Source organism: Cetorhinus maximus, chromosome 13 (genome assembly GCF_964194155.1).
Source record: "Cetorhinus maximus chromosome 13, sCetMax3.hap1.1, whole genome shotgun sequence".
NCBI classification, from domain to species: Eukaryota; Metazoa; Chordata; class Chondrichthyes; order Lamniformes; family Cetorhinidae; genus Cetorhinus; species Cetorhinus maximus.
The window spans coordinates 676221-736763 of NC_135891.1; the positions used below are offsets into that span (position 1 = coordinate 676221).

At 46.5% G+C, this 60543-nt stretch overlaps 2 protein-coding genes across 3 annotated transcripts; one reads left to right on the forward strand and one right to left on the reverse strand.

The window, feature by feature from the left end:
• The first annotated feature begins 4932 nt into the window (after nucleotides 1-4932).
• Nucleotides 4933-52873, forward strand: ergic3 (ERGIC and golgi 3). 2 transcript variants are annotated; one of them, XM_078554765.1, is made up of 14 exons: nucleotides 4933-5046; nucleotides 9393-9463; nucleotides 13595-13682; nucleotides 14364-14483; nucleotides 15976-16066; nucleotides 25667-25832; nucleotides 25945-26002; nucleotides 31206-31220; nucleotides 39060-39091; nucleotides 41265-41361; nucleotides 48311-48375; nucleotides 50659-50795; nucleotides 51022-51077; nucleotides 52563-52873. In XM_078554765.1, exons 1-14 carry the CDS (start codon nucleotides 4959-4961, stop codon nucleotides 52640-52642), a joined length of 1164 nt encoding a protein of 387 aa, XP_078410891.1. In that variant the 5' UTR covers nucleotides 4933-4958; the 3' UTR covers nucleotides 52643-52873. The 2 variants fall into 2 exon arrangements, with proteins under 2 accessions (XP_078410891.1, XP_078410892.1); XM_078554766.1 differs by lacking the exon at nucleotides 31206-31220.
• Nucleotides 42896-45752, reverse strand: romo1 (reactive oxygen species modulator 1). The gene is made up of 3 exons (XM_078554767.1): nucleotides 45684-45752; nucleotides 44399-44529; nucleotides 42896-43117 (listed from the first exon to the last, which is right to left on the reverse strand). The coding sequence occupies exons 2-3, from the start codon at nucleotides 44527-44529 to the stop codon at nucleotides 43009-43011; spliced, it is 240 nt and encodes a 79-aa protein (XP_078410893.1). The 5' UTR covers nucleotides 45684-45752; the 3' UTR covers nucleotides 42896-43008.
• Nucleotides 52874-60543: the final 7670 nt, after the last annotated feature.

Sequence of the window (60543 nt, forward strand, 5' to 3'; positions counted from 1 at the left end):
CTAATGGCACTACATCTCAGACATCATGATTAAAAATTGATCATTAAAAATACACACCATGGCCCTGACCCTGAGGTAATTTAAAGGTGAAGGTGTATCTGCTGATGCAGTGGTTTTAATTTTCCAAAGTTCCCTAGATTCAGGGGAGGTTCCATTAGATTGGAAAATAGCAAAACTAACTCCTTTATTCAAAAAGGGAGACAGAAATCAGGAAACTCCACAGGCCAGTTAACCTAACATCGTCATAGGGAAAATGTTAGAAGCTATTATTAAAGATGTTATAGGGCACTTAGAAAAATTCAAGGCAATCAGGCAGAGTCAATATTGTTTCGTAAATGGGAAATCATGTTTAACCAATTGGAGTTCTTTGAAGGAGTCACATGTGCTATGGATGAACCGGTGGATGTACTGTACTTGGATTTCCAAAGGCATTTGATAAAGTGCCACATCAAAGGTTATTGCAGAAAATAAAAGCTAATGGTGTTCGGGGTAACATATTGGCCTGGATAGATGATTAGCTAGCTAACAGAAAGCAGTTGACAGAAATGGGTCTTTTTCCATTTGGCAAGATGTGATGGCAGTGCTGGGACCTCAACTTTTTAAAATTTTATGTAAATAACTTGGATGAAGGGACTGAAGGAATGGTGGCTAAATTTGCTGACAACACAAAGATAGGAAAGAAAGTAAATTGTGAAGAGGACATAAGGAGGCCACAAAGTGTCATATATAGGTTAAGTGAGTGGGCAAAGATCTGGCAAATGGAATATAATGTGGGCAAATGTGAAGTTGTTCATTTTGGCAGGGAGAATAAAAAAGCTTATATAAATGGTGAGAGTTTGCAGAGTTCAGATACAGAGGGATCTATGCATGAATCACAAGGTTAGTATGCAAGTAATTAGGAAAGCTGATGGAATGTTATTGCTTATTGTGAAGGGAATTGATTACGAAAGTAGGGAGGTTATGCTTCAGTTGTACAGGGCACTGGTGAGACCACATCTGGAATATTGTGAACAGTACTGGTCTCCTTATTTAAAGAAAGATGTAAATGCATTAGAAACAGTTCAGAGAAGGTTTACTAGACTAATGCCAGGAATGGGCAGGTTGTCTAATGAAAAAAGGCTGGACAGGTTAGGCTGGAATTTAGAAGAGTAAGAGGTGACTTAATTTAAACCTTTAAGATCCTGAGGAGTCCTGACAGGCAGATGTGGAGAGAATGTTTCCTCTTGTGGGAGAATCTAGAACGAGGGGTCACTGTTTAAAAATAAGGGGTTGCTCATTTAAGTCAGAGATGAGAATTTTTTTCCCCAAGGGTTGAGAGTCTCTGGAACTCTATTCCTCAAAAAGCGGTAGAAGCAGAGTCTGAATATTTTTAAGGCAGAGCTAGACGGATTCTTGATTAAGAAGGGGGTGAAAGGTTATCGGAGGTAGGCAGGAAGGTGGGGTTGAGGTTACAATCAGATCATGATCTTCTTGAACGGTGGAGCAGGCTTGCGGGGCTGAGTGGCCTACTCCTGCTCCCAATTCATATGTTCGTAGGAGCTGTTGCATAATGCTAGGCTTTACAAATTTTGGGAACCAAAAAAGAAAAATGGTAAAGATACATTGCTGGTCAGTCAGCATCACACAGACCTATTTATATCAGTTCCCATACAAATTCTAAGCCAGCAAAGTTGCTGAAAATTGGAGCTATAAAGGACTTGCATTTGTGTAGCAGCTTTAACAACTTCAGAATGTACTAATGTGCTTGACAAATAATGAAGTGCCTTGAAATCACTTGTAATATAGGAAAACAGCCAATCTGCACAGCGAGCTCCCACAAATAGCAATAAAACCACTGACGATACAATCTGTTTTAGTATATTGCAACGAAGGATACCTATTGGCCTGGCCACCAGCAAGAACTCTCCTGCTGTCAGAATACATCCAGAGAATCTATTACACCCAACTGAGAGGGTAGATGTGGCCACAACTATTGGTTTATTAGAAACACTGACCCTTCGACAGCGCGGCGCTCCCTCAAGACTGACATTCCGACAGCACGGCGTTCCCTCGGCACTGATCCTCTGACAGCATGGCACTCCCTCGGCACTGACTCTCTGACAGCGCGGTGCTCCCTCGGCACTGTTGAGTGAGACAAGCGAGAAAATAGCAGGAGCGCTGGCAATAATTTTCAATACCCCTCTGGCCGCAGGAGAGGTGCCAGAGGACTGGAGGACAGCCAATGTGGTACCGTTATTCAAGAAGGGAGGAAGGGATAAACCAGGGAATTACAGGCCAGTCAGTCTAACCTCTGGTGGGGAAATTATTGGAAGTAATTCTGAGGGACAGAATTAATCTACACTTGGAGAGGCAGGGATTAATCAAGGACAGTCAGCATAATTTAGTTAAGGGGAGGTCATGTCTGACCAATTTGATTGAATTTTTTGAAGAGGTGACCAAGTATGTAGATGAGGGCAATGCATTTGACATAGTCTACTTGGACTTCAGCAAGGCTTTTGATAAGGTCCCGCATGGGACACTGATAACGAAGGTAAGAGCCCATGGGATCCAAGGCAATTTGGCAAATTGGATCCAGAAATGGCTGAGTGACAGGAAGCAGAGGATGATGGTCGAGGGGTGTTTTTGTGACTGGATGCCTGTGTCCAGTGGAGTTCCACAAGGATCGATGTTGGGTCCCTTGCTGTTTGTGGTATATATAAACGATTTAGACTTGAATGTAGGGAGGTTGATCAGTAAGTTCACGGACGACACGAAAATTGGTGGGGTGGTAAATAGTGAGGAGGATAGCCTTAGATTACAGGAGGATATAGACGGGCTGGTCAGATGGGCTGATCAGTGGCAAATGTAATTTAATCCGGATAAGTGTGAGGTGATGCACTTGGGCAGGACAAACAAAGCACAGGAATTCACGATGAATGGTAGGACCCTGGGAAGTACCGAGGATCAGAGGGACCTTGGTGTGCATGTCCACCGGTCCCTTAAGGTAGTGGGACAGGTAGATAAGGTGGTTAAGAAGGCATATGGGATACTTGCCTTTATTAGCCGAGGCATAGAATATAAGAGCATGGAGGTTATGCTGGAACTGCATAAAATGCCAGTTAAGCCACAGCTAGAGTATTGCGTGCAGTTCTGGAATCCACATAATAGGAAGGATGTGATTGCACCAGAGAGAGTGCAGAGGAGATTTACCAGGATGTTGCCTGGGCTGGAGAGTTTTAGTTGTGAGGAGAGATTGGATAGACTGGGGTTATTTTCCCTGGAGCAGAGGAAATCGAGGGGGGACATGATTGAGGTTTATAAAATTATGAGGGGCATAGATAGGGTAGACAGGAAGGAACTTTTCCCCTTGGTGGAGGGATCAATAACCAGGGGGCATAGTTTTAAGGTAAGGGGCAGGAGGTTTAGAGGGGATATGAGGAAGAATTTTTTTACCCAGAGGGTGGTGGGAATCTGGAACTCACTGCCTGAAAGGGTGGTAGAGGCAGAAACCCTCATAACATTTAAGAAGTATTTGGATATGCATTTGCGATGCCATGGCACACAAGGCTATAGGCCTAGTGCTGGAAAATGGGATTAGAATAGTTAGGGACTTATTTAACTGGCGGAGACTTGATGGGCCAAAGGGCCTTTAGCTATGCTGTAGACCTCTATGACTGTATGACTCTATCTATAACTATGACTTTATCTATGGCTCTATCTATGATTATGACTCTATCTATGACCCTTTCTATGACTCTATGACTATGACTTTATCTATGACCATAACTCTATCTATGACTCTATGACTATGACTCTATCTATGACTCTATCTATGACTATGACTCTATCTATGGCTCTATCTATGACTCTATCTATGACAATGACTCTATGACTATGGCTCTATCTATGACAATGACTCTATGATTCTTTCTATGACTCTATCTATGACTATCTATGATTATAACTCTATCTATGACTCTAGGACTATGACTCTATGACTATGGCTCTATCTATGACTCTGTCTGTGACTATGGCTCTATCTATGGCTATGACTCTATCTATGATTATGGCTCTATGACAATGACTATCTATGACTATGGCTCTATCTATATCTTTGACTCTATGATTCTATCTATGACTCTATCTATGACTATCTATGATTATGACTCTATCTATGACTCTATGACTATGGCTCTATCTATGAGTCTATGACTCTACGACTCTATCGATGACTCTGCCTCTGACTCTATCTATGACGCTAAGACTATGACTCTATGACTGTGACTCTATGACTGTGACTCTATCTATGGCTCTATCTATGACTATGACCGTATCTATGATGTATCTATGACTATGGCTCTATGACTCCATGATTCTATCTCTGACTCTATCTATGACTATGACTCTATAAATGACTCTATCTATGATTCCATGGCTCTATCTGTGACTCTATGGCTCTATGACCCTAACTATGACTCTAAGATTCTATCTATGACTCTATCTATGACTATGACTCTATCTATGGCTCTATATATGACTATGACTGTATCTGTGACTGTATCAATGACTATGACTGTATCTGTGACTCTATCTATAACTATGACTGTATCTGTGACTGTATCAATGACTATGACTCTATCTATGGCTCTATCTATGACTATGACTCTATCTATGACTATGACTCTATCTATGGCTCTATCTATGACTATGACTGTATCTGTGACTGTATCAATGACTATGACTCTATGACCCTGTGATTCTATCTATGACTCTAACTATATCTATGACTCTTTTTGACTCTGACTATTTTTGACTCGATGACTCTGACCCACCGTCAGTCCGGCCCCGCCCCCTCTTGGCTCAGGCTCCGCCCCCTTTGCTGCCCCTGCAGTTGCCGTCATGCGGCCCCACGGGATTTCCAGCCAATAGGAGGTGATGTTGAGCTCCCGGAAGCTGATGATTCTGTTTCCGGGTTGAGGATGGAGGTTGTGAAGAGGCTGAGGCGGTTTGACGCCTACCCGAAAACTCTAGAGGATTTCCGGGTGAAAACAGGGGCCGGAGCGCTGGGTAAGAGAGAGAGAGAGAGGGAATGGGGCAGAGAGAGAGAGAGAGAGGGAATGGGGCAGAGAGAGAGAGAGAGAGGGAATGGGGCAGAGAGAGAGAGAGGGAATGGGGCAGAGAGAGAGAGAGGGAATGGGGCAGAGAGAGAGAGAGAGAGAGAGGGAATGGGGCAGAGAGAGAGAGAGAGGGAATGGGGCAGAGAGAGAGAGAGAGGGAATGGGGCAGAGAGAGAGAGAGAGAGGGAATGGGGCAGAGAGAGAGAGAGAGAGAGGGAATGGGGCAGAGAGAGAGAGAGAGGGAATGGGGCAGAGAGAGAGAGAGAGAGGGAATGGGGCAGAGAGAGAGAGAGGGAATGGGGCAGAGAGAGAGAGAGGGAATGGGGCAGAGAGAGAGAGAGAGAGGGAATGGGGCAGAGAGAGAGAGAGAGAGAGGGAATGGGGCAGAGAGAGAGAGAGAGAGAGGGAATGGGGCAGAGAGAGAGAGAGAGAGGGAATGGGGCAGAGAGAGAGAGAGAGAGAGGGAATGGGGCAGAGAGAGAGAGAGAGAGGGAATGGGGCAGAGAGAGAGAGAGGGAATGGGGCAGAGAGAGAGAGAGAGGGAATGGGGCAGAGAGAGAGAGAGAGGGAATGGGGCAGAGAGAGAGAGAGAGGGAATGGGGCAGAGAGAGAGAGAGAGGGAATGGGGCAGAGAGAGAGAGAGAGAGAGGGAATGGGGCAGAGAGAGAGAGAGAGAGAGGGAATGGGGCAGAGAGAGAGAGGGGGAATGGGGCAGAGAGAGAGAGAGAGAGGGAATGGGGCAGAGAGAGCGAGAGAGAGAGAGGGAATGGGGCAGAGAGAGAGAGAGAGAGAGGGAATGGGGCAGAGAGAGAGAGAGAGGGAATGGGGCAGAGAGAGAGAGGGAATGGGGCAGAGAGAGAGAGAGAGAGGGAATGGGGCAGAGAGAGAGAGAGGGAATGGGGCAGAGAGAGAGAGAGGGAATGGGGCAGAGAGAGAGAGAGAGAGAGAGAGGGAATGGGGCAGAGAGAGAGAGAGAGAGAGGGAATGGGGCAGAGAGAGAGAGAGGGGGAATGGGGCAGAGAGAGAGAGAGAGAGAGAGGGAATGGGGCAGAGAGAGAGAGAGAGAGAGGGAATGGGGCAGAGAGAGAGAGAGGGAATGGGGCAGAGAGAGAGAGAGGGGGAATGGGGCAGAGAGAGAGAGAGGGAATGGGGCAGAGAGAGAGAGAGAGGGAATGGGGCAGAGAGAGAGAGAGAGGGAATGGGGCAGAGAGAGAGAGAGGGAATGGGGCAGAGAGAGAGAGAGAGAGGGAATGGGGCAGAGAGAGAGAGAGAGAGGGAATGGGGCAGAGAGAGAGAGAGAGAATGGGGCAGAGAGAGAGAGAGAGGGAATGGGGCAGAGAGAGAGAGAGAGGGAATGGGGCAGAGAGAGAGAGAGAGGGAATGGGGCAGAGAGAGAGAGAGAGGGAATGGGGCAGAGAGAGAGAGAGAGGGAATGGGGCAGAGAGAGAGAGAGAGAGGGAATGGGGCAGAGAGAGAGAGAGGGAATGGGGCAGAGAGAGAGAGAGAGAGGGAATGGGGCAGAGAGAGAGAGAGGGAATGGGGCAGAGAGAGAGAGAGAGAGGGAATGGGGCAGAGAGAGAGAGAGAGAGGGAATGGGGCAGAGAGAGAGAGAGAGAGGGAATGGGGCAGAGAGAGAGAGAGAGAGGGAATGGGGCAGAGAGAGAGAGAGGGAATGGGGCAGAGAGAGAGAGAGGGAATGGGGCAGAGAGAGAGAGAGGGAATGGAGCAGAGAGAGAGAGAGGGAATGGGGCAGAGAGAGAGAGAGAGAGGGAATGGGGCAGAGAGAGAGAGAGAGGGAATGGGGCAGAGAGAGAGAGAGAGAATGGGGCAGAGAGAGAGAGAGAGAGGGAATGGGGCAGAGAGAGAGAGAGAGAGAGAGAGAGGGAATGGGGCAGAGAGAGAGAGGGAATGGGGCAGAGAGAGAGAGAGAGGGAATGGGGCAGAGAGAGAGAGAGAGGGAATGGGGCAGAGAGAGAGAGAGGGAACGGGGCAGAGAGAGAGAGAGGGAATGGGGCAGAGAGAGAGAGAGAGAGGGAATGGGGCAGAGAGAGAGAGAGAGAGAGAGAGAGAGAGGGAATGGGGCAGAGAGAGAGAGAGGGAATGGGGCAGAGAGAGAGAGAGGGAATGGGGCAGAGAGAGAGAGAGGGAATGGGGCAGAGAGAGAGAGAGGGAATGGGGCAGAGAGAGAGAGAGAGGGAATGGGGCAGAGAGAGAGAGAGAGGGAATGGGGCAGAGAGAGAGAGAGAGGGAATGGGGCAGAGAGAGAGAGAGAGGGAATGGGGCAGAGAGAGAGAGAGAGGGAATGGGGCAGAGAGAGAGAGGGAATGGGGCAGAGAGAGAGAGAGAGGGAATGGGGCAGAGAGAGAGAGAGAGGGAATGGGGCAGAGAGAGAGAGAGAGGGAATGGGGCAGAGAGAGAGAGAGAGGGAATGGGGCAGAGAGAGAGAGAGAGGGAATGGGGCAGAGAGAGAGAGAGAGAGAGGGAATGGGGCAGAGAGAGAGAGAGAGGGAATGGGGCAGAGAGAGAGAGAGGGAATGGGGCAGAGAGAGAGAGAGAGAGAGAGGGAATGGGGCAGAGAGAGAGAGAGAGGGAATGGGGCAGAGAGAGAGAGAGAGGGAATGGGGCAGAGAGAGAGAGAGGGAATGGGGCAGAGAGAGAGAGAGAGGGAATGGGGCAGAGAGAGAGGGAGGGAATGGGGCAGAGAGAGAGAGAGGGAATGGGGCAGAGAGAGAGAGAGGGAATGGGGCAGAGAGAGAGAGAGGGAATGGGGCAGAGAGAGAGAGAGAGAGAGGGAATGGGGCAGAGAGAGAGAGAGAGAGGGAATGGGGCAGAGAGAGAGAGAGAGAGAGGGAATGGGGCAGAGAGAGAGAGAGAGGGAATGGGGCAGAGAGAGAGAGAGAGAGGGAATGGGGCAGAGAGAGAATGGGGCAGAGAGAGAGAGAGGGAATGGGGCAGAGAGAGAGAGAGAGGGAATGGGGCAGAGAGAGAGAGGGAATGGGGCAGAGAGAGAGAGAGAGGGAATGGGGCAGAGATAGAGAGAGAGAGAGGGGGAATGGGGCAGAGAGAGAGAGAGAGAGAGAGAGGGAATGGGGCAGAGAGAGAGAGAGAGAGAGAGAGAGAGAGGGAATGGGGCAGAGAGAGAGAGAGAGAGAGAGAGAGAGGGAATGGGGCAGAGAGAGAGAGAGGGAATGGGGCAGAGAGAGAGAGAGAGGGAATGGGGCAGAGAGAGAGAGAGAGAGGGAATGGGGCAGAGAGAGAGAGAGAGGGAATGGGGCAGAGAGAGAGAGAGAGGGAATGGGGCAGAGAGAGAGAGAGAGGGAGGGAATGGGGCAGAGAGAGAGAGAGGGAATGGGGCAGAGAGAGAGAGAGGGAATGGGGCAGAGAGAGAGAGAGAGAGAGGGAATGGGACAGAGAGAGAGAGAGAGAGAGAGGGAATGGGGCAGAGAGAGAGAGAGAGAGAGAGAGAGGGAATGGGGCAGAGAGAGAGAGAGAGAGAGAGAGGGAATGGGGCAGAGAGGGGGAATGGGGCAGAGAGAGAGGGGGAATGGGGCAGAGAGAGAGGGGGAATGGGGCAGAGAGAGAGGGGGAATGGGGCAGAGAGAGAGGGGGAATGGGGCAGAGAGAGAGAGAGGGAATGGGGCAGAGAGAGAGAGAGGGAATGGGGCAGAGAGAGAGAGAGGGAATGGGGCAGAGAGAGAGAGAGGGAATGGGGCAGAGAGAGAGAGAGGGAATGGGGCAGAGAGAGAGAGAGGGAATGGGGCAGAGAGAGAGAGAGGGAATGGGGCAGAGAGAGAGAGAGGGAATGGGGCAGAGAGAGAGAGAGGGAATGGGGCAGAGAGAGAGAGAGGGAATGGGGCAGAGAGAGAGAGAGGGAATGGGGCAGAGAGAGAGAGAGGGGGAATGGGGCAGAGAGAGAGAGAGAGGGAATGGGGCAGAGAGAGAGAGAGAGGGAATGGGGCAGAGAGAGAGAGAGAGAGAGGGAATGGGGCAGAGAGAGAGAGAGAGGGGGAATGGGGCAGAGAGAGAGAGAGAGAGGGAATGGGGCAGAGAGAGAGAGAGGGAATGGGGCAGAGAGAGAGAGAGAGGGAATGGGGCAGAGAGAGAGAGAGGGAATGGGGCAGAGAGTGAGTGGGAATGGGGGCGATGGGGAGGGGGATGGGGGGCGATGGGGAGGGATGCGGAGCGATTGCTGAGGGGAGTGGGGGAGGCAGGGAGAGATTGAGATGTATCGGAGTCTCGGTATCATTGGGGTGTTGGGGGGCTGCAGCCTGTAATGTGTCTCTCTTTGCTCCCCAGTTACGGTGGTCAGCAGTCTGATCATGTTGCTGCTGTTTTTCTCGGAGCTTCAGTATTACCTCACAAAGGAGGTGAGTGTCACCTGATTGCCAAGAACATAAGAAATAGGGACAGGAGAAGACCATTCGGCCCCTCGAGCCTGCTCCGCCATTCAATAAGATCATGGCTGATCATCATGTATCGATTTCCACATTCCCATCTACCCCGATAACCTTTGATTTTTGTTAGGCAAGGGAACCAATCTACCTCTGCCTTAACCACCTTCTGAGGCAGAGAATTCCAAAGTCACACAACCCTCTGAGAGAAAAAAATTCTCATCTCTGTCCTAAAAGGGCGACCCCTAATTTTGAAACATTGCCCCCTAGATCTAGACTCACCCACAAGAGGAAACAATTTTTCCATGTCTACCTTGTCAAGGTCGTTCAGGATCTTGTAAACTTCAATCAAATCACCCCTCACTCTTCTAAACTCCAATGGAAACAAGCCCAGTCTGTCCAACCTTTCCTCATAAGACAACCCACTCATTCCAGGTATCAATCTAATAAACCTCCTCTGAACCATCTCCAATGCATTTGCATCCTTCCTTAAATAAGGAGACCAAAACTGCACACAGTATTCGAGGTGCGGCCTCACCAATGCCCTGTATAACTGAAGCATAACATCCTCACTTTTATGTTCACTCCCTCTTGTAATAAAGAATAGCATCCATTAGCCTTCTTAATTGCTTGCTGTACCTGCTGTAATTGCCTTGAGCTCTTCTAAGTGCCCAGCTATAACCTCCTTAATGTTCGACTCTAACACTTCCCCACGACAGATGTCAAGTTAACTGGCCTACTGTTTCCTGTTTTCTGCCTCCCTCCCTTTTTGAATAGAGGGGTTACATTTGCTACTTTCCAATCGATGGAACCGTTCCACAATCTAGCGAATTTTGGAAAATTAACACCAGAGCATCAGCTACCTCATTAGCCACCTCTTTTAAGACCCTAGGATGTAGTCCATCGGGACCCAGGGACTTGCCAGCCCGCAGCTCCATCAATTTGCTCAGTACCGTATCTCTAGTGATTTCAATTTCACCAAGTTCCTCTCCCGTTCACCTCCTGATTTGCAGCAATTGTTGGAATATTTTTTGTATCCTCTATATTGAACATTTGCCCCAGGCTCCTCTGTCTGATCTCATGATGTTTGGTTACTTGCTTCTTAAATGTTTTTTTAAGATGTGTTTATTCATTGGTAAATATTCAATCCATAATTTTACAATGATCTTTGATTGACGTGAGGTCTGTTGTGTTCATTGCTGTGTTAATGGCACCTCTGAGTCTGTGCTGGAGAGTTTGAGAAACATTTGGTTTTAATGCTCCTTATTTTACACACTCTCGCAAGTGTTAGATTAATCCTTGTGGTATACTTTGAATTTTATTGTAGCGGTTGTTTCCAGAGGTGACTGCAGTGACTTGCATGTCCCTTTACCCAGAGTCTGCAAGCTTTTCTTTTACAGTCCAAAGTGCAAAGAAAATGGGGATCACAATGCCTGGTTCTGAAATGCCTGTGATACTCTGTCCATTTTAATTTGTTGCTGGACAATCCAGGATGAATATTTGTTCAGAGGAGGCACAGCTGAGCATCTCCCCTACCCAGTGACCCCTTTCAGACCAGGAAACAATTATCATCTCCCTGCCCTGGTCCAATTTGCTTACTTTAAGGGAGAGGCTTTGAAGTTTTATGAGTGAGTAGCTGTACACCCTAATGCTGCCAAATTTCAGTATGTTACCTGGTGTTTCACCTAGACCTTTAATTGTACAGAAACCAATTTTTTAAAAATTCATTCATGGGGTGTGGGTTTCACTGGCTGGGCCAGCATTTATTGCCCAACCCTAGTTGCCCTTGAGAAGGTGGTGGTGAGCTGCCTTCTTGAGCCGCTACAGCCCATGTGATGTAGGTACACCCACAGTGCTGTTGGCGAGGGAGTTCCAGGATTTTGATCCAGCGACAGTGAAGGAACGGCGACATATTTCCAAGTCAGGATGGCGAGTGACTTGGAGGGGAACTTCCAGGTGGTGGTGTTCCCATCTACCTGCTGCCCTTGCCCTTCTGGATGGTAGTGGTCGTGGGTTTGGAAGGTGCTAAGGAGCCTTGGTGAATTCCTGCAGTGCATCTTGTAGATGGTACACACTGCTGCTACTGTGCGTCGGTGGTGGAGGGAGTGAATGTTTGTGGATGTGACGCCAATCAAGTGGACTGCTTTGTCCTGGATGGTGTCGAGCTTCTTCAGTGTTGTGGGAGCTGCACTCATCCAGGCAAGTGGGAAGTATTCCATCACACTCCTGACTTGTGCCTTGTAGATGGTGGACAGGCTTTGGGGAGTCAGGAGGTGAGTTACTCATCGCATGATTCCTAGCTTCTGACCTGCTCTTGTAGCCACAGTATTTATATAGCTAGTCTAGTTGAGTTTCTGGTCAATGGTAACCCTGAGATGTTGACCATGGGGGATTCAATGATGGTAATGTCATTGAACATCAAAGCATGATGGTTGGATTCTCTTTTGTTGGAGATGATCATTGCCTGACACTTGTGTGGCACGAATGTTACTTGCCACTTGTCAGCCCAAGCCTGGATATTGTCCAGGTCTTGTTGCATTTGGACATGGACTGCTTCAGTATCAGAGGAGTTGTGAATGGTGCTGAATGTTGTGAAATCATCAGTGAACATCCCCACTTCTGACCCTATGATGGAAAGAAGGTCATTGATGAAGCAGCTGAACATGTTTGGACTGAGGACAGTACCCTGAGGAACTCCTGCAGTGATGTCCTGGAGCTGAGATGACTGACATCCAACAGTCACAACCATTGTCAGGGCTCCTTGATGCCACAGTCAGTTAAGTGCGGCCTTAATGTCAAGGGCAATCACACTCACCTCGGGAGTTTAGAATCTTTTGTCCATGTTTGAACCAAGGCTGTAATGAGGTCAGGAGCTGAGTGGCCCTGGCGGAACCCAAACTGGGTGAGTACGTTATTGCTAAGTAAGTGCCGCTTGATATCACTGTTGATGACCCATTCCACTACTTATGATTAAGATTAGACTGATGGGGCAGTAATTGGCTGGGTTAGATTTGTCCTGCTTTTTGTGTACAGGACATATCTGGGCAATTTTCCACACAGCTGGGTAGATGCCAGTGTTGTAGCTGTACTGGAACAGCTTGGCTAGGAGCGTGGCAAGTTCTGGAGCACAAGTCTTCAGTACTATTGCTGGAATATTGTCAGGGCCAATAGCCTTTGCAGTATCCAGTGCCTTCAGCTATTTCTTGATATCACGTGGAGTGAATCGAATTGGTTGAAGACTGGCATCTGTGATGCTGGGGACCTCCAGAGGAGGCCGAGATGGATCATCTATTTGGCACTTCTGGCTGAAGATTTTTGCAAATGCTTCAGCCTTATCTTCTGCACTGATGTGCTGGGCTCCTCGATCATTGAGGATGAGGATATTTGTGGAGTCTTCTCCTCCAGTGAGTTGCTTAATTGTCCACCACCGTTGGATATGGCAGGACTGCAGAGCTGGGATCTGATCTGTTGGTTGTGGGATTGCTTAGCTCTGTCTATCACTTGCTGCTTATGCTGTTTGGCACACAAGTAGTCCTGTGCTATAGCTTCACCAGGTTAACACCTCATTTTTAGGTATGCCTGGTGCTGCTCCTGGCATGCCCTCCTGTACTCTTCATTGAACCTGGGTTGATCACCTGGCTTGATGGTAATGGTAGAGTGAGGGATATGCTGAGCCATGAGGTTACAGATTGTGTTTGAGTACAATTCTGCTGCTGCTGATGGCCCACAGCGCCTCATGGATGCCCAGTCTTGAGTTGCTAGATCCGTTCGAAATCCATCCCATTTAGCATGGTGGTAGTGCCTCAAAATTATGGAGGGTATCCTCAATGTGAAGGTGGGACTTCATCTTCACAATGTAATGGTGGTCACTCCTACCGATACTGTCATGGACAGATGCATCTGCGGCAGGCAGGTTGGTGAGGATGAGGTCAAGTATGTTTTTCCCTCTTGTTGGTTCCCTCACCACCTGCTGCAGACCCAGTCTAGCCGATATGTCATGCATGTAATCTTGTTAAATGGGGGAGTATATTTTTAATTCTCAAATTATAGCCCCTCTTCCTCCTCACTCTGTGGAGATGTTGCTGACATTTTCTTTTCCCTTTCCAGGTACATCCAGAACTCTATGTAGACACGTCACGAGGTGAAAAGTTAAAAATCAATATTGACACCATTTTTCCACACATGCCCTGTGCCTGTGAGTATTAATGCAACTTTTAAGTATACCTTCCACTCCCCACTTGTCTACTGTCTCACTGCTGCTCCCTCCCCAATCCCCCCCACCCCCGAACTCTATGACACAGGGCAGGAGTGAAAACGATTAATCCCCTCCCTAATTAATAGCTGTTTGCATTTGCACTCTGGAATGCCCTCCCAAAACCACACTGCACCTCCAATTTCTTTGTCATCTTAACCCCCGCCCACCCCCAATCTCATCCTCTGGTTTCCCCTTGTATATTTTTGTTTCTCATGCTCTTGTAGTGCCATGTGACATCCTTCTGGAGGCCCTGGATTAAACAATTGTTTTGAGTTGTCATCTGGTTTGTGATGCAATAGGTGCACTGAGCCCAGGACAAGTCCAGAAGATAGTCTACTAGTTGTCACTGGGTGTGGTGAGGTGGGAGGGTTAGAACAACACTGCAGGAACCCTGGGCGAATGGTGATTCCTTCCTATCCCTTCCCCAACCCCACCCTTGTCCAAAATGAGAATCCAAACTGTGGTCTCATTAAAAACAAGGAATGTCAAAATAAAGGGAAAATCCCTTAAAGGATACGTGTCTTGAGTGTAATAAGGAAATTACTGTTGCATGTTGTCTCCATATGGTATATTTCAGTGGCAGAATCAATGTTAATGGGGATGCTCCATGTCCACTGACAGATCTAAGTATTGATGCGATGGATGTGGCTGGGGAGCAGCAGCTTGATGTGGAGCACAATCTGTTCAAAAAGAGACTGGACCTGGTGGGCAATGTTGTCACTCCAGAGGTGGAAAAACACGGTAAGAACAGACTAGAACATGGTAAGAACATACCAGGGCACGGTGATGACCATGTCCTGTACCCACAGACACACAGCTTTTTAAACTAGAGTTCACAATGTTCATGTGGACTAACAGATTGGACAATGAGATGGAGCACTTCTTTATGTTATGGGCTCTGTGTAAATATTGATCTGATTGCAAGGAGATCCAAGACAAGCTAGACCTTCAGAGCGAAACTACAGCTCTTTTGGTTCATTTCCAAAGTCCCAGGATAATTCCAAGTGTCCATTGGTGATTTATACCTATGGACTGTTCACAGGAGACATTGCCTCTTCCCTAAATGATTGTCTGCATTTATGAAACCGATATCTGATCATCGGCCAGTCAGTGAGGTTTCGGTGTTACAGTTGAAGACAGTCCTGTCCTCGGTCTGTGCTCAAACACACTTAGCTCCAGCTGGAGGCACTGACTACCCGGGTGCTGGGATCAATTTAAAATCAACCCACTGTTGTCCTGATTCTGGTCAACTAACTCGACTCAGAGCACGAATCAATTCCAGAATGTTCTGGTCTGTCTGCCTCAGGATCTCCTTGGAATTACTCTCTGACCCATTGGGGTCAACGGTCACCGCACTTCAAATTTATTTCTGTTGTGTTCTGTTTGCAATCCACAAGTTTCTGATTTATTCCCTGCAAGAATGGCGAATGTGGGGTATAATTTTGGGTTGCATGTTTGTGGGGGTGTATTTGTATCAGTTTTGGCCTCCTTGTGATCCATGTGTTGTTCCTCTGGCTGGGTTCATATTCTATGTGGTTCTCTCTGTTAGTACATTCAAGTCAGAGATCGATATTTGGGTAAAAAGGGACCTAGTGATAGGAGGACAGTACCAAATGGTCTAACTCAGGTGGAAGGTCAACCATGATCTTATTGAGTGGCAGAGCAAGCTAGAGAGGCCAATGGCTTATTCCTCCTATTTCTAATTCCCTTTGGATCTATATTCCATGTGTTGTTTCTTATAGGGTCACTCCAGCACATCAAGTCCATGCTATCTCACTAGAGCAATCCAGTCAGTCCCCTTCCCCCGGTTGAACCCTGTATCCCTGCAAGTTTTTCCCTCAAATGCTCATCCAATTTCTTTTTGACATCATTCATCAGCCCCACTTCTCTCTCTCTCTCTGGGTCCGTGTTCCCTGTGCTGTTTCTCTCTCTCTGGGTCCGTGTTCCCTGTGCTGTTTCTCTCTCTCTGGGTCCACGTTCCCTGTGCTGTTTCTCTCTCTCTGGGTCTGTGTTCCCTGTGCTGTTTCTCTCTCTCTGGGTCCACGTTCCCTGTGCTGTTTCTCTCTCTCTGGGTCCGCGTTCCCCGTGCTGTTTTTCTCTTTCTCGGTCTGGCGCTCTCGCGCTCTCTCTCTCTCTCTCTCTTTCCCTCCCTCCCTCGGCCTGTCAGCTTGTCGCTCATGCTCTGCCTGCCGCTCACTCCGCCTGTATATGATGTTGTTTCTCTCTCTTTCAGAGTTGGGAAAGCAGGAGGAGATGTTGAATTCTACGAAGCTGGACCCAGACCGATGTGAGAGCTGTTATGGGGCAGAGTCTGAGGACATGAAGTGAGTGTTACTAATCGGTTGTTGGGACTTGAGGGATAGGACGAGTGAAAGAAAGCCTCTTCGAGCTGGGGCCCAGGAGGACCTCATGTCCAGATTGGGGCAGAACTGCTGCACACCCAGGCTGGGTAGGAGGATTAACGGATTAACTGCCCCACTCCCGATTACCATCCTGCAATCCCTGACATTAGACAGGGACAGCGCTCTGCTGTGTTTTCTACAGTTGATATCCTGCCGACCTGCCTGTCACGTTAGAATCTCTCAGCACAAAAGGAAGCCATTCGGCCCAGGGTGCCAGTGTTGGCTCCTTTGAACAATGCTATCCAATTAGACCCATTACCCTGCTATCACCACCCAACCAGTCATTGATTTTGAGATCCAAACAACTTGCTGTTTGGAAGAAAACTTGCTAAGGGATAGGAGGCAGAGGGCCAACCCTCCTATCAGTGGAAAAAACTTTTTCCATTAGGCTCATACCAAAACCCCTCAGAATTTTGAACACATTTACTAAATCTCCATTAATCTTCTTTGCTCCAAGGAGAACAGCAGCAGTCCCTCTCTTCTCTCCATATAACTCAAGGCTTTCATCCCTGATAAGTCTTATACTCTGTATACCCAAGACCAGGTTATTAACGTATATCAAAAAGAGCAATGGTCCCAACATTGACCTTGAGGGGCACCACTGAACACACTTGCCTCCAGTCAGTTACAGACCAGTCAGTTTAACTTTAGGGGTGGGGAAGCTTCTTGAAACAATTATTCAGGATAGAATAATAGTCACATGGAAAAATGTGGGTTGATTAGGAAGAGCCAGCATGGATTTCTAGAGGGGAAATTTTGTTTAACTGACTTGTTGGAGTTTTTTGAAGAGGTAACAGAGAGGGTTGACAAGGGTAATTCTGTTGATATGGTGTACGTGGACTTTCAAAAGGCATTTGATACAGTGTCACACAACAGACTTGAGAAAAGTTATAGCTCATGGGATAAAAGGGACAGTAGCAACATGGACACAAAATTGGCTGAGTAATAGGAAACAGAGAGTAATGGTCAATGAATGTTTTTTGGGCTGGAAGAAGGTTTGTAGTGGAGTTCCCTGGGATCGGCACTGGGACTCTTGCTTTTCCTGATATATATTAATGATCTAGATCTTGATGTGCAGGGGGCAATTTCAAAGTTTGTGGATGATACGAAACTTGGAAGCATTGTAAACTATGAGGAAGACAGTATAGAACTTCAAAAGGACATAGACAAGTCGGTGGAGTGGGCAGATAGGTGGCAGATGAAGTTCAATGTGGAGAAGTGTGAGGTGATACATTTTGGTAGGAAGAACATGAACAGACAATATAAAATAAGGGTGTGCAGGGGCAGAGGGAGCTGTGTGTATACATGCATAGATCATTGAAGGTGGCAGGACAGGTGGAGAGAGCACTTATAGTATCCTGGGCTTTATTAATAGGGGCATAGAGTACAAGAGCAGGGAGATTATGCTGATCTTATGTAAGACATTAGTTAGACCTCAGCTGGAGTATTGTGTACAGTTCTGGGCACCACACTATAGGAAGAATGTGAAAGCAATGGACAGTGCAGAAGAGGTTTACAAGAATAGTTCCAGGGATGAGAAACTTCAGTTATGAAGATAGGTTAGAGAAGTTGGGACTGTTCTCTTTGGAGTGGAGAAGGCTAAGAGGAGATTTGATAGAGATGTTCAAAATCATGAGGGGGCTGGACAGAGTAGAGAGGGAGAAACTATTCCCGCTCATAAAAAGGATTGAAAACGAGAGGGCACAGATTTAGTGATTTGCAAAAGAAGCAAATGTGATGTGAGAAAAGACTTACAGCACAGTGAGTGGTTCGGGTCTGGAATTCACTGCCTGGAATTGTGGTGGGTACAGGTTCAACTGAGGCATTCAAGAGGGCATTAGATGATTATTTCAATAGAAACAATGCAAGGGAATGGGGATAAGGCAGGAGAATGGCACTGAATCATAATGCTCATTCGGAGAGGCGGTGCAGACATAATGGACTGAATGGCCTCCTCCTGCGCTTTAACACTGTGATTCTGTGAAGGGGACATAAGGAGGCTACAAAGCTCTATAGATAGGCTAGATCTGGCAAACAAAGTATCGTGTGAGAAAATGTGACATTGTCCATTTTGGCAGGAAGAATGAAAAAGGAGCATATTATTGAAATGGTGAGAGATTGCAGAGCTCTGAGATGCAGAGGGATCTGGGTGTCCTAGTGCATAAATCGCAAAAGTTTATTATGGAGCTACAGCAAGTGATTATGAAAGTGTAGTAATTATGGTTTTATTTAGCGTGTAATGTAATGTACCTTTAAGAATATTACTTGTTAAGGAAGATCACATGACATAGTAACCAATAAGAGAGTAGCGCGAGCTACCTCTAGCAGTCAGTGTAGAGATAGAGTTGGAGTTGAAAGTACACGTGTAGTTGCTGCTGAGTATATTGTAAACAAACTTAATGTTTCCACCCAAGAAGTGTCTGCAGATCAACTCAGCCACCCTTACAACAAATTGGCGACGAGGATAGAACAGGATTGAACAGAAGGAATCAAGTTTAAAAAGAAATCTGTACCTCGCCCAGTGATTGTAAGTAGCAAGCTCTGTTAGAGCCAAAGAAGTTATCTCCTCTCAAGATGCCACAAGTTGGGAGAACTGACTCTTTTGAACCAGCCACAGACAATTGGTCTCATTACATAGAATGCCTCGTGTTCCCTTTTCAAGCGATCGAGGTTAAGGTGGAAGAGAAGAGGTGTGCATTCCTCTTAAGTACTTGTGGGAGCAAAACCTACAGTCTGATTCAAAGTTTGACAGCACTCAGTGCCCCAGATTCGAAGAATTTCGATGAGTTGGTGGACCTCATGAAAGGTCATTTTCAACCAAAGCCCTCAGTCACGATGCAGAGGCTCAGGTTTAGTTCGTGAAATAGAGACCTGAGTGAGACGATTGCATGCTAAGTTTCAAACTTGAAGCAGCTAATGGAGCATTGAGTTCGGTACGATTCTAAACGACGTGCTCAGAGATCATTTAGTGAAAGAAGACACTATTCAGAAAAGATTGTTGTCCAAAGTGAATTTGGATTTCAAGAAGGCGCTAGCGATGGCACTGGCTATGGAAAGCACGGTAAGAGATTCAAAAGCAATACAGGGAGCGCAAGATGGTTCCGTCCTCCACATCGGGCAGGAAACCCCAGCCGAAAAGAGTGCGAAAATGCAAGACTCTGCCGAGAAGCGGGAAACAGCCCCGGCTAACCGAAGAATAAAGAAAAATAACTTAGCAGTGAAATTGAAGAATAATTTTAATAGAGGTGGAAACAAGCAGTCTTTTGGTAATTGACAGTTTTTAAAAAAATCGAATGCTACTATTGTCATAGAAATGGACATATGATGAGGCAATGCAAGGAAATATTCAAGCAGGCATGTAAACAAAAGAAGAAGCCCCATGAAAGCTACAATGTAGAAGAGCCTGAAACAACAAATTCAGACATTTACTCATTGTTTAATCTGACAGTTGGAAAGACAGAACCAATATTTTTTGAAAGTAAATGGCAAACCTGTTAGAATGGAAGTGGACACAGGAGCTTCCATTACAGTAATTGGGGAACATACCTTCAGACATTTGAATAATGGTGAACATCAATTAAGTTTAGAAGGAACAGATGCCAAGCTCAAAACATATACAGGTGAACACATTCAAGTAAAAGGCATAAGCAGAGTATCAGTCCATGATGGAAGCCAATTGGCAAAACTGCCAGTGTTGGTATTGAGAGGCAGAGGATCAAGCCTTCTAGGGTGAAATTGGCCATTCCTTCACTGTCGCTGGGTCAAAATCCTGGAACTCCCTTCCTAACAGCGCTGTGGGTGTAACTACACCACATGGACTGCAGCAGCTTAAGAAGGCAGCTCACCACCACCTTCTCAAGGGCAGCTAGGGATGGGCAATAAATGCTGGCCCAGCGAAGCCCACATCCTGTGAATAAATAAAAAAAGGGACAAGGATGTTACGGAACAGCTGCAGGACATTCTGAAGGGGGAGGGTGAACAGCCAGAGGTCATGGTCCATGTTGGGACCAATGACATAGGAAGAAAGGGAAATGAGGTCCTGCAAGCAGAGTTTAGGGAGTTAGGTAGGAAATTGAAAAGCAGGATTTCAAAGGTAATAATCTCCAGGTTACTCCCGGTTCCATGCAGTAGTGGGTATAGGAACAGAAGGATAGAGCAGATGAATTTGCGGCTAGAGAGATGGTGCAGGAGGAAGGGCTTTAGATTCCTGGGGCATTGGAACCATTTCTGGGGGAGGTGGGACCTGTACAAGTTGGACAGGCTACATCTGAACAGGAACGGGACCAACATCCTCACGGGGAGGTTTGCTAATGCTGCTGGGATGGATTTAAACTAAATTGGCAGGGGGTGGGATCCTGAAAAGTAGTTCAGAGGGGAGAGAAGCTGAGGTGGAATTAGAAGTTAAAACGCTAGTGAGTGAGTCTGGAAGGCAGAGGAAACATAGGCTAAATAAGAATGAATTTAGCAAGGCTAAATGGAATATATTTTAACACAAGGAGCTTGAGGAATAAGGCAGGCCAGCTGAGGGCACAGATAGGCATGTGGGAGTATGGTATCATAGCTATGGCCGAGGCTTGGCTAAAAGAGCAGGATTGGCAGCTTAACATTCCTGGTTCTAGGGTATTCAGACAAGATAGAGAGGGGGATAGAAGAGGAGGAGAGGTCGCAATATTGATCAAGGAATCAATTATAGCAGTGAGGAGGGATGATATTCTGGAAGGATCACCAAATAAGACCATATGGGTAGAAGTAAAAAACACAAAAGGGGCAAACACACTGTTGGGTGTGTACTATAGGCCCCCAAACAGTCAGGGAGAGATGGAGGATCAAATATGTAATCAGATTTCAGAGAAGTGTAAGAATGATAAGGCAGTAATAGTCGGGGATTTTAACTACCCAAATATTAACTGGGATAGTTTTAGTGTGCAAGGTAGAGAGGGGAAAAAATTCTTAAGTTGCATCCAGGAGAACTTTTTTTAGCCTAACTAGGGAGGGGGCAGTTCTGGGCCTAATATTTGGAAATGAGCCCAGGGCAGGTGGAAGGCGTATCAGTAGGGGAGCATTTTGGCGATAGTGACCATAACTCAGTTAGATTTAGGATAGTTATGGAAAAGGAAAAGGTTGGGGAGGGAATAAAATTTCTAAACTGGGGGAAAGGCTAATTTTACTAAGATGAGATACGATTTGGCCCAAGTGGACTGGGAGCAGCTTCTTGCAGATAAAACTGTGTCAGAGCAGTGGGAGGCATTCAAGAGCAAGAGTACAGGGCAAATATGTTCCCATAAAGACAAAGTGGGGGGACCAAGTCTGGAGAACCCTGGATGTCAAGGGAGATAAAGGTTAGGATTAAGAAAAAAGAGAAGCTTATGGCAGATACTGGGGGTTCAATACAGCAGAGTCCCCAGAGGGGGATCTGAAAAAGGAAATTAGGAAAGCTAAAAGTGCACAAGAAAGCAATGGTGGGTAGAATAAAGGAAAACTATATATAAAGAGCAAGAGAATAACTAGGGAAAGAGTCGGGCCAATTAGGGACCATAGAGGTAATCTGTGTGGGGACCCGGAAGACGTGGGTACAGTCCTCAATGAATACTTTGCCTCGGTCTTCACAATGGAAAAGGGCGACGCAGGTATAGACATCAGGGTGGAGGACTGTGAAATATTCGGGGAAATTAACATAGAGAGAAGGGACTTAAAAGTGGATAAATTCTCAGGCCCGGATGAGATGTATCCCAGGTTGTTGAGGGAGGCAAGGGAACAGATATTAGGGGCCCTGGCAGTACCTTTCAAATCCCAGGTGAGGTGCCAGAGAACCGGAGGACTGCTAATATTGTCCCATTATTAAAAAGGGAGGAAGGGATAGACCAGGGAATTACAGGCCAGTCAGTCTAACCTTGATAGTGGGGAAGTTACTAGAATGAATTCTGAGGGACAGAATATATCTGCATTTGGAGAGACACGGATTAATTGGGGATAGCATGGATTTAAGGGAAGGCTGTGTTTGAGAAATTTGATCTAATTTTTTGAGGTAACCAGGAGTGTTGATGAGGGTAATGCATTTGATGTGGTCCACATGGACTTCAAGTCTTCTGATAAGGTCCTCATGACAGACTGGTCAAGAAAGTAAGAACCCATGGGATCCAAGGCAAAGTGGCACGTTGGATCCAAAATTGGCTGAGAGGCAGGAAACAGAGGGATGTTTCTGTGATTGGAAGCCTGTTTCCAGTGGGGTTCCACAGGGTTCGGTGCTGGGGCCCTTGCTGTTTGTGGTGTACATAAATGATTTGGACTTAAATGTAGAGGGTATGATCAAGAAGTTCGGGGATGACATGAAAATTGGTCGGGTGGTAAATAGTGAGGAGGAGAGCCGTAAACTGCAGGAGGATATCAATGGACTGGTCAGGTGGGCAGAGCAGTGGCAAATGGAATTCAACCCGGAAAAGTGAGGTAATGCACTTGGGGAGGGCTAACAAGGCAAGGGAATACACTATGAATGGTAGGACCCTGGAAGTACTGAAGATCAGAGGAACTTTGGTGTGCATATCCACAGATCCCTGAAGGTAGCAGGGCAGGTAGATAAGGTGGTTAAGAAGGCATATGGGATACTTGCCTTTATTAGCTGAGGCTTAGAATACAAGAGCACGGAGGTTATGCTGGAACTGTATAAAACGCTGGTTCAGCCACAACTTGAGTAGTGTGTGCAGTTCTGGTCGCCGCATTATAGGAAGGATATGTTTCACTGGGGAGGATACAGAGGAGATTTACCAGGATGCTGCCTGGGCTAGAGGGCCTGAGCAATGAGGAAAGATTGGATAGGCTGGGGTTGTTTTCCTTGGAGCAGTGAAGGTTGAAAGGGGATCTGATAGAGGTGGATAAGATTGAGGGACATTGGATGGATAGGAAGACACTTTGGGGCCAATAACCAGGGAGCATAGATTTAAGGTAAGAGGTAGAAGGCTGAGAGGAGAGTTGAGAAATTTTTTCACCCAGAAGGTGGTGGAACTCTGCCTGAATGGGTGGTTGAGTCAGAGAAACTCATAACGTTTTAGAAGTATTTAGATATTCACTTGCATTGCTATAGCCTCCAGGGCTATGGGCCAAGCACTGGAAAATGGGATTAGTGTAGTCAGATCTTTGTTGACTGGCACGGACACGATGGGCCGAATGGCCTCCTCCTGTGCTGTAAACGCCTGAGTCTGAGTAACCAATAGGAGAGTAGCACGGGCTACCTCTAGCAGTCAGTGTAGAGATCGAGTTGGAGTTGAAAGCACACATGTAGTTGCTGCTAAGCATGTTGTAAATAAACTTAGTATTTCCAGATCAACTCTATCATCAATAGTAGCAACTCGGCCACCCTTACAACAGAAAGCTAATAGAATGTTATCGTTTATTGCGCGAGGAGTTGAATGCAAAAGGAGGGAGGTTATGCTTCAGTCAGACAAAGCTCTAGTGAGACCACAGCTGGAGTACTGTGTACAGTATTGGTCTCCTTATTTAAGGATGTAAATGTGTTGGAAGCAGTTCAGAGAAGGTCTACTAGAGTTATACCTGGAATGGGAGGGTTGTCTAATGAGGAAGGGTTGGACAGGCTAGGCTTGTATCTACTGAATTTTAGAAGAGTAAGAGGCGACTTGATTGAAACATAAGATCCTGATGGGTCTTGACGGTAGATTTGGAGGGGATGTTCCCTCTTCTGGGAGAACCTAGAACTAGGGGGTCACTATTTAAAAATATGGGGTTGTTCATTCAAGACAGATGAGAATTTTTTTCTCTGAGGGTAGTGTGTCTTTGGAACTCTCCCTCAAAAGGCAGTGGAAGCAAAAGGTGAAATTATTCTGCCTCTCCAGTTTCATGGACGCTTGAAAGGTGTTTCCACAAAGTTGCCTGTGAACAGTGCATGTGTGTGTGTCTGTGTGTGTGTGTGTGTGTGTGTGTGTGTGTGTGTGCACATTTATATTCTACCTTGGATTGTATAATTCAATTTAAAATAACCCAACAGCAAAGCCTTTTTACTGAAAAGGCAAGGGTTAGTTTATTTCACACTTGCCCTGCAAGTTACCTAAGAAAAGATAAAGTTATTAACACATATACACACAAAAATTAGTTACAAATGAAGATAAACAATACTTATAAACATGGTTTAGTCCATATTCGATGCAGACCTGATATGATTTGAAGACTAGGTGTTGTGTTGTCTGAAGTGAAGGTCTTGAGGTTGCAGAGTTGTTTCTGCAGTTATGATGGCTTCCACTGTCAAATTGCTGGAGGCTTGTAGATGGAATCAGGTTTACAGGGAGGAGTGAAGGTTCCTTCTTCGAGTTCTGCAGGCATGGCACTTTTAGCTGCCCAGTTACTTACACAGACCATCAGCTGTTTCTGGATGTCCGCCTCTCCCTGGGTTGACGCTTCTTCAAGACAGTTCAAAATGGATCTGAAAGTACAGGTAGAATTTTCCTGCTCTATCTCTAGCAGAAAGCCAATGTGGCCGCTATAGCATGTGAACTGGACAAAATGCCAACTCATCGTCCAAATAAAGCAAGTGGTAATCCCAATTAGCAAACTGAAGTCTCCTTATCAGCTATAGCCTTCAAAAGTGGCCAAGGTTTTCATAGCTTTAGGTAAAGCCATTCTCTATTTGATGACTCATTGAATTTCGAAAGTCTTTTCATGTTTGGATATGTCTGCTTGCAATCCACTTGGAATCTTCTGGAAGCTTGATAACATTGCAGTTGTAACGTCAGGTGACCTGTGGACAGATCAACTGTGTTCCTTTAAAAAAAGGCCATACAGGTTTTTAAAAATCTAATGTTCTCATGTCTGCTCAGCATGGAACCAGGCTATTTCACCCAAAGTACATCACGTCACACTTTTCCACATTAAACTGCGTCTTCCCCTGTCTGCCCATTTCACCAGCCTATCTAGGTCCCCCTGAAGCCTGCCAGTATTCTCCTCACTACTTAAGATATGAAAAAGTTTTGTATTGTCCACAAACTTGTGCTCCCTATTCCCAAGTCCAGGTCATTTATGTAACTCAAAACAATGGTCCCGATACTGACCTCTGGACCTACTACATGCTTTCCTCCAGTCAGAAAAATATTTGTTCATCGCAACTCTCTGCCTCCTATCCCTTAGCCAATTTTATCCCAGTGTCCGTTTAGCTCTGTGTTTCTATTTTCCAAATAAGTCTGTTATATATTACTTTATCAAATTCCTTTTAAAAGTCCATATATATAACATCCACCTCTCTATCTTCACCAACTTTCTCTGTTGCTTCCTTAGTGAAGACAGGTGCAAAGTGATACTTTGAATGATGTTCCGGAGTGTGCTCCACAGGGATTGGAGGGATAAATTGCTCCTTTCCAGCTGACAACTGATCTGCAGACACTGCCTACAGAGAGCCCGTGTGTCGTTTCAAAGCGTCATGCTTTCCTTGTGTTGTCTGTATGCAGCAAGAACCTGCTGTAGTAACATGGGCTGATTGGTCTGTGCAGATGTTGTAACACTTGTGTTGATTGGTCTCTGCAGGTGCTGTAACACGTGTGCTGATGTGCGTGAGGCCTATAGACGGAAAGGCTGGGCGTTCAAGAACGCCGACACCATTGAGCAGTGCATGAGGGAAGGATTCACCCAGAAATTGCAGGAGCAGAAGAATGAGGGCTGTCAGGTCTATGGATTCCTGGAGGTCAACAAGGTGAGTCTGTGGCTAGATGTTGGTCACCAGCGATGGCGATTGCAGTGCCTGTAGTTAGATGTCAGTTCCGGTTTTTTAACTGGCTCCTATCTTTTTGTTTCTCATTGATCAGGTGGCTGGAAATTTCCATTTTGCTCCTGGGAAAAGTTTTCAGCAGTCACATGTCCATGGTAAGAGGAAACATTGAGTTCTCTCAAAGTTTGTTTGGGTGGGACTTGAATGGATGTGCCTGTCACGGGGGAGGTGGGGGAGGGTGTGGTTTGGGGCGATGGTTGGGGCTAATTGTTTAAGGAAGGTACAGCATTGATAGATTGCTGCAGGAAAACGCCCCAAGGCACTTTACAACATTGTGACACATGAAATACTTGAGCCAAAGGAGGAGATATTAGAAGCAAAAGATTTAATGGCAAGTTTTGAGAGATACAGGGAGAGGATTAGGGAAGGAATTTCATAACCCAGGGCCTTGATAGCTAAGGCCATGAATGCCAGTGGCAGGGCAATTAAAATTGGAAATTCACACAAGGTTGGCATTGGAGGAGCGTAGAGATTTTGGAGAGTTGGAGTTTAGAGAGATGAGGAGGGGCAAGACATTTGAACATGGGTGAGAATTTCCAAATTGAGTCGTTACCTGTCCAGGAGCCAGAGTAGGTGATACGAATTAGGAGCGGGAGTAGGCTGTTTGGCCCCTCAACCCTGTTCCGCCATTCGATAAGATCACGGTTGATCGGATTGTGGCCCTAACTCCACACTCCACCTAATCCCAGTAACCTTTGACTCCCTTGTAAGTCAAGAATCTATCTACCTCTAGCTTAAAAATATTCAATGATCCTCCCTCCACTGCTCTCTAGGGGAGAGAGTTCCACAGACACACGACCCTCTGAGGGGGAAAAAAAATCTTGCCTCCGTCCTTCGGAGACCCCTTATTTTTAAACTGTGTCCCCTAGTTATGGTCTCTCCCACAAGGGGAAACACCCTCTCAGCATCCACCCTGTCAAGTCCCCTCAGGATCTTATGTCTCAAGAAGATCATCTCTTGTTCTTCTAAACTCCAATGGATACTGGCCCAACCTGTCCAACCTTTCCTCATAAGATAGCCGCTCATCCTAGGAATCAGTCAAGTGAACCTTCTCTGAATTGTTTTTAATGCAGTTACGTCATTTCTTAAATAAGGAGACCAAAACTGTAAACAGTATCCGAGATGTGTTCTCACCAATGCCATGTACAACTGTAGCAAAACATCCTTTATTTTACTTTCTATTCCCCTTGCAATAAATGACAACATTCCATTTGCCTCCCAGCCACTTGCTGTGCCTGCATACTAACCTCCTGTGATTCATGGACCAAGTTACCCACATCTCTCTGTACCTCATGTTAGAATCCTTGGTCAGACTCCGGGACATGGGGGGAGATCCAGTTAGGGACCAATGACGGTTTGTTTAAGGTAGATAATGGTTGAGATTCAAGACACCTGCTTTTGGAATAAAGCCACAAGATTCTATGGATTTTGAACAAACAAAAACACACTTTCCTATACAAGTTCAGAAAGATTAAAACAGTTTACAAAGCTGCCTTATACTTATCTTGAATGTTAGAGTGTGAGGCACATGTAAATTAACAGACAAACTGTGGTCGGACATACCACATTAGAGTAAATGACAGATGCAACCAAAACTGAATCCATAGATTTCTCAACAAACCACTCATACATTAGTCCCACTGTGAGTCAACCAATCTCAGTACAACTACGTATTTCTCACGAGGGTTTCCAATCTCCACCTTTGAAGATCTCTCCTTGGAATTCTCTCCAGAGTGACGAATGAGACAAGAGCGGTTGAGAGAGATAGCGGTGAGTTAGAGTTGGGTGGTGACAGCAAACATGTGCAACTTGATGTTGCTGTGAAGCAACATGTCGACGGGAAATAGAAGGGAACTAAGAATAGATGTGTGGGGAACACCAGAGGTAATGGTGTGGCAGTGGGAAGAGAAGACATTGCAGGGCATTTTCTGGCTATGACTCGATAGAGGAATGGAACCAGGGAAGTGCAGTCCCATGCAGCTGGACCACAGTGGGGGAGGAGTTGGAGGAGAATGGTGTGGTCAACCATGTTAAAGACTGCAGACAGGATAAGGAGGGATAGGCTACCTTTGTCACAGTCATGTAGGATGTCATTTGTGTCAGTACTGTGGCAGGGACACATTCAAACATGGGGTTCCAGGAAAGATGGGTATGGATTTAGGAGGCGATAGTACATTCAAAGACTGTGGAGAACAAAAGGAAATTGGAGATGGAGCAGTAGTTTGCGAGAACAGAAGATCGGGGATGGATTTTTAGAAAAAAAGGGGAGAAGGGTGGTGATGACAGGTTTAAAGAAGGGAACAGTACCTGAGGAGAGAGGGACTGTTGACAATATCGGCTGACTTGGGATTAGGTGAAGTTGGATGGCCACCTATTTGGTAGAATCAAGGGAGCAGGAGATGACTCGTGGATCAGATGACCTTTTATGGAACTTTGGGGAAAGTTTGTCCCAGTGGGTTAGTGGAAGGGAGGGAGCATCAGAGGCAGCTGAACAGATGGTTTCCATCTTTGTGATGAAGAAGCCCATGAGCTCCTCACGCTCATTGGAGAGGACGGTGGGTGGGGAAGGAGTGAGGGGTTTACGAATGGAAGAGAAACCAGTCATAAGACATAGCAGAAATTAGGCCATTCGGCCCATCGAGTCTGCTCCGCCATTCAATCATGGCTGATAAGTTTCTCAACCCCATTCTCCCGCCTTCTCCCCGTAACCTTTGACCCCCATACCAATCAAGAACATATCTATCTCGGGTCATTATCTTTGCATTCCTGGAATAGCGAGCAGTTTTCAATCAGCCAGGCTGAAAGCCATGTAAGAAAAAACATACAATGTGGCAAAGATTAGTGGTAAGCCAGAGGATTGGGGCAGTTTTAAAAACCAACAAAAGATGACCAAAAAATAGAGGGAGAAAATAAACTTTAAGGGTAAACTAGTAAATAATATAAAAACGGGCAGTAAGAGCTTCTCTAAATATATAAAAAGGAAGAGGTACACCAAAGAGAACATAGGTCCCTCAGAGAATGAGGTTGAGGAAATAATAATGGGGAACCAGGAAATGGCAGAGGAGTTGAATAAATACATTGTATCCATCTTCACAGTAGAAGACACTAATAGCATTCCAAAAATACTAAATAATCAGGGGGCAAAAGCGGAGGGGGGGGGGAGAAATAAATACAATAACTATCACTAGAGAAAAAGTACTGGGGAAACTCATTGGGCTAAAGGCCGATAAGTCACTTGGACCTGATGGGTTGCATCCTAGGATATTAAAGGAAGTAGCTACAGAGATAGTAGATGCACTGGTAGTAATCTTCCAAGAATCCTTAGATTCTGGAAAAGTCCCAGAGGATTGGAAAACTGCCAATGTAACACCCTTATTCAAAAAGGGCGGGAGACAAAAAACAGGTAACTATAGACCAGTTAGCTTAACATCCGTCATTGGGAAAATATTGGAGTCTATTATAAAGGATGTAATAGCAGAGAATTTAGAAATGCATAATCTAATCAAACAGAGTCAGCATAGCCTCATGAAGGGGAAATCATGCCTGACAAATTTATTAGAATTCTTTTGAGGAGGTAACCAGCGGAATAGATAAAGGGGAACCAGTAGATGTAATATATTTGGATTTCCAAAAGGCATTCGATAAGGTACCGCACATAAGGCTATTTAATAAAATAAGAGCCTATGGTGTTGGGGATAGTATATTAGCATGGATAGAGAATTGGCTAACTAATAGAAGACAGTTGGAATAAGGGAGGCATTTTCAGGATGGCAACCTGTAACTAGTGGAGTGCCACAGGGATCAGTGCTAGGGCCACAGTTCTTCACAATATATATTAATGACTTAGATGAGGGAAGTGAATGTACTATCACCAAGTCTGTGGATGACACAAAAATAGATGGGAAGGCAAGTGGTGAGGATGACCACAAGGAGTCTACAGAGGGATATAGACAGGTTAAGCGAGTGGGCAAAAACTTGGCAGATGGCATATAATGTGGAAAATGTGAGCTTATGCACTTTGGCAGGAAGAATAAAGGAGCTGAATATTATTTAAATGGAGAAAGACTGCAGAAAGCTGCAGCACAGAGGGATTTGGGGGTCCTTGTACATGAATCCCAAAAAGCTAACATATAAATTCAGCAGGTAACAGGGAAGGCAAATGGAATGTTGGCCTTTATTTCAAAGGGAATGGAGTATAAAAATAAGGAAGTCTTGCTAAAACTATACAAGGCACTAGTTAGAGCACACCTAGAATACTGTGAACAGTTTTGGTCCCCTTATCTAAGAAAAGATATATTGGCATTGGAGGCAGTCCAGAAAAGGTTCACTAGGTTGATCCCAGTATGGAGAAAGTTTCTTATGAGGAGAGGTTGAGTAGTTTGGATCTTTACTCATTGGAGTTTAGAAGAATGAGAGGCGACCTTATTGAAACATACAAGATACTTAGGGAGCTTGACAGGGTAGATGCTTAGAGGCTGTTTCCCCTTGTGGGAGAGTCTAGGACCAGAGGGCATAATCTCAGAGTAAGGGGTCTTACTCATTTAAGACAGAGATGAGGAATTTCTTCAGAGGGTAGTGAATCTGTAGAATTCTTTACCGCAGAGGGCTGTAGAGGCTGGGTCGTTAAGTATATTCAAGGCTGAGTTAGACAGATTTTTAATCAGTAAGGGATTCAAGGGTTATGGGGAAAAGGCAGGAAAGTGGAGTTGAGGATTGTCAGATTAGCCATGATCTCATTGCATGGCGGAGCAGACTCGATGGACCGAATGGCCTACTTCTGCTCCTACGTCTTATGATCTGATGGCAAATGGCTAAACCAGCTGTCCGCCACATCCTTTCAAGTCTGTGTTCCCTAGGACTTAAGGGAGTGGAGATGTGGATGGTATCAGGTGGCGAAGGGCGGGGGGCACGCAGATTTGGAAAGAAAAGTAAATATTTTACTGGAGCTGAGAGCATCAGTAGTGGAAGTGAGGGTGTGATTGAACCAATTGACAGCTGTAGGAATAACTTATCAAATGGAGGGCTGAAGGTTAGTCAGTGGGGTTTATTTCCCAGGGGTGGATGTAGTTAGAAAGAGACAGTGAAGAGCGATACATCCCTGAGAGGAGAGATGGCCTTACCTGTGATGCATATTAAATATTGGACTTGGCAAAAAGTTCCAAATCCGATACTGGATGTTTTCAGGTATTTTTACACCTGTGAATCTAGCTTCATTTTCCAAGATACAGTCAAGTTTTCTGTGTGATTGCCCTATGATGCTTCCCTACTTTTAAAAATTGTTTCTTTTCTTCCTTGCAGTCCATGCTGTTGAGAGTAAGTGACTAATTCTCAATTCTGTTCCCTTCTACTTGCCTTTAATAATTCTCCACATCTTGTGTAACTTTTTGCTGGAATGCCTGTGAAACACTCTTTGCTAAAGCCCATTTGCTCTGTGTAGTTCCAGCTCACGCTGTGTGTTAATTGTGATGGTGTTGCATGAATCTGCACAGTGTGATGGTAATTTAGTAAACAGAATGGGCGGGTGGGTGAATTTTTCATTTGGTGCCACTGACCTGAAAGCCACCAGCAGGAACAATAGCGACTCTGACAGAGAACCTGAGAGAAGATAACTGTCTAACACTGGGGTACCGGGATACAGGTCTGACACTGTATAACATTGTGGTCTGTCACTGTATAACACTGGGGTACAGTACAGATGGGAACAGGTCTGTCATTGTGTAACACTGGGGTACAATACTGGTGGGAACAGGTCTCTTACTGTATAACATGGGTACAGTACTGGTGGATACAGGTCTCTTACTGTATAACATGGGTACAGTACTGGTGGATACAGGTCTCTTACTGTATAACATGGGTATAGTACTGGTGGGGGTGGGTTTATCACTGTATAACATGGGTACAGTACTGGTGGATACAGGTCTCTTACTGTATAACATGGGTATAGTACTGGTGGGGGTGGGTTTATCACTGTATAACATGGGTACAGTACTGGTGGATACAGGTCTCTTACTGTATAACATGGGTATAGTACTGGTGGGGGTGGGTTTATCACTGTATAACACTGGAGTACAGTACTGGTGGGGGCAGGTCTGGCACTATAACACTGGGGGACAGTACAGATGGGGACTCGTCTGTCACTGTATAACAAGGGTACAGTACAGGTAGGGACAGGTCCCTCACTGTATAAAGCGGGTACAGTACTGCTGAGGACAGTCTGTCATTGTATAACACTGGCTTACAGCACTGGTAGGGACAGGTCTGTCACTATAACACTGGCTTACAGCACACAGGTCTGTCACTGTATAACATTGGCACAGTACTGGTGGGGACAGTTCTGTCACTATAATACTGGGGTGCAGTACTGGTGGGGACAAGTCTGTCACTATAATACAGGAGTGCAGTGCTGGTGGGGACAGTTCTGTCACTATAATACTGGGGTGCAGTGCTGGTGGGGACAGTTCTGTCACTATAATACTGGGTTGCAGTACTGGTGGGGTCTGAGGTCTCACTGTATAACATGGGTACAGTACAGATGGGGATTGGTCTGTCAATGTGTAATACTGCGGTACAGTGCTAGTGGGGACACCTCTGTCACTGTATAACACGGGCACAGTACTGGTGGGGACAAGTCTGTCATTATAACTGGGTTAAGGTACTGGTGGGGACAGGTCTGTCACTATATAATATTGGGATACAGTACTGGTGGGGCAGGGTCTGTCACTGTAACACCAGGTTACATTGCTGGCGGGGACAGGGTCTGTCACTGACACTGGGTACAGTACTGGTGGGGACAAGTGTCTCACTATAACACTGGGGTATAGTACTGGTGGGGGACAAGTCTGTCACTATAACCCTGGGGTACATACTTTTGGGGACAGCTCTGTCACTGTATAACACAGATACAGTACTGATGGGGACAGGTCTGTCATTATAACTGGGTTAAGGTACTGGTGGGGACAGGTCTGTCACTACATAACACTGGGGTACAGTACTTTTTTAAAATTCATTCATGGGATGTGGGTTTCGCTGGCTGGGCTAGCGTTTAATGCCCATCCCTAGTTGCCCTGGAGAAGGCGGTGGTGAGCTGCCTTCTTGAACCGCTGCAGTCCATGTGGTATGGGACACAGTGCTGTTAGGAAGGGAGTTGCAGGATTTTGACCCAGCGACAGTGAAGGAATGGTGATATATTTCCAAGTCAGGATAGTGAGTTGCAGATGGTGGTGTTCCCATCTATCTGCTGCCCTTGTCCTTCTAGATGGTACTGGTCGTGGGATTGGAAGGAGCTGTCTAAGGAGCCTTGGTGAATTCCTGCTGTGCATCTTGTAGATGGTACACACACTGCTGCTACTGTGCGTCGGTGGTGGAGGGAGTGAATGTTTGTGGAGCCAATCAAACGGGCTGCTTTGTCCTGGATGGTGTCAAGCTTCTCAAGTGTTGTGGGAGCTGCATTCACCCAGGCTAGTGGGGGAGTATTCCATCACACTCCTGACTTGTGCCCTGTAGATGGTGGACAGGCTTTGGGGAGTCAGGAGGTGAGTTACTCGTCGCACTATTCCCAGCCTCTGACCTGCTCTTGTAGCCACATTATTTATATGGCTGGTCCAGTTCAGTTTCTGCTCAATGGTAGCCCCCAGGATGTTGATAGTGGGGGATTCAGTGATGGTAATGCCATTGAATGTCAAGGGGCGATAGCTGGATTCTCTCATGTTGGAGATGGTCCTTGTGTGGCACGAATGTTACTTGCCACTTTTCAGCCCAAGCCTGGATATTGTCCAGGTCTTGCTGCATTTGGACATGGACTGCTTCAGTATCTGAGGAATCGCGAATGGTGCTGAACATTGTGCAATCATCAGTGAACATCCCCACTTCTGACCTTATGATGAAAGGAAGGTCATTGATGAAGCAGCTGAAGATGGTTGGGCTGAGGACACTACCCCGAGGAACTCCTGCAGTGATGTCCTGGAGCTGAGATGACTGACCTCCAACAACCACAACCATCTTCCTTTATGCTAGGTATAACACTATATGTCACTATAACACCGGGTTACAGTACTGGTGGGGACAGGTCTGTCACTGTATAACACTGGGTTACAGTACTGGTGGGGACAGGTCTGTCACTGTATAACACTGGGTTACAGTACTGGTGGGGACAGGTCTGTCACTGTATAACACTGGGTTACAGTACTGGTGGGGACAGGTCTGTCACTGTATAACACTGGGTTACAGTACTAGTGGGGACAAGTCTGTCACTGTATAACACTGGGTTACAGTACTGGTGGGACAGGGTCTGTCACTATAACACTGGGGATAGTACTGGTGGGGACGGGTCTGTCACTGTATAACACTGGGGTACAGAACTGGTGGGGACGGGTCTGTCACTGTATAACACTGGGGTACAGTACTGGTGGGGACAGCTCTGTCACTGTATAACACTGGGTTACAGTACTGGTGGGGACAGGTCTGTCACTGTATAACACTGGGTTACAGTACTGGTGGGGACAGGTCTCTCACTGTATAAAACGAGTTCAGTACTGGTGGGGACAGGGTCTGTCACTATAACACTGGGTTACATTACTGGCAGGGACAGGGTTTGTCACTAACTCTGGGGACAGTACTGGTGGGGACAAGTCTCTCACTGTATAACACTGGGGTACAGTGCTGATGGGGACAGGCCTGTCATAACACTGGGGTACAGTACTGGTGGTGCTAGGTGTGTCACTGCATAACACTGGGGTACAGTACTGGTGGGGACAGGTCTGTTACTATAACACTGGGGTACAGTACTGGTGGGGACAGCTCTGTCACTGTATAACACGGGTACAGGACTGGTGGGGACAGGTCTGTCACTGTACAACACTCGGGTACAGTACTGGTGGGATTAGGTCTGTCACTGCATAACATGGGTACAGTACTGGTGGGGACAAGTCTGTGTCTCTATAACACGGATACTGTACTAGTGGGGACAGGTCTGTCATTGTATAACAGTGGGGTACAATACTGGTGGGGACAGGTCTGTCACTGTACAACACTGGGGTACAGTACTGGTGGGGACAGGTCTGTCACTGTACAACACTGGGATACAGCACTGGTGGGGACAGGTCTGTCACTGTATAACACTGGGGTACTGTACTAGTGGGGACAGGTCTGTCATTGTATAACAGTGGGGTACAATACTGGTGGGGACAGGTCTGTCACTGTACAACACTGGGATACAGCACTGGTGGGGACAGGTCTGTCACTGTATAACACTGGGGTACTGTACTAGTGGGGACAGGTCTGTCATTGTATAACAGTGGGGTACAATACTGGTGGGGACAGGTCTGTCACTGTACAACACTGGGATACAGCACTGGTGGGGACAGGTCTGTCACTGTATAACACTGGGGTACAGTACTGGTGGGGACAGGTCTGTCACTGTATAACACTGGGTTACAGTACTGGTGGGGACAGGTCTGTCACTGTATAACACTGGGGTACAGTACTGGTGGGGACAGGTCTGTCACTGTATAACACTGGGGTACAGTACTGGTGGGGACAGGTCTGTCACTGTACAACACTGGGATACAGCACTGGTGGGGACAGGTCTGTCACTGTATAACACTGGGTTACAGTACTGGTGGGGACAGGTCTCTCACTGTATAAAACGAGTTCAGTACTGGTGGGGACAGGGTCTGTCACTATAACACTGGGTTACATTACTGGCAGGGACAGGGTTTGTCACTAACTCTGGGGACAGTACTGGTGGGGACAAGTCTCTCACTGTATAACACTGGGGTACAGTGCTGATGGGGACAGGCCTGTCATAACACTGGGGTACAGTACTGGTGGTGCTAGGTCTGTCACTGCATAACACTGGGGTACAGTACTGGTGGGGACAGGTCTGTCATTATAACACTGGGGTACAGTACTAGTGGGGACAGGTCTGTCACTATAACACTGGGGTACAGTACTGGTGGGGACAGCTCTGTCACTGTATAACACGGGTACAGGACTGGTGGGGACAGGTCTGTCACTGTACAACACTCGGGTACAGTACTGGTGGGATTAGGTCTGTCACTGCATAACATGGGTACAGTACTGGTGGGGACAAGTCTGTGTCTCTATAACACGGGTACTGTACTAGTGGGGACAGGTCTGTCATTGTATAACAGTGGGGTACAATACTGGTGGGGACAGGTCTGTCACTGTACAACACTGGGATACAGCACTGGTGGGGACAGGTCTGTCATTGTATAACACTGGGATACAGCACTGGTGGGGACAGGTCTGTCATTGTATAACACTGGGATACAGCACTGGTGGGGACAGGTCTGTCATTGTATAACACTGGGATACAGCACTGGTGGGGACAGGTCTGTCATTGTATAACACTGGGATACAGCACTGGTGGGGACAGGTCTGTCATTGTATAACACTGGGATACAGCACTGGTGGGGACAGGTCTGTCATTGTATAACACTGGGATACAGCACTGGTTGGTATAAGCTGCTGGGAGTGTATGACTTTGAGATATATGAAGTATATCAGAACATTAAGGGCAGATTTCCCTAATTCTGCTGTTTGTGCCAAAGCAAACCAGTTAAATGTTGGTTCTATCTATTCACATCTATTCTGTAATTTCTGTGTTTTTCCCATGACAGTTTAGCTTTCATCTGCAAATTTGGCTAATTTGCCTTGATTCTGATGTATTGCCAGAAATGGACGAGCTTGAGTAGATGTGTTACTGTATTTTACGCTGACTGTGATAGCCCCTCCTCTTGATTAATGGACAATTTATTTTGCTTTCCAATTCTCCCCCTCCATTTCACTATCACAATGGCCATCTATTTAACATTGACATTCCCAGGATGTGGACAATACTGCCCAACAGAACCATAAATTGAATGGTTGGAGTCAGTCTCACGCAATTTCAGATTGGATCAAAGTCTCTGGTTCACTTCCTTGCAGGACATGAGTGAACCATGTGGACTTTTACCATGGTCAGCATCTTGAAGTTATACTCTGAAGTGAACTGGCTGATCAGATGAATTGAGTTCAGTTTCAGTCACTGGTCATCAATAACCACTAGACTGCTGTATCTGTGTGAGGGTGGCGGAAGGATCTGGAATCAGTTTTTAACTCTGATTTTATATAAAACCATTTTGCCAGTATTGTTACTAACACTTTTGGCTTTTGCTGCTGATGCATGATTTCTGGAATATCCATGCATGGATTGAGTGATATTAGTAGAAGAGACTAATGGATATGAAATAACTCTCAAAATGGCTGCAAAAATAACTAGCTTGCTTATGTAAAATAATTAAACAACTTCATTTCCGGTTGAAGGAAAGAAAGTAAAAAGCTTGCCTTTGGGTCATTGGTCACCAGGGCTGGGAGCAGCAGTCTCTCTGATGGAATATTGACACCTGGAAATGTAGATGGACATCCATGACCTGATGAACTGTGCAGAAGATTTTAGTAACAATCCTTATGTTTTATAGAATGTAATTTTTGTTTTTAATCATTCCAATTTTTTTATATATATGTCCATAGGATATGATGTCTAGGCCAGCATTTATTGCCCTTCCCTAATTGCCCTTGAGACGCTGGTGGTGAGCTACCACCTTTAACCATTGCAGTCCATGTGGTGAACATACACTCAGAGTGCTGTTAGGGAGGGTGTTCCAGGATTTTGACCTAGCAACTGTTACCCTCCAGTAACCATAAACATTGCCCTTTGTGCTGGGTTTGCATCCAGCCAGTGGAAATTTTCCCCCCATTGACTTCAGTTTCGTTAGGGCTTCTTGAATCTACACTTGGTCAAATGCTACCTTGGGCAATTACTCTCACCTCCCCTCTGGAATCCAGCTCTTTTGTCCATGTTTGGATCAAGATTGTAATGGGGCCTGGAGTTGAGTGGCCCTGGCGAAACCCAAATTGAGCATCAGTAAGCAGATCATTGCTGAGTAAGTGCTGCTTGGTAGCACTGTTGACAACCCCTTCCATCACGTTGCTGATGATCGAGTATTGACTGACGGGATAATAATTCACCAGTTGGATTTGTCTTGTTTTTGTGGACAGGGCATATCTGGGTAATTTTCCATTGTTGGGTAGATGCCAGTGTTGAAGCTGTGTACTGGAACAGCTTGGCTAGGAACACAGCTAGTTTACGAGCACCAGTCTTCAGCACCACAGCTAGGATATTGTAGGGTCTATAACCTTTGCTCTGTCAGGTGCATTCAGCCCTTTATTGATATCACATGAAATGAATTGAATTTGCTGGAGACTGACGTCTGAGATGGTGGTGAGCTCAGGAGGAGGCCAAAATGGATCATCCACTCAACACTTTTGGCTGACGATGGCTGTAAATGTTACAGCCTTGTCTTTTTCACTGATGTGCTCGCTCCCTCATTACTGAGGATGCAAATGTTCATGGAGCCTTCTCCTCATTGAACCATGGTTGATTTAATCTTAATGGTAATGGTAGTGTGAGGGATATGGCAAACCATGAAATTACAGATTGTGATTTCATATTCTACTGTTGCTAATGATCCACAGCACCTCATGGATGCTGGGTTTTGAGCTGCTAGATCTGTTCTGAATCTATTCCATTTAGCACGATGGTAGTGCCACACAACATGATGGAAGGTATGCTCAGCACAAGGCTGAAGTCCCTAGACGTTTGAGGGTAACTCTGCAGGGTCGACTGGGCTGGGTGTGCCTTTGTCATGTCCAGTGTTCAGGTCAATGCTGGGTGTTCCATCTAGTTTTCTTCGTATACTTGTAATTGTGGTTTGTACAACTGAGTGGCTTGCTAGGCTATTTCAGAGGCAAGTTGAGAGTCCACTACATTGTTGTGGATCTGGAGTCACATATAGGCCCTAAGGACTAAAGGACTTTGGTGAACTAGGTCAGTAGTTAAGTGATCACCATTACTTATACTGTACTAACTTCTCATTCCAAATTTATTTAATTATCTGGATTTAAATTTCCCATCCTCCGTGGTGGAATTTGAACAGTCTCTGGATCATTAGTCTAGGCCTCTAGTTTAGTAGTTTGGTAACATATAACTACTTATGCTATCGTTACCACTGTAAACTGTTAAGAGCCCAGTAATGTTATTAACGCCTACTTTTAATTAATTCATCTTTTCTCTCCCCTTTTCTTTCTCAGTTCATGACCTGCAAACCTTCGGATTGGACAATGTAGGTATAGCTACAATCTCATGAGAACACTTTTTATTAACCTAATAAATACTGATTTCATGTTGCACCTTGGACAGTAAATTGTACAACTCAAATTAGACCAGTATCTTCCCCAAAAGTGCTTTGCGATGAAATCATAAAACACGTTTATAAAGAACAGACAAAATCTTTCACCAAGTTCAAAGGGACAGGAAATATTGCAAGTGGAAGCAGAAATTTGTAAAGGGATGAATTGGCTGGGCAAAACTGTGGCAGATGAAGTTCAAACATGGCAAAGTGAGAGATTATCCATTTTGGATCAAAGTAGATGGATCAGAATATTTTCTAAACAGTGAGAAGCTGGAAACTGTGGATAAGCAGAAAGATGAAGCTCAGATTTGCCAGAATGATACTGGGTCTAAAAATTACATTGAGGACAGGTTGCACAAACTAAGCTTGTATTCCCTCTGTATGTAGATGATTAAGGGGTGACCTAATTCGGGTGTTTAAAATATAAATATTGTGCCTACAAGAGCAGGTCAGAAGCTGGGAATTCTGTGGCAAGTAGCTCACCTCCTGACTCTCCAAACCTTTCCACCATCTACAAGGTATAAATCAGTCTACACCTGCCTGGATAACTGGCTCTGACAATACCCAAAGCTTGATGCCATACAAGACACAGCAGTCTGCTTGATTGGCACCTCATCCACCACCTTGAACTTTCACTCCCGACACACAGCAGCAGCAGCAGCAGTGTGTACAGTATACAAGATGCACTGCAGCAAGTTACCAAGCCTTTTTCAACGGCTTCTTCCAAACTCATGACCTCTACCACCTAGAAGAACAAGGGCAGCAGATGCATGGGAACACCACCTGCAAGTTCTTCAAGTCGCTCACCATCCTGAATTGGAAATATATCGCCGTTCCTTCACTGTCACTGGGTCAAAATCCTGGAACTCCCTAAAAGCACTGTGGGTGTACCTACACCACATGGACTGTTCAAGAAGGCAGCTCATCACCGTCTTCTCAAGCACATTTAGGGATGGACAATCTTTAATGCCACCAACATTGACATCCCAAGAATGAATTTTAAAAAAAACAATTGATGGATTTAATAGCCAAATAGATGGAAACTTTTTCCTTTTGGAGGGAGAATCCAGAAGTGGGCCTAACCTTAAAATTGACAGTTGGTTGTTCAGGGATGATGCCTGGAGCACTTCCTCACATACAGGATAGTGAAAATCTGGAACTCTCAACCCTTCTTTTCTACCACCCCCTCAAAAAGGCTGTGGATGTTCGAGGTCAATTGAAATTTTCAAGACTGAGATTGATCGATTTTTGTTAGGCAAGAGTTTTGAGGAGATATGGAGCAAAGGTGCAGAACAGCAATGATCTAACTGGTCGTTGGTAAATCCATCTGGGATTATAATTGGGTTAGGTTCAGAAATGGTTAAGGAGAGCCCGTCACAGGCTGGCTGAAAGACCAACAACATTGGATTTTATCCAATGCCTCCGAACTTCTCACCATCCGGTATCTGAGCTTTGCCTTTGAATCTAGCAGTGAATTTCATCCAAATTCTGAGGCTACTATTGACACTGACCATCTGGAATTCAGCATAGCCACACCTGCGATGTGCCTAACATCTGCTGAATGTTATCTATTCATTACCCAAATTTACTCAATATCCTTGACAAAAACAACTTGCATTTATTTGTTTTAGATCATTTTACTATTTGTCAATTTATGTATAGCAATGTTTTAAATTCCTGATGGGTATAGCATCATGCAAATCCTGTGCCCAATAGCCTTAGCAGACAGGTTCTGCTGAACTTGGCACGCATGTATTTATATAGCACGGTGAATGTAGTAAAACATCCCAAGGCACTCAACAGGAGTGATTATTGAACAAAACCTGACACCAAACAATGTGATACTAGGACAGGTGACCAAAAACTTGGTCAAAGAGGTAGGTTTGAGGGAGAATGGAGGAGAGAAGTTGAAGAGGTTTAGAGAGGGAATTCCAGAGCTTAGGGCCTAAGCACCTAAAGACATGTCCACCACTGGAAGAGTGATTAAAATTGAGAATGCAAATACTGGGCTATTCTTTATTAACAAGGCTGTGCACTGGGACACATCGAGAAAAGCATCCTGTTGTGAAATATTTTTGAATTTGTGTTCTGCTTCTTTCTCCAGATAAACATGACCCACTATATCAAACATCTCTCCTTTGGCAGTGATTATCCAGGAATAGTCAATCCTCTGGATGGAAGCAATATCACAGCACAACAGGGTAAGTGGAACAGTCTGAGACTTTGTGGGAAGGATGAGAGGAAACATTATGTAGGTGGAGGAGAAAAAGGATACCGTGTGCAAGTTTAAAGTTCATGCTCAAGTCAAAAAACGCATGGCATAAAGTGCTTTATATTTGAGTATCAGTGACAGTCCAGTTTATTAAATGTTAAACAGACAGCAGGATGTGTTGATGACTTTGATTGGGCTCTGTTACCCCAATCATCTTCTGAAGTTGCTGGCTCTTTCTGGGCTTTGTTACCCCAATCATCTTCTGAAGTTGCTGGCTCTTTCAACAGGAAAAGATCACATGGGTGGACGTCTTCTCTACTGCCTCTCTGAAGCAGCTGTTATTTTTATACATGTAGTGAACGACTGTGGGTGGCACCCCCACAGTCAAGCCAGCTTCTGTCCTTACTCAGGGTCCACGCATGTACTCTCAGTAAGGCTCACTGTAGAAAAGTACAAAAGTACAAAATTGGCTAATTCTGTCCACCCCACACCCAATACTGTGTAACCACGGATAGAATGAATCCTCAACTGAATGAATTCTCAATGCCTCAAAGACAAAGACTTCACCTCGGGGATAAATCAATGCTTTTGAGGCCAAAAATGTTCCAACCGCAAGCCTTAATTAGCCACGGAACAAGTCCAAATGCTTTAGAATCATACAGCACAGAACTTTCAACCCGTGCCAGTTCTTTGAAAGAATTGTCCTACTCCCCCTGCTCTTTCTCCATAATCCTGTATTTATCCAATTCCCTTTCAGATGTTACTATTGAACCTGCTTCCACCATTGTCAAGCAGTGCATTCCACATCACAACTCAGTGTAAAAAAAACTATTTCCATGTCACTTGCCAATTACAGGGTTCCTTAACTCAGTGCCCTCTGGTTACTGACCCTCCTGCCACTGGAAACAGTTTCTCCTTATTTATTTTGTCAAAACCTTTCACAATTTTGAACAGTTCACCCCTCCCTGCTCCAAAGAGAACAACCCCAGCTTCTCCACATAACTGAAGTTCCAAATCCCTGGTTCCACTGTTAAATCTCCTCTGCATCCTTCCTAAAGTGTGATGCCCAGAATTTAACACACTACTCCAGTTGACACCTAATCAATGTTTTATAAAGATTCATCATAACTCCCTTCTTTTATTCTGTTTTTAATAGCCTTCTCAACTTGTCCTGACACATCTAAAGATTTGTGTCCATGCACCCCCAGATGTCTGTTTCTGCTCACCTGTTAAAATCATACCATTTAGTTTATATTACCTCTCATTTTTCCTATCAAAATGCATCACTTCACATTTCTTTAAATTTCATCTGTGTCTACTCATTTTCACTAGTCTGCCTATGTCCATTAAATATTATGAAGCAAAAGCTTTCCCTATTAGACACAGTCACTGATATTTGCTTGTCCTCTGGTCCTGCCTGTGATATTTGTCATTTTGTTGTTTTGTGTTATCATTTAAGACCCTTTAGAATTTCAGCTATTGTTAGAGAAACACCCAGTCTGTTTTCAGAACTTGATGCAATAGTAAATCATACACTTTAATCTCCATTATTATACAGCTGGTAATCAAGGGGACAGAGACAGGTCATACATTATCTGCAACACTTGAAATTTCAGCAGAAAGAAAAGACTGATTGTTAGCATCTGATTCCCATTCCAATCGCCATGAACGTTCCAAACGTGCCTCCACTCTGCATCATGGTCTTCCCAACACCACCCAGCAGCTCTCGACCTCTCAGCCCCAGCCTGGAAACCAAGCAAAAGTATTATTACACCCAATATGACTGGAGCCTAACATACACACACAATAACAGAACCTGACATGTGGATAATAAGCTCAAAATTCTCAACCACACCCCTCCCTCCAATTCGGTGAGATGGAGCTATTCTACCAGAATGCAAACCAAGCTCAACTTCTCAGTCAGCAGGTAACACAGTGCCAACATTTACACTGCACAGCAATGGAGCCAAAATGTGTCAAGTTTGGTGGTTGCAGGGACGAACTTACTGGAACGTCTTGGGAGTTTCAGTCTGGCTCAGTGACCAATATCTTCTGACCTGGGAGGTCAGTAGATTGTAGACATAAGCTTAGCTGGACGCTCCAATGCTGTTGGGGTGGATTGTCCTTTCACTGAGACGTTATACCAAGGTCTCCCCCTCCATAAGTTGCATTGGAAAGAACATGATCAAAGGAGCATTTTCATTTAAGAACACATGAAATAGGCACTGAAGTCACCAATATAGTCCCTCAAGCCTGCTCTGCCTTTCAGTAACATGGCTGATCTGCCTCAACTCCAAATCTTTCACAGGTAACTGTAATGGATTTAGAGCAAAGCTCTGATACTATGAGTGCATTGGAGGCTGCATCTGATGAATAATACTGATCACCTTTAACCAATGCTTTTATAAACAGTTATTGATCTCTTCAAGGCTGTTTTTGTTAGATGCTTTTTGAACTTGAGACATTCATGATGAATGTACCATGGCCAAGCTCCCAGTGGTTTAGAAAACTCTACTGCTTGTTTTATATTTCATTCCAACTGTGATTTCTGACAGCAGCAAACAATCAAGATGGTCCCTTAGGTTTATCTCAAATTCCCATGTCCACTTGGGGGTTCCTGTGCTGGGGAGGGAAACATTTAATCATGTTATACAGATTATATATAGCACCAAAAGTACAGCTCACCCTGGTCTAAGATTGCCATATCTGCAGCTCCATACTTTGGCAATTTTCCCTGAGCTTGCTAACTTGGTGTGAATAAAGAACAGTTTTTGCCGCACTGTCAGCAGGGTCATGACTGTGGTGATCAAACCCATTTCACAGGGAGCTGGTGCTGGGCATTCTGAATTTTCAGCATCTGTGGAGGGGAGGCCGGTCTGGTAAGAACAGAACAAACTTGATTCGGCTCAGCCTAAATTTGGTTTGGAGACACTGGAAGGGTATCTGTCAGCTGGTTAAGAAACCCCCATTTGTACTTGTGTTGAAAGGAAACAAAGGTAAGTACAGTTAACAATGATTATACTGACCTGAGGCATGAAAAACTGCCAAAAAGTGCACCAGCTGCCATGCCAACTGCACAGCCCATCATGAAGCCCATTTTAACTCTGTCAAAGCAGCTGGGCTGTGACTGCCCGTACGGTCCCACTGTGACTGGCATCTAGAGAGAGACAGAATGGTTGAAGAGTACCTTGACTGATTACTAACTTGAGATCAGCCTGTATTCCAATGAAAATTCAGCCACTGACAGCAATTCCTGTTTAAGATTGGGACTGGAACCAACAGAAGATTTGATATTAATTGCCCACAATTCTGCTTTGCCACTTTGACTCCACTAAATCTGGATTTGTCTGTGCTTTCGAATGGGTTAAATATTTTTTTAAAGCGGAGTGATAACTGGCATCTAGGTCACAAATAGTTTTGAACATCACTACAAGTTTATTGGTATAACTTCCTTTATTTTGACAGATTTTCAAAGCCTAATAACAATCGCACTGACTAAAATTTTCAAATGGTTTCAAATGATGTGTGGTTTTTACCAAATAGGTAATTTTACATTGTTCCATAGCACTCCCATGTCAATAGTAGAACCCAGTGAATATTACAAGTATTGATGTTATTCACATGCAATACATATATATACATATGTGTGTGTATATATATATATATATATACACACATTTATATATATGACTAGTTGTTAATTTACAAACATTTTGTTTCAATGTTAAATTTGTCAAAAATTCCAAGTCAAATATCAGTTCTTTGAGTCTAACCGGTTCCTGCAATTCCAGGGTCTAAACAAGCGGGGATAGTGACAGCGGAGGTGACCCTCTCCCCCTCCCCACGCTCCCCCTCCACCCCTCCCCTCCCCCCCTCCCCCCCTCCCCACGCTCCCCCTCCACCCCTCCCCTCCCCCCCTCCCCCCCCCTCCCCTCCCCCCCTCCCCCCCTCCCCCCCCCTCCCCTCCCCCCCCCCTCCCCCCCCCTCCCCTCCCCCCCCCTCCCCCCCCCTCCCCCCCCCTCCCCCCCTCCCCACGCTCCCCCTCCACCCCTCCCCTCCCCCCTCCACCCCTCCCCACGCTCCCCCTCCACCCCTCCCCTCTACCCCTCCCCTCCCCCGGCCTTTTGTCCGGGCTGCCGTGTAGCTCGGTCTCGCTGAGCTGCGGCCTGCTCCGTATCCCCGGCGCTGACTGGGTTCTGGGGCCGCTGCCCCGGGCCCCGGCTCCCCGAGTGCGGACGGGGCTCGGGTTTCACTCACCGCCGACGCGCGTTTGGAGTCTCAGAACCTCAGCGCCTCAGGCTGCCATCTTACCCCGCGGGAAGTGACGCCAGCGGGCCGGAAATACGGCCGGGAACGAGGCGGGGACAGATCACGTGCTCTGGCTTCGGCCCCGCCCCCACTGCCCCTGTCCCTCGTTGTGCTGTTGGCTCCAGAGCTTCCCTGGGAACAGCTCCAGCTAGTGCGCCACCCATCTCTCTAACTGGTTATTGCAGCCTGGATATTCTGGCTCAGTTGTAAGCAGGAGTCACTGGTGCAGTACTTCACAGGCTGTTGGACTTGGATCAGCTCTTAGTGCATTTGGAGTCTTCTTGCCCAGATCTCTTATAATTAAATAAAGTGCATCACTTGGCTTAAAAGGCAGTTTCAGTGTTTTTCTGCTTTTGCTTCCTATGTAGAGAGCCTGATAAACGGTGATAGATTGGGATATGTTGATGTACAAAGGGGCCTGGGTGTCCTTGTACACCAATCACTGAAAGCAAACAGGCAGGTGCAGCAAGCAGTGAAGGAGGCAAATGGTACGTTGGCCTTCATTGTGAGAGGATTTGAGTACAGGAGCAAAGGATGTCTTACTGCAGCTGTACAGGGTCTTGGTGAGACCACACCTGGAGTATTGTGTGCAGTTTTGGTCTCCTTACCTAAGAAAGGATATACTTGCCTTAGAGGGAGTGCAGCGAAGGTTCACCGGACTGATCCCTAGAATGGCAGGATTGTCATATGAGGAGAGATTGGGCTGTATTCACTGGATGAATGAGAGGGGATCTCATTGAAATGTATAAAATTCTGACAGGGGTGGACAGACTGGATGTAGGGATGATGTTTCCCCTGGCTGGGGATTCTAGAACAATGGGCCACAGTCTACGGGGTAGTCCTACTCCTGTTCCTATTTTCTATGTTTCAATGATATTATAGATGGTGTCTCAAAGTATAAGACATTTCGCTTCTGCACCCTATTTGGGAATGCCAGTGAGCATCTTTTCAATCGAGTTGAGGAACTCAAGTAGTGTCTGTCCAATTTCATTTATCTTTTCCAAACCATGATGCCTGTGGCAAGAGGGCCATGCCCCTGGTGCACGACCACTCTTGTATTGAAATCCCCCAGTAGATCAAGATGTTCAGACAGAGATTCTGCTGATAGCAACGTCAAGCTCCTTGCAAAACTGGCCTTCCATCTCTCTAGTGGAACAGAGTTCTGGGACACAGACACTCCTGATATTAACTGAATAACGTGGATGCTTTTTTTTAACATTCATTCATGGGATGTGGGCGTCGCTGGGTAGGCCAGCATTTATTGTTTAGACGACATTTTAAGAGTCAACTACTGTGGGCCTAGAGTCACATGTAGGACCAGATTTTTATTGAATTCAAATTTCACCATCAGCCGCGGTAGGATTCAAGAGCCCAGAGCGTTACCCTGGGTGTCTGGAATACTAGCCCAGTGACAATACCACTGTGCCACCGCTTCCTCCTGGATTGAGAGTCTGATGATAGAGAGAACATGTTCTGAACCATTTGTGGTTCATCGAGAGTGGTGACTTCCTTCCAGGGAAGCCTATACTCTGCTTACACAGTTCCCCCGATCTCTTCCTCTGCCAGATGAGCATGTAATGTTTCTCTTTCAGTGATCCGCTCTTCGAATTCAGTGAATGTCAGGAAAATGTTATAATTTTCATAATGGTGCTGGAATTTATTGTAAGGTGGGGGACTTAATTGAATGAAAGACAGCTGGTCTGAAGGCTTTGACGTATCAGAAAAGAAGCTAGGCTTGAAATGTTAAATAGGTAAACATGGCTGAAGTTTCGAATGTGAGGTGTAAAGGGGAAATTTGCATTTTTAGGTAAACCGGAGTAATTTGAATTTTAAAAGAGAGGGTGAAACGTTACACATAGCCAGAAGAAGCCAAACAGTGTGTTTATTTTTCCCAAAGCTTACTGATAAAATTGGTCCTGTGAAAGATTTTTATTAGAAATGTAGAGGTGAAAAGACATATTGGGACAATGGGATTTACATTAAAAAGGGAGAAACCTGTATAAAGGAGATGAGGTTATGTGTAAGAGGAAGGCATTCAAGTGTGAAAAGCCTCCAGCTTCTAAGCCTCAAGTTGCTGTCCACACGAACTGAATTGAAGAAAACTCGCGTTGAATTCGACTGTTCAGGGTATCGTGTTACTTTGCCTGGGTCTTTTAAAATCTGTGTTTTTTACTGTTGCCTTAACGGAGGTGTAACCGGGAGTCAGATTAACTCCGGGATCTAGGAGTTATCATAGTAGTAATTTGCAAATCTATGTATGTGCTTAAAATCATTTTTTTATTAATAAAAGTTTAATTTAGTTTTGTAAGAAACCTATAAGACTCAGTGGTCTTATTAGTACTGAATTCAAGGCATGCATCTCGAAATAAATACAAATTATAAAATAGTTGTGACAGTTGTTTCAAGTTTCCCTGTGGGATTTGAGCAGCTCAGCATTTACCATCCATTGTGCCATAACATGAAGCTCAGTCCTTCTGGATTGAAGTGGATTTTTCAAAAACTTCAGTGGATTTTATGAACGAATTTGCAGGAAAATTTATTTGGTGAATGGTTTTGTTCTGTTTCTGGATCAAAGAGCCCAAGTGACCAAATGTGAGGCAACATATTAATCTTTGCTTCATCTCTTGCAGCTTCCATGATGTTCCAATACTTTGTGAAAATAGTCCCAACAATTTATGTGAAGTTGGATGGTGAGGTGAGTTCTGGCATCTTATCTCATTCTGTATTTTATATCTCACGGGTTTAATGTCTAATCCAAAAGATGGCACCACCTGCAGTGCGGCGCTCCCTCAGCACTGACCCTCCGACAGTGCGGCACCCCCTCAGCACTGACCCTCCGACAGTGCGGCGCCCCCTCAGCACTGACCCTCCGACAGTGCGGCGCCCCCTCAGCACTGACCCTCCGACGGTGCGGCGCCCCCTCAGCGCTGACCCTCCGACGGTGCGGCGCCCCCTCAGCGCTGACCCTCCGACAGTGCGGCGCTCCCTCAGTGCTGACCCTCCGACAGTGCGGCGCCCCGTCAGCGCTGACCCTCCGACGGTGCGGCGCCCCGTCAGCGCTGACCCTCCGACGGTGCGGCGCCCCCTCAGCGCTGACCCTCCGACGGTGCGGCGCCCCCTCAGCACTGACCCTCCGACAGTGCGGCGCTCCCTCAGCACTGACCCTCCAACACTTCACTTTGCTTCATATCTCTCACTCTGATCTTGGTGCCTTCCTCCCATCCCCAATTCTTCTCTGTAAAAGCAAAATAGTGTGGGCACTGGAAATCTGAAATAAAAACAGAAAATGCTGGTAAAACTCAGCAGGTCTGGCAGCATCTGTGGAGAGAGAAACAGAGTTAACGTTTCGAGTCTCTATGACTCTTCAGAGCTGAATGGAAGTAGAAATGTGATGAAATTTAAGGGGGTGAAGCTGGACAGAAGAGTTTGATTGAGCCTATAAGACCATAAGACATAGGAGCAGAAATTAGACCATTCGGCCCATCGAGTCTGCTCTGCCATTCAATCATGGCTGATAGGTTTCTCAACCCCATTCTCCCGCCTTCTCCCCGTAACCTTTGATCCCCTTACCAATCAAGAACCTATCTATCTCGGTCTTAAATACATTTAATGACCTGGCCTCCACAGCCTTCTGTGGCAATGAATTCCATAGATTCACCACTCTCTGGCTAAAGAAGTTTCTCCTCATCTCAGTTCTAAAAGGTCTTCCCTTTACTCTGAGGCTGTACCCTCGGGTCCTAGTCTCTCCTACTAATGGAAACATCTTCCCCACGTCCACTCTATCCAGGCCCTTCAGTATTCTGTAAGTTTCAATCAGATCCCCCCTCATCCTTCTAAACTCCATCGAGTATAGACCCAGAGTCCTCAAACGTTCCTCATATGTTAAGCCTTTCATTCCTGGGATCGTTCTCGTGAACCTCCTCTGGACCCTCTCCAGGGCCAGAACATTCTTCCTGAGGTACGGGGCCTAAAATTGCTCACAATATTCTAAATGTGGTCTGACCAGAGCCTTATAAAGCCTCAGCAGCATATCCCTGCTTTTATATTCTAGTCCTCTCGAAATAAATGCCAACATTGCATTTGCCTTCCTAACTACTGACTCAACCTGCAAGTTAACCTTAAGAGAATCCTGGACTAGGACTCCCAAGTCCCTTTGCACTCCAGATTTCTGAATTCTCTCCCCATTTAGAAAATAGTCTATGCCTCTATTCTTCCTACCAAAGTGCATGACCTCACACTTCCCCACGTTGTATTCCATCTGCCACTTCTTTGCCCATTTTCCTAACCTGTCTAAATCCTTCTGCAGCCTCCCCACCACCTCAATACTACCTGTCCCTCCACCTATCTTTGTATCATCTGCAAACTTAGCCAGCATGTCCTCAGTTCCTTCATCTAGATCATTAATGTATAAAGTGAAAAGTTGTGGTCCCAACACTGACCCCTGCGGAACTCCACTAGTCACCAGCCGCCATCCTGAGAAGGACCCCCTTATCCCCACTCTCTGCCTCCTGCCAGACAGCCAATCTTCTATCCATGCTAGTACCTTGCCTCTAACACCATGGGCTCTTATCTTACTGAGCAGCCTCCTGTGCGGCACCTTGTCAAAGTCCTTCTGGAAGTCCAAGTAGATAACATCCATTGGCTCTCCTTTTTCTAACCCACTCGTTACCTCCTCAAAGAATTCTAACAGATTTGTCAGGCATGACCTCCCTTTGATGAAACCATGCTAACTTTGCCCTATTTTACCATGCACTTCCAAGTATTCTGAAATCTCATCCTTTATCCTTTAGCCTGACTTCAGTTTGAATGCATGTTTCAGAGACCAGAGCGTTTGAGAGTGCACAATGTCAGTCAGTCCCTCTCCTTCCCCTGGTCTGGATGGTGACACCAGCTGGGATCTGTTGAACTGTCACTGCCGAAATGCTCAGCTGTCTTTTAAATAGCCGCTCCTGACTTACCCACTGCTGTTTGGCTCTAGGTGGTGAGGACAAACCAATTTTCAGTCACACGACATGAGAAAGTGGCGAATGGACTGATTGGAGACCAGGGTCTCCCAGGGGTCTTTGTGCTTTATGAGCTTTCTCCAATGATGGTAAAATTTACAGAAAAACACAGGTATGTCAAATCTACATGGTATCCATTGTATCGTGTTTCAACCTGGGCAACCTGAATATCAGATTTTTTTTTATGTTCAGTGAATATTGAAGTTTGATTGGGTATTTGAGCTGGAAGTGATGCTGAATTGGATTTGTTCAACACTAAAATCCCCAAGGGATGTTTTTAAGTAATGCTGATCATTCCGCACACAGCACTAACCCAGCTTGTCATTGTTGTGTTACAGATCACTCACGCATTTTCTCACTGGTGTCTGTGCCATTATTGGAGGAGTATTTACAGGTAATGACAGTTGGACTGTTGCTGAGTTTATTGCAGATCCTTACTTGGTCAGTTAGTGGAACAGCAGTGTCATATCTCACACACTCAAGAATGTGAGTAGGTGCTGTATCTCACAGTGAGCCATAGTTCAGTGTGATATATGCTCCACAATAGCCCTCCATTTGTCCAGTGCAGTTTCAAGGGGTTACTGCCTCAGTCCAGCCCTCTGCAAAGTGCAGTATAGACTTTATGATAAGTCACTGCACTGTAAAAGTATTCAATTATGCATGAATTGCATGGAGATGTTCATCAGTGATGGGCTGTGGTGTAAATGATGAATATTAGTTCCCCTTTCTGCAGGTTTGTGAGCAATATCAATAGACAGGAAAACCTCCTCAAAACTTCTGCGCTAATTCTTTAGTGAGCTTGTGACAATCACCCAACATAGTGTGTCTCGTGTAAACACTGTCCATAGTTGGTGAGCTACCCTGTGTGATATTGAAAGATTCAGAGCAACTCACTCTGAGCAGGTTCATTGCCTCGGCTGAGGTAATGGTAAAGCTGCTAAACCTGGCCTCGTGCCCTGGGCCAATGGACCTTCTGCTGGTCGCTACTCAGATACTCCCAGGAGGAAAAGCTCGTGTGAATATTGAGCTTGACTGTGATGTCTTGTAGAGTTAAGTAGCCTATTGGCACTGTTGGGGAACACAGTCAATGCAACAGAGTACACCTGTAGCGCACGCACGCGCACACATATATACACGCACGCACGTACATACACGCGCACATACACACACACACACATACACACACGCACACACACACACACACATACACACACGCACTCTCTTACAGGGTAAGGTAGCATAGTGGTTATGTTACTGGACCCAGTAATCTAAAGGCCTGGACTAATGATCAGATGAGATGAGTCCAAATCCCACCATGGCAGCTGGGGAATTTAAGTTTGATTAAATAAACCTGAAATTAAAAGCTAGTCTCAGTAACGCTGACCATGAAACTCCTGGATAGTAAAAACCCATCCAGTTCACTAACATTCTTAGAGGAAGAAGGAAATCTGTCCTTATCTGCTCTGGCCTATGTACGACTCCAGATCGAGAAGTGGTTGTCTTTTAACTATTCTCTGAAATGGCCAGCAAGCCACACAGTTGTATTTATGAAGACCGACAATAGTCAAAGGTTATAGGGGTTAGACAGGAAAGTACAGGCCACAGCCAGGTCAGCCACGACCTTATCAATTGGCAGAGCAGCCTCGAGGTGCCAAATGGCCGATTCCTGCTCCTGGTTATGTTTATATGTTCACAATCTTCTCAAGGGCGATTAGGGATTGGGACTGAACACTGGCCTTGCTTGCAGTACCCACATCCCATGCCTGAATAAAAATCACACACGTGCACACAAACGCGCATAGAGCTCCATTCCATCAGATCATGTTCATTTCCATATACACAGAGTTATCCTTCCTATAATGGACTGTCTGTCTTACAGTGGCGAGCCTGATTGACTCATTGATCTATCACTCTGCCCGTGCCATCCAGAAGAAGATCGAGCTGGGGAAAGCCGTGTAGCGTGGGGCTGCCGTGTAGCTGGTGACTGCCGAGCTAACTGGACAGGCTCCCTGTGGATATCTGTGTGTAAGACGGGATCACTCGTGCAAGGAGCTGGATAAACCGGGCCAGGTTTCACTGGGACCATTCAGATTAGTCCGTTTACACTGAAATAATGCCTGACATATACCTGATTCTGAAGGTGAATGTTTGTGAGGGAATGTAATTCATAAAATGTGGTGAGCAGGTTTATTTGTATTTGTGATCTTGATCTCTAAAGGTGAATCCTTACAATCGCACTCTATAAATCCCCTCTTTTCCTGACCTGCGCCTGCCCAATCTTCTGAGCCTCCCTGCCCAGACAGAACTGCTTATTGGCTGATTGTTCTCAGACACAGTCAGTCCCAGCGATGGTCACAACAGAGAGAGAAACAGACGCACTGCTTCACCTGAGCAACTTCTCAGGAACTGCTCCCCAACTCAACCCACTCCCCACCCAATAAGTGAAGTCCCAGGTTCAGTTCCTGTCCTATACCATGCTAGTTGCTTTAGGATACAGCCTGGGAAGGTTTGATGGGGACAGTGTGGAGGGAACTTTACTCTGTATCTAACCCCGTGCTGTACCTGTCCTGGGAGTGTTTGATGGGGACAGTGTAGAGGGAGCTTTACTCTGTATCTAACCCCGTGCTGTACCTGCCCTGGGAGTGTTTGATGGGGACAGTGTAGAGGGAGCTTTACTCTGTATCTAACCCCGTGCTGTACCTGTCCTGGGAGTGTTTGATGTGGACAGTGTGGAGGGAACTTTACTCTGTATCTAACCCCGTGCTGTACCTGTCCTGGGAATGTTTGTTGGGGACAGTGTGGAGGGAACTTTACTCTGTATCTAACCCCGTGCTGTACCTGTCCTGGGAATGTTTGTTGGGGACATTGGTAAGTGAAATAAAGTTTCTAACAGCAGTCCCTGAATTTGAGCCAAAAAAGTAACTTAAAAAAAAAACTTCATTACTTCCTCAAATTGTTAAAATTTGGCAATGTCCTATTTTATTGTGATTTGTTTTTTTGAAGGTAATATTTGTATTCAGATTTTTGCTACTGAGCATTTCATTTCTTTAACTAACCCAGTTTTCCTGGGTGATTATCCAGAGGGGTCACAAACATCCCCCATGGGCTCTGACAATTGTTCTGTTTCGTGAGTTTGGCCCTCAGTATCGTGCGGGTCTGAGCGAGATTGGAAACTGCTAACAGGAGTGGATGGCTGGGGAGCGTTCTTGAGGTCAGGATTAACCTAGTACCGTTAGTATTAGGAACACAGAGATTAATAAAATGGGGAATACTCTGGAGGTGATAATGAGATGATAAGAGTTGACAATGGGATTGATTTCACTCAGATATTCAGATTTCTGGGATTAGGTACCATGATTACAGTTATACTTTATTTTCTCAGTTTCTCTTCTAACATTTTGACTTATGCATGTCTGTGGCCTGATGTGTTTTCTGTGCGGAAGGACAGATTGTATGAGGGGTTAATTGAGCAATTTACGATGGGGGAAGATGATAGTTGGGCAGAGCACAGGGTGAGAGGGGAAAGCAGCAGAACCTGGAGGGGCAGGATTGGGTTGAGGTATGGAGGGGGTTATTGAGAGGCAGTTTGGAGGGGCAGGGAGAGGTGGTGAAGGGGGTGGTGAGCTATGGAGAGGCAGGCAGCAGGTTGTGAAGGGAGGAGCAGAGCGTTGGTGCGCCAGTGCATGGAGAGGGCTGCGCAGAGCGTAGGGGCCACTTACTGTGATGAAGAAGAATTGAGGTCGTTCTGATAATTGAGGGTCTGGGGAGAAACCCTCACTGTTTCCAAGCTGAAGAAGCTGCAGTGGCCAACATTCTGCCCCCAAAACCCAACATCAAACTTGAAGGTAAATGGGAGAAAAATCATTTTTTTTGACTGTGGAAAAATTAAACCAAAATAAAAATCATTTTTTTTGACTGTGGAAAAATTAAACCAAAATAAAAATCAGATTTATTTTTAAATGTTGTTTGTTTTGAAATTATTGACCAATATAAAACCACAAATGAGAATAAGATTATATTTTGAATGGTTTTTTATCCAAATTTTCACAGAAGACATGAGCAACAGAGACAGTGAAGCCAGATTAGTACCTTTGGGTTAAATGTGTGATATGTTAAAGGGGCTTGGAGTAAGTGACAATTATCACAGCACAGAGAGGGGCAAGGGAGCAGATTACTGAGTAACTAACAGCCATTGACTCTGATAAACTCTTTGTTTCACTTCGACATCAGAAGGCTTTTCACAAAAGTTATGCATGAAAGCATATAAATTAAAAAGCGTTTGAGATCTAAAATTATGGGATTAGAAAGATGGATGTGGATGATTATTTTAAAATGACACAGTCAGATTGATTGCATCAACATACTGAGCTGACATTGCCCAGCTGTGAGGTCCAGCTATTGAAGATGTAACCTGCTCCTTAATACTGCTGGACAGCAGATGCATCACACAGGAACATTCTGGAAAAATCCCAGCAGGAACCAACAGGGAAGCAGGTGGAATTGTGTCCTCGATAAATTTGGTTTCTCTTCTTGTCCTTAAACCACTTAGTAAAACAGGAAAGGATTGTGTAACCTGACAAACCTGGGGGATGGGGTAGAAAACACTCTCACAGAATCACAGTGCAGAAGAGGCCCTTCAGCCCATCGAGTCTGCACCGAATCGTGAGAAACACCTGACCTACCTACCTAATCCCATTTACCAGCACCCGGCCCATAGTCTCGAATGTTATGACTCCTCCAGTATTGAATTTGCTGTGGCTTCTATAAAATGACATTTTTAAACAATGAACATTATTGGGATACAAGGGAAATCCTCTTTGACAAATTTATTAAAGATTTTTGAAGATGTTACTGGTAGAGTAGATAAAGGGGAGCTGGGAGATGTTATGTATTTGGATTTCCAAAAGACATTCGATAGAGGTGCCACACAAAAGGATATTTAAGATAAGGGCTCATGGAGTTGGGGTAACACACTAGCATGAATAGAGGATTAGTCAACGGACAGAAAGCACAGAGTAGGGAGTAGTGTCCTCGGCCCAACCATCTTCAGCTGCTTCATCAATGACCTTCCTTCCATCATAAGGTCAGAAGTGGGGATGTTCACTGATGATTGCACAATGTTCAGCACCATTCGCGACTCCTCAGATACTGAAGCAGTCTGTGTCCAAATGCAGCAAGACCTGGACAATATCCAGGCTTGGACTGACAAGTGGCAAGTAACATTCGCGCCACACAAGTGCCAGGCAATAACCATCTTCAATAAGCGAGAACCTAACCATTACCCCTTGATGTTCAATGGCATTACCATCACTGAATTCCCCACTATCAACATCCTGGGGGTTACCATTGACCAGAAACTGAACTGGACTAGCCACATAAATACTGTGGCTACAAGAGCAGGTCAAAGGCTAGGAATCTTGCAACAAGTAACTCACCTCCTGACTCCCCAAAGCCTGTCCACCATCTACAAGGCACAAGTCAGGAGTGTGATGGAATACTCCCCACTTGCCTGGATGAGTGCAGTTCCCACAACACTCAAGAAGCTTGACACCATCCAGGACAAAGCAGCCCGCTTGATTGGCACCACATCCACAAACATTCACTCCCCCCACCACCAATGCACAGTAACAGCAGTGTGTACCACCTACAAGATGTGCTGCAGGAATTCACCAAGGCTCCTTAGACAGCAACTTCCAAACCCATGACCACTACCATCTAGAAGGACAAGAGCACCTGGAAGTTCCCCTCCAAGCCACTCACCACCCTGACTTGGAAATATATCACCGTTCCTTCACTGTCGCTGGGTCAAAATCTAGGAACTCCCTCCCTAACAGCACTGTGGGTGTACCTACACTATATGGACTGCAGCAGTTCAAGAAGGCAGCTCACCACCACCTTCTCAAGGGCAACTAGGGATGGGCAATAAATGCTGGCCCAGCCAGTGAAGCCCACATCCTGTGAATGAATTATTAAAAAATGGGGCATTTTCAAGTTGACGGGCTGTGACTGGTGGACTTCCACAAGGATCAGTGCTGGGGCCTCAGCTGTTTACAATGCATTGGAGGCAGTACAGTGAAAGTTCATCAGATGGGTCCCTGGAGTGAGAGGTTTGTTCTATGAGAGGCTGAGTAAGTTGGGTCTATACTGTCTGGAATTTAGAAGAATGAGAGGCGACCTCATTGAAACGTACACGATTCTGAAGGGGTTTGACCGGGTAGGTACGGAGAGCTTGTTTCCCCTGTCTGAGGACCCAGAACATGCAGCACAGTTGCGGGATAGGGGGGCAATTATTTAGGACAGAGATGAGGAAAAAAGTCACTCAAAGGGTTGTGAATCTTTGGAATTCTCTACCCCACAGGGTTGTGGATGTTGTTGAATACATTTAAGGCTGGGATAGACAGGTCTGTGATCTCTCGGGATCGAGGGATATGGAGAGCGGCGGGAAAGTGGGTTTGAGGGAAGTGCGAGTGAAATGCTGCTTCACTTGAAAGGAGTGTTTGGGCCCTTGGACGGTGAGGAGGGGGAAAGTAAAGGGGCAGGTGTTGCACCTTCTGCGGTTGCATGGGAAGGTGCCGTGGGAGGGGCTTGAGGTGTAGGGGGTGATGGAGGAGTGGACCAGGGCGTTCCAGAGGGAACGATCCCTGCGGAATGCCGCCAGGGAGGGTGAAGGGAAGATGTGTTTGGTGGTGGCATCATGCTGGAGTTGGCGGAAATGGCAGAGGATGATCCTTTGAATGTGGAGGCTGGTGGGGCGATAAGTGAGGACAAGGGGGACCCTAACATGGTTCTGGGATGGAGGAGAAGGTGTGAGGGCGGATGCGCGGGAGATGGGCCGGACATGTCAGAGGAACTGTTTTTGAAAGTGGCATCATCAGAATAGATGCAATGGAAGCCACTTTCTAAAACAGTTCCTCTGACATGTCCGGCCCATCTCCCGCACATCCGCCCTCACACCTTCTCCTCCCTCCCAGAACCATGATAGGGTCCCCCTTGTCCTCACTTATCACCCCACCAGCCTCCGCATTCAAAGGATCATCCTCCGCCATTTCCGCCAACTCCAGCATGATGCCACCACCAAACACATCTTCCCTTCACCCTCCACCCACCACCACACCCGGTGGCATTCCGCAGGGATCATTCCCTCTGTGCACCCTGGTCCACTCCTCCATCACCCCCTACACCTCAACTCCCTCCCACAGCACCTTCCCATGCAACTGCAGAAGGTGCAACACCTGCCCCTTTACTTCCCCTCTCCTCACCGTCCAAGGGCCCAAACACTCCTTTCAGGTGAAACAGCTTCACTTGCACTTCCCTCAATTTGGTCTACTGCATTCACTGCTCCCAATGGGTTTCCTCTACATTGGAGAGACCAAACACAGACTGGGCGACCGCTTTGCAAAACACCTTCGGTCTGTCCGCAATCATGACCCAGACCTCCCTGTCGCTTGCCATTTCAACACTCCACCCTGCTCTCATGCCCACATGTCCGTCCTTGGCCTGCTGCATTGTTCCAGTGAAGCTCAACGCAAACTGGAGGAACAGCACCTCATCTTCCGACTAGGCACTTTACAGCCTCCCGGGCTGAATATTGAGTTCAACAATTTTAGATCATGAACTCTCTCCTCCATCCCCACCCCCTTTCCGATCTCCCTTTTTCCAATAATTTATAATTTTTAAAAAATATATTTTTCTTTTCCCACCTATTTTTAAATGTATTTCCATCCATTGTTTTATCTCTACCTTTTAGCCTATTTCAATCCCTTCACCCCACCCCACCCCCACCCGGGCTATCTGTACCTTGCTCATCCTGCTTTCTACCCTTAATTAGCACATTCCTTAGATAATATCACCACCTTCAACACCTCTTTGTGCTTTTGTCTGTGACATCTTTGGCAATCTCCACCTATCACTGGCCCTCTATCCAGCTCTACCTGTCCCACCCCCCTTAAACCAGCTTATATTTCACCTCTTCTCTATATTTCTTAGTTCTGATGAAGTCATATGGACTCGAAACGTTAACTGTGTCCCTCTCCGCAGATGCTGCCAGACCTGCTGAGATGATAATGGGAGAAGTAAGGAACAAAATGTGGGTCGAGGTGTAAATGACAACAGCAGAATCATCACCAACAGAGGCTGTGCAAAAAAAGGCAGAGGTCATGATCTGAAATTGAATGTTGAGTCCTGAAGGTTGTAAAGTGTTTTATTAACATTATTGGGATGTTGGTTGTTGGTAAGGTGAATACAGCTGAATCACCAAATCTGACCACACGAGGGCAGCAGATACACACAGTTCGAAAGTGACTGATTGTCTCCTCCGACTGGTCAAAGGTCCATTTTCCACAGCTTCAGGTCACAGTTTGGTGATGAGGGTTTTATATGAGGTGCTGTTTGGTGTTTGCAGTTGGCCTGGTCTCCAATTAACCCTAATCCTCTCTGACCCTCGAGCCAGCAAGTGTCAGAGTGGCTGAGATGAAAGGGCCCTGGGCTTTGGCCAGTCAGTTGGAGTAACAAAGGAAGATGGAATCAATGGGGCCCAAGTTCTCCAGAGAACAGCGAATGAGAGCAGCTGTTTCCCTGAAGCTGGAAGGACCCCGGAGCCTCTCACAGCCGCGAGTGGCCACAGCTCCTCAGAGAGGCCACAACATCTTCCAGCTCTGGGGGAATTGGGACTCAGTCCAGGGCCCAAATCGGTCATTTCCTGTCTCTGTCCTTCAAACCTCAACCTGTGACCCTGTGACCCTGTGACCCTGTGACCCACACTCCAGACATTTCCCTGTTCCAGGGATCGGAGTACGGGGGGGGATGTGAGGGGGGGTGTTGGGTGGGTGAGGGGAGGTGAGGGGGGGAGGGTGAGGGGGGGTGAGGGGAGGGTGAGGGGGGGGTGGGGGTGAGGGGGGGAGGGTGAGGAGGGGTGAGGGGAGGCTGAGGGGGGGGTGGGGGTGAGGGGGGGAGGGTGAGGAGGGGTGAGGGGGGGAGGGTGAGGGGGGGAGGGTGAGGAGGGGTGAGGGGGGGAGGGTGAGGGGGGGAGGGTGAGGAGGGGTGAGGGGGGGAGGGTGAGGGGGGGAGGGTGAGGAGGGGTGAGGGGGGGAGGGTGAGGAGGGGGTGAGGGGAGGCTGAGGGGGGGAGGGTGAGGGGGGTGGGGGGGTGAGGGGAGGGGTGAGGGGGGGGAGGGTGAGGAGGGGGTGAGGGGAGGGTGAGGGGGGGGAGGGTGAGGGGGGTGGGGGGGGGGAGGGTGAGGAGGGGGTGAGGGGAGGCTGAGGGGGGGAGGGTGAGGAGGGGGTGAGGGGAGGATGAGGGGAGGGGGGTGGGGGGGGTGAGGGGAGGGGGGTGGGGGGGTGAGGGGAGGATGAGGGGAGGGGGGTGGGGGGGTGAGGGGAGGGTGAGGGGGGTGGGGGGGTGGGGGGTGAGGGGGGTGAGGGGGGGAGGGTGAGGGGGGGGAGGGTGAGGAGGGGGTGAGGGGGGGTGAGGGGAGGGGGGTGGGGGGGTGAGGGGAGGGTGAGGGGGGTGGGGGGGTGAGGGGGGGTGAGGGGGGGAGGGTGAGGGGGGGGAGGGTGAGGAGGGGGAGGGGGTGAGGGGGGTGAGGGGAGGGGGGGTGGGGGGGTGAGCCCTTCCCCCAGGAGTAAAGCTCCGGATGGAGGAAGTTGTTATTTTATCCGGTGAAGATTTGACGGTTTGATCAGGAAATTTAACCCTCCCCGGGTGACAGTCAGACATTTCCCACAATCCCTCACAGAGACAGAACTCCACCCTCCACCCCTCCACCCTCCGCCCTCCAAACCCTCACCCTCCACCCCTCCACCCTCCGCCCTCCAAACCCTCACCCTCCGCCCCTCACCCTCCACCCACCCCACCCTCTGCCC

Bases quoted from the DNA above. Each gene is read 5' to 3' on its own strand.
- ergic3 (XM_078554765.1), top strand. From the start codon at position 4,959: ATGGAGGTTGTGAAGAGGCTGAGGCGGTTTGACGCCTACCCGAAAACT. The intron at 5,047-9,392 runs GTAAGAGAGAGA...TTTGCTCCCCAG, and splicing joins AACAGGGGCCGGAGCGCTGG to TTACGGTGGTCAGCAGTCTG. The intron at 16,067-25,666 runs GTGAGTGTTACT...TGGTCTCTGCAG, and splicing joins GCAGAGTCTGAGGACATGAA to GTGCTGTAACACGTGTGCTG.
- romo1 (XM_078554767.1), bottom strand. From the start codon at position 44,529: ATGCCAGTCACAGTGGGACCGTACGGGCAGTCACAGCCCAGCTGCTTT. The intron at 43,118-44,398 runs GTCAGTATAATC...CTTGGTTTCCAG, and splicing joins GGCAGTTTTTCATGCCTCAG to GCTGGGGCTGAGAGGTCGAG.